Raw genomic sequence first — 72,089 nt, 5'->3', positions numbered from 1 at the left:
TTAGTGTGGTAGTTAGTGAGTTAGTGAGAAGCTGAATACAATGTGAGATCACCCTGTGTAGAGAGGTAGTTAGTGTTAGTTAGTGTGGTAGTTAGTGTGGTAGTTAGTGTGTTAGTTAGTTAGTGTGGTAGTTAGTGAGTTAGTTAGTGTGGTAGTTAGTGTGGTAGTTAGTGTTAGTTAGTGTGGTAGTTAGTGAGTTAGTGAGAAGCTGAATACAATGTGAGATCACCCTGTGTAGAGAGGTAGTTAGTGTTAGTTAGTGTGGTAGTTAGTGTTAGTTAGTGTGGTAGTTAGTGTGGTAGTTAGTGTGGTAGTTAGTGTTAGTTAGTGTGGTAGTTAGTGAGTTAGTGAGAAGCTGAATACAATGTGAGATCACCCTGTGTAGAGAGGTAGTTAGTGTTAGTTAGTGTGGTAGTTAGTGTTAGTTAGTGTGGTAGTTAGTGTTAGTTAGTGTGGTAGTTAGTGTTAGTTAGTGTGGTAGTTAGTGTGGTAGTTAGTGAGGTAGTTAGTGAGGTAGTTAGTGAGTGAGTGACTGAGTGAGTGACTGAGTGAGTGACTGAGTGAGTGAGTGACTGAGTGACTGAGTGAGTGACTGAGTGAGTGACTGAGTGAGTGAGTGACTGAGTGACTGAGTGAGTGACTGAGTGAGTCACTGAGTGACTGACTGAGTGGTTGAGTGACTGATTGAGTGACTGACTGAGTGAGTGACTGAGTGAGTGACTGAGTGAGTGACTGAGTGACTGAGTAACTGAGTGAGTGACTGAGTGAGTCACTGAGTGACTGACTGACTGAGTGAATGACTGAGTGACTGACTGAGTGAGTGACTGAGTGACTGAGTGACTGAGTGACTGACTGAGTGACTGAGTGAGTGACTGAGTGACTGAGTGACTGACTGAGTGACTGAGTGAGTGACTGAGTGACTGACTGAGTGAGTGACTGACTGACTGAGTGAGTGACTGAGTGACTGACTGAGTGACTGACTGAGTGAGTGACTGAGTGAGTGACTGAGTGAGTGACTGAGTGACTGACTGAGTGAGTGACTGACTGACTGACTGAGTGAGTGACTGAGTGACTGACTGAGTGACTGACTGAGTGAGTGACTGAGTGAGTGACTGAGTGAGTGACTGAGTGAGTGACTGAGTGACTGACTGACTGAGTGACTGACTGAGTGACTGAGTGACTGACTGAGTGACTGAGTGACTGAGTGAGTGACTGAGTGAGTGACTGAGTGACTGAGTGAGTGACTGAGTGACTGACTCACGCGCTGAAGGAGTCTGTCTCAGCCACGAGGTTAATTTTGTCCGCTAGGCTGGGCTCAACTTTCTCCTTCAGCTTTTCCTCCAACTGCAGCACACAGACACACAGAGACACACATATACATAGACACACACAGAGAAACACAGACACAGACACACACACACACAGAGACACACACACAGACACACACACACAGCTACACACACACACAGAGACACACACACAGAAACACACAGACACACAGACACACAGACACACACACACAGCTACACACACACAGAGACACACACACAGACACACACACACAGCTACACACACACACAGAGACGCACACAGAGACACACACAGAGACACACACACAGAGACACACACAGAGACAGCTACACACACACACAGACACAGACACACACACAGACACACACAGCTACACACACACACACAGACACACACACACACAGACACACACACAGACACACACAGACACACACACAGACACACACAGACACACACAGCTACACACACACACAGCTACACACACACAGGTACACACACACAGCTACACACACACAGACACACACACAGACACACACAGCTACACACACGCACAGCTACACACACACACACACACAGACACACACACAGACACAGCTACACACACAGACAGCTACACACACACACAGACACACACAGACACACAGACACACACAGCTACACACAACAACAACAACCGCCATTCGCCACTAAGTGGCGGTGACGTCACCACGACGCTTGTGCCAGGCTATGTGCACCCTGAGGCCACGTGAAGTGTCGAACGCCCGCTGGCAGGAGGTCACGGGGCAGACCCAGGTGCCACGGGTCGACTGACTGAGATGACTGGCTGATGCACCACCTGTGCCCCCTACTGTGCCAACCTGCTGTGCTTTAGCCACCCGGCGCTCCGCTCGCTGTTGTGAGCGTCGCTCCTCCGCCCTCCGTTGTTGTTGGAGGGCGACTGCCTCCAACTGCCCAGTAGCATCCTTCACGAGCCTCCTCCACAGAGGCCGATCTTGACACCGCTGGTACCAGTCATCGGCAAGTCCACTCAGCTCCACGTCCTCCTGTACCACATCACTCCATCTCTTCTCTAGCCCGTGCCGCGCCCGCTTAGCCCCCTCAATCCGGCCAAACAAAAGCTGTTTCGGCATGCGGTGGCTGGGCATGTGGGCTACATGACCCAGCCATCGCAGCCTTGCCTGCCGGAGGAGCTCACCGATGGAACCCTGCCCAGATCTTTCAAGGATTTGTGAGCTCCTCACACAATCCAGTCTGGTTAAGCCCAGGATGGATCGTAGGCAGGCCAGCCTAAATGTTTCTAACCGGCGAAGATGTTCCATTAGGAGGGTCCACGTTTCGCAAGCGTAGAGAAGGGAGGGAATGACCGTGGCCGAGAAGACCTGAAGCTTAGTGCGGAGCGACAGACCAGGTAGCTTCCACACAGCGTTACGCAACCGATGAAAAGATATTGCCGCTCGACTGATTCGGAGTGAGACCTCTGCTGTTAAACTGGAGCCAGTCATAAGCACACTGCCCAGGTATGGGAAACTCTCCACTCTCTCCACAACTGCCCCATCACCGATTGGGAGTTGTGGGGGTGGAGTGTCCGATGGTACAAAATACCCAGGCAGGTGCTTAGTTTTGGTGGGGCTGATGGTAAGGCCCCACCTCTTAGTAACAAGCTCCAGTCTCAGCAGCAGCGTCTCCAACTCCTCCTCTGGCTGAGCAGCTATTACCAAATCATCAGCATACATAACGTGGTTGAGCAATAGGGAGCCATCCCTTGACCGCACCCGGGCATCGATTAGCCTCCCATTATATCTGTACCATATGGAGATTCCCCCGGTACAGCTATTGAAGGCTTCACGAACTACGTGGTCAAAATAGATGTTAAATAATGTGGGAGCCAGAGGACATCCCTGTCGCACCCCAAGATGTACAGGGAATGGCTCTGACTCCCGGCCACGTAGTTTTACCCGGGCCCGCTCACCATCATGAAGGTCCTTAATGATCGTGAGCAGAGGGTCAGGTACTCCAAAAGCACGAAGAACGACCCAGAGCCCAGGCCTACTGATGGTATCATAGGCCTTGACCAGGTCAATAAAGCAGAGATGTAGGTCTTGTTGGAATTCCCTACACCTCTGCTGTAGCAGACGGACAGAAAATATGGCATCTGTGCAGGACCGCCCTTTCCTGAAACCGCATTGGGGCTCCGCAAGCCTCTCCTCAGCGTGCCTGGCAAGGCGATGCTGAATAATCCTTGCCAGGACCTTTCCCGGCACACTGAGGAGTGAGATGCCCCTGTAGTTGTTACAGTCTGTGCGGTCCCCCTTCTTAAAAAGGGGGACCACCAGGGCATCCTTCCAATCCTGCGGAACCCGTCCAGTGGTCCAGACTGTTGTTATGATGTCATATAGGGCAGTCTGTGCACAAACGCCACACTCCCTCAGCATTTCGCTTGGGAGATCATCTCTGCCCGCTGCCTTTCCTGGTTTCAGACTCCGGATCGCCTTCAATACTTCCTCAGCAGATGGCACCTCAGCCAGCCACTCACAGGGGGTGACTTCTTCCAATATTTGAGGCACCGCAGCCTCAGCAGGGTCATCCTCACTTTGTGCTGCGATGGTTTCCTGGCTGAGGGATTTTCCCTCCCCCAGGACCTCACAGAAATGCTCAGCAAATCTGCGAACCTGTTCCTGGGGGTCGGAAATTGGATCACCGTTTTTTCCCCTAATGATGGTAATAGGTGTGGCGCTGCAGGATACTTTTTTGATGGAGTTAAATAGAGATTTGTGATCACGGGCCACTGAGGCAGACTCCATCTCCTCAGCAACCCGCGACCACCACCCATCCTTGCAGCGCCTCACGGCTCTCCGAACCTCCGAGCGAAGGCTGCGGTAAGCCTCCTCATTCTCTGACGTGGGATTCTGTAGCCGATGACAGTGGGCCTGTCGCTTTTTCTCAACCATCCTGAACAACTCCTCTGTCATCCAGGGTGTCTGGGGAGGTCTGGACCGCGTACCCAGAGCAGCCAATGCAGCTGCATGAGTCACAGTCCTAAACCTCGCCCATTTACCCTCGACATCAGGAGGAGTCGGGGACGATGCCAATCCCAGCCGCAAGCGATGATGAAATTCTCGCTTGCAACTTTCATCAGATAACTGAAACCAGGCCACTTTAGGTTGGAATGGGGTCCTGGGTGTACACCCACCACCGGAGTGGAAGAATGGCAGGCGCATCTTACAGATGACTAGTCGATGGTCAGAGGGCAGATCAGCTCCACGGTAGGTCCTGGTGTCAAGGACATGGGCTCGCATTCGCTGGTCCGTCACTATGTAGTCCAGCAGATGTTCTTGCTTGGACCCGGCATGCATCCATGATGTTGTGTGGATGCGCCGATGCCGGAACAGCGTGTTGGTAATTACAAGCCCATGGGCTGCACAAAAATCTAACAGCCTCCTACCGTTGTTATTGAGCTGATCTGGCCCATGCCCTCCAATCACTCCAGACCAGGTGCCAGTATCATGACCAACTCGGGCATTGAAGTCACCCAACAAGATGACTCTATCCCGAGGGGCCACTTTAGCCAGCACCTGTGACAGGAGGTCATAGAAGGCATCTGACTCATCGGCTTTGCCTGTATCCCTCCACGGATGTTCATCTTCGGTGGGGGCATAAGTAACCACGACTACCATTCCTCGCCTCCGGTTGATGGGAAGGCGAGCCCAAAGTAGCCTGGGGCTTACAGCTTCCCACACCTCACCGCCACGCTCCCACGCCCCCTTCATTCTTTTGTTCAAAAGAAGACCCACACCCTGTTGTTTGGCAGTCTGCTGCCCCGAGTAGAGGACTGTCCACCCCTCATGGTGGCAGGAGCCAGAGCCGGTCCACCGGACCTCCTGAATGCCGCATAGATCCAGGCGGTACCGGTCCAGCTCCCGACAGAGGAGTGGCAGCCTCTCCTCTGCAGTGAACGTTCGAACATTCCACGTGGCCACCCGTAGTGGCTTTTCGTTGTTTCTGGAGTAGACCACGAATTAAACAGCTACACACACACAGCTACACACACACACACAGACACACACACACACACAACACACACACAACACACACACAACACACATACAGACACACACAGACACAGACACACAGACACACACAGACACAGACACACAGACACATACAGCTACACACACACAGCTACACACACAGACACACACACACACACACAGACACACACACAGACACACACAGGTACACACACACAGCTACACACACACAGACACACAGCTACACACAGACACACAGACACACACACAGACAGACACACACACACAGACACAACAACCGCCATTCGCCACTAAGTGGCGGTGACGTCACCACGACGCTTGTGCCAGGCCATGTGCACCTTGAGGCCACGTGAAGTGTCGAACGCCCGCTGGCAGGAGGTCACGGGGCAGACCCAGGTGCCACGGGTCGACTGACTACTATACACTACACTATACACTACACTATACACTACACTACTATACACTACACTATACACTACACTACACACGAGACTACACTACACTATACACTACACACTATACACTACACTATACACTACACACTACACTACACTACACACTATACTATACACCACACTATACACTACATTATACACTACACTATACACACTACACTACACTACACACTACACTATACACCACATTATACACTACACTATACACTACACTATACACACTACACTACTATACACCACACTATACACTACACTATACACTACACTATACACACTACACTACACTATACACCACACTATACACTACACTATACACTACACTATACACTACACTATACACTACACCACACACTACACTACACACTACACTATACACTACACACTACACTATACACTACACACTATACTCTACACTATACACTACACTATACACTACACTATACTCTACACTATACACTACACTATACACTACACTACACACTACACTACACTATACACTACACCATCACCTGCTGTGTGGTGGCAAGGCAATACTCTGCGGTGCTCAGCACGGTACAGATGAGGCCCAGCTCATCAGCAGTGAAACGTGTTGTGTCGTTACTACACTATACACTACACTACACACTACACTATACACTACACTACACTATACACTACACCATCACCTGCTGTGTGGTGGCAAGGCAATACTCGGCGGTGCTCAGCACGGTACAGATGAGGCCCAGCTCATCAGCAGTGAAACGTGTTGTGTCGTTACTACACTATACACTACACTATACACTACACTACACACTACACTATACACTACACTATCACCTGCTGTGTGGTGGCAAGGCAATACTCTGCGGTGCTCAGCACGGTACAGATGAGGCCCAGCTCATCAGCAGTGAAACGTGTTGTGTCGTTACTACACTATACACTACACACTACACTATACACTACACTACACTATACACTACACCATCACCTGCTGTGTGGTGGCAAGGCAATACTCAGCGGTGCTCAGCACGGTACAGATGAGGCCCAGCTCATCAGCAGTGAAACGTGTTGTGTCGTTACTACACTATACACTACACTACACTATACACTACACTACACTATACACTACACTATATACTACACTATACACTACACTATACACTACACTATCACCTGCTGTGTGGTGGCAAGGCAATACTCTGCGGTGCTCAGCACAGTACAGATGAGGCCCAGCTCATCAGCAGTGAAACGTGTTGTGTCGTTACTACACTATACACTACACTACACTATACACTACACTATCACCTGCTGTGTGGTGGCAAGGCAATACTCTGCGGTGCTCAGCACGGTACAGATGAGGCCCAGCTCATCAGCAGTGAAACGTGTTGTGTCGTTACTACACTATACACTACACTACACACTACACTACACACTACACTACACTATACACTACACTATCACCTGCTGTGTGGTGGCAAGGCAATACTCTGCGGTGCTCAGCACGGTACAGATGAGGCCCAGCTCATCAGCAGTGAAACGTGTTGTGTCGTTACTACACTATACACTACACTATACACTACACTATACACTACACTATACACTACACTACACACTACACTACACACTACACTATACACTACACCATCACCTGCTGTGTGGTGGCAAGGCAATACTCGGCGGTGCTCAGCACGGTACAGATGAGGCCCAGCTCATCAGCAGTGAAACGTGTTGTGTCGTTACTACACTATACACTACACTACTATACACTACACTATACACTACACTATACACTACACTATACACTACACTATACACTACACTACTATACACTACACTACACACTACACTATACACTACACTATACACTACACTATACACTACACACTACACTACACTATACACTACACTATCACCTGCTGTGTGGTGGCAAGGCAATACTCTGCGGTGCTCAGCACGGTACAGATGAGGCCCAGCTCATCAGCAGTGAAACGTGTTGTGTCGTTACTACACTATACACTACACTATACACTACACTATACACTACACTATACACTACACTACACACTACACTACACACTACACTACACTATACACTACACCATCACCTGCTGTGTGGTGGCAAGGCAATACTCGGCGGTGCTCAGCACGGTACAGATGAGGCCCAGCTCATCAGCAGTGAAACGTGTTGTGTCGTTACTACACTATACACTACACTATACACTACACACTACACTATACACTACACTATACACTACACTATCACCTGCTGTGTGGTGGCAAGGCAATACTCGGCGGTGCTCAGCACGGTACAGATGAGGCCCAGCTCATCAGCAGTGAAACGTGTTGTGTCGTTACTACACTATACACTACACTACACTATACACTACACTACACTATACACTACACTATACACTACACTATACACTACACTATACACTACACTACACTATCACCTGCTGTGTGGTGGCAAGGCAATACTCTGCGGTGCTCAGCACGGTACAGATGAGGCCCAGCTCATCAGCAGTGAAACGTGTTGTGTCAGTCGCATCTCTGTCCTTGAGCAGGCTCGAGATGGTGAGACCCACACTGCCACTGGGAGTCCTACACACACACACACATACACACATACATACACACACACAGATACATACACACAGGTACACACACACAGATACACACACACACATACACACATACATACACAGATACATACACAGGTACACACATACATACACACACATACATACACACAGATACATACATACACACAGACACACACACACAGATACATACACACACACAGATACATACACACATACACACACACAGATACATACACACATACACACACAGATACACACACACACACACAGATACATACACACACACATACACACACACAGATACATACACACACAGATACATACACACACATACAGATACATACACACACATACAGACACACACATACATACACACAGATATACACACACACACACACAGGTACATACACACACACACACAGATACATACACACACACAGATACATACACACACAGGTACACACACATACATACACACACACAGGTTAAACACTCTCACACACACACATACACACACACACAGATACACACACACACATACACACATATACATACACATACATACACACATACACACAGATACATACATACACACAGATACATACACACATACATACACACACACATGTACACACACACAGATACACACAGATACATACACATACATACACACACACGTACATACACACACACAGATACATACACATACACACACACAGATATACACACACACACACACACAGATACACACATACACACACACAGATACACCCACACACAGGTACACACATACATACACACACATACACACACACACAGATACACACACACACACGTACACACAGACACAGGTACACATACATACACATACACACACACACATACACACACAGGTACACACGTACATACACACACACACAGATACACACATACATACACATACACACAGGTACACACATACATACACACACAGGTTAAACACTCACACAGACACAGGTACACACACATACACACATACACACACACAGGTACACACACACATACACACACACATACACACACACACACAGGTTAAACACACACACATGCACACACACAGGTACACACACACATACAGATACACACACACACAGATACACACACACACACGTACACACAGACACAGGTACACATACATACACATACACACACACACATACACACACAGGTACACACGTACATACACACACACACAGATACACACATACATACACATACACACAGGTACACACATACATACACACACAGGTTAAACACTCACACAGACACAGGTACACACACATACACACATACAAAGACAAAGACAAAGATCCCCCGTATAGCCTGAACAGACTGTAGGGGCAAGTGCTGTTAGCGAGCACCTATGAAGGCCGGAACGGTACACGAGGGGGTGGGTGGCCAGCACCACGCCCGACCGCCTTTGTCTCCCCAGTGGCAATGTTTACACACCCCACCAGGTACTCATTTGAGGCTGAGTCGACCTAGGGGAGGCCCGGGACCGGTTCAGATAATCGTCACTGGTGTTGGCCGTGAGCGGGAATCGAACCCGGGTCGCCAGGTTCATAGCGCAGCGCGCTAACCGCTACACTATCGCTCCCCACCCACCCACACCCACACATAGGTACACACACAGGTACACACATACACACACACAGGTACACACACAGATACACACGTACACACCCACACACAGGTACACACATACACACACACACACACCCACCCACACACACCCACCCACACACACCCACCCACCCCCCCACCCCCACCCACCCACACACCCACCCACACCCACACACACGTACACACACGTACACACGTACACACACAGGTACACACACACACAGGTACACAGGTACACACCCACTCACACACACACACATACACCCACCCACACCCACACACAGGTACACACACACACAGGTACACAGGTACACACCCACTCACACACACACACGTACACCCACCCACACCCACACACAGGTACACACGCAGATACACACGTACACACACACACAGGTACACACATACACACATACACGAATACACACACACATACACACACACCCACTCACACACACACACGTACACCCACCCACACCCACACACAGGTACACACGCAGATACACACGTACACACACACACACAGGTACACACATACACACACACACACACGTACACCCACCCACACCCACACACAGGTACACACACACATACACACACACACGTACACCCACCCACACCCACACACAGGTACACACGCAGATACACACGTACACACACACACGAATACACACACACATACACACACACCCACTCACACACACACACGTACACCCACTCACACACACACACGTACACCCACCCACACCCACACACAGGTACACACACAGGTACACACGTACACACCCACACACAGGTACACACATACACACACACATACACACATACACACACACCCACTCACACACACACACGTACACCCACCCACACCCACACACAGGTACACACACAGGTACACAAACACACACACAGGTACACACACGTACACACGTACACACCCACACACAGGTACACACATACACACCCACACACATACACACCCACCCACCCACATCCACACCCACCCACCCACACTCACCCACACCGCTACACCACCACCACCACCACCACCACCCCACACCCACACACCCACAACCACCCACACACCCACCCACACCCACCCACACCCACACCCACACCGCTACACCACCACCCTACACACCCACCCACCCACACCCACCCACCCACACACCCACACCGCTACACCACCACCACCACCCCCCTACACCCCACACACCCACACACCCACACACACCGCTACACCACCACCACCACCCCACACACACCACCACCCCCCACGCACTTAGGCAGGATGTGTTGGAGGACACGTGTGGCATATTCCTGCAGGTGCTTCTGGAATACGGCGGCCAGCCCCAGCAAGGCCTCGCCACGGCTCAGCTGGGAACACTGCACAAGGCACCGCTTGTAGTACACAAAGAGGTCGGCACAGCTTGGCAGCACCGCTCCACCAGCGGCACCACCACCACCGGCACCGGTGCCACCGGCACCGCCGCCCGGTTGTGGTGCCGGTGGTGGCGGTGGTTGTGGCGCTGGTGGTGGCCGAGCTTCCTGGGCAAAGCGCTGGATCAGCTGGGTCAGGTTCCTGCCGGGGAGGAGGGTGAGAGGTGGCGGTGTTGGTGACGGTGGTGTGGTGGTGATGGTGTGGTGGTGTTGGTGTGGTGGTGTGTAGTGTGGTGGTGTGGTGTGGTGGTGACGGTGTGGTGGTGGTGGTGGTGACGGTGGTGACAGTGTGGTGGTGTGGTGTAGTGGTGGTGTTGGTGTTGGTGGTGTGTGGTGGTGTGGTGGTGGTGATGACGGTGGTGGTAGTGTGGTGTGGTGTGGTGTAGTGGTGTTGGTGTAGTGGTGGTGTAGTGTGGTGTGGTGTTGGTGTGGTGTGTGGTGTAGTGTGGTGGTGGTGTGGTGTAGTGTGGTGTTGGTGTGGTGTGTGGTGTAGTGTGGTGGTGGTGTGGTGTGGTGTAGTGTGGTGGTGTGGTGTAGTGGTGTGGTGGTGTGGTGTGGTGGTGTAGTGTGGTGTAGTGGTGGTGACGGTGACGGTGGTAGTGTGGTGGTGTGGTAGTGTGGTGTGGTGGTGTGGTGGTGGTGTAGTGTAGTGGTGTAGTGTAGTGGTGTAGTGGTGTAGTGTAGTGGTGTAGTGTAGTGGTGTAGTAGTGTAGTGGTGTAGTGTAGTGGTGTAGTGTAGTGGTGTAAGTGGTGTAGTGTAGTGGTGTAGTGTAGTGGTGTAGTGTAGTGTAGTGGTGTAGTGTAGTGTAGTGGTGTAGTGTAGTGTAGTGGTGTAGTGTAGTGGTGTAGTGTAGTGGTGTAGTGTAGTGTAGTGGTGTAGTAGTGGTGTAGTGGTGTAGTGTAGTGGTGTAGTGTAGTGGTGTAGTGTAGTGGTGTAGTGTAGTGGTGTAGTGTAGTAGTGTAGTGGTGTAGTGTAGTGGTGTAGTGTAGTGTAGTGGTGTAGTGGTGTAGTGTAGTGGTGTAGTAGTGTAGTGGTATAGTGTAGTGGTGTAGTGTAGTGGTGTAGTGTAGTGTAGTGGTGTAGTAGTGGTGTAGTGGTGTAGTGTAGTGGTGTAGTGTAGTAGTGTAGTGTAGTGGTGTAGTGTAGTGGTGTAGTGTAGTGGTGTAGTGTAGTGGTGTAGTGTAGTGGTGTAGTCAGTGTGTCTCAGCGTGTCTCAGTGTGTCTGTGTCTCAATGTCTCTCAGTGTGTCTCAGAGTGTCTCAGAGTGTCTCAGAGTGTCTGTGTGTGTCTCTGTGTGTCTCAGCGTGTCTCTGTGTGTCTCAGTGTCTCAGTGTGTCTCTGTGTGTCTCTGTGTGTCTCTGTGTGTCTCAGTGTGTCTCTGTGTGTCTCTGTGTGTCTCTGTGTGTCTCTGTGTGTCTCAGTGTCTCAGTGTGTCTCAGTGTCTCAGTGTGTCTCTGTGTGTCTCAGTGTGTCTCTGTGTGTCTCTGTGTGTCTCTGTGTGTCTCAGTGTGTCTCTGTGTGTCTCTGTGTGTCTCAGTGTGTCTCAGTGTCTCAGTGTGTCTCTGTGTGTCTCTGTGTGTCTCTGTGTGTCTCAGTGTGTCTCTGTGTGTCTCTGTGTGTCTCTGTGTGTCTCAGTGTCTCAGTGTGTCTCTGTGTCTCAGGGTGTCTCAGAGTGTCTCTGTGTGTCTCTGTGTGTCTCTGTGTGTCTCAGTGTCTCAGTGTCTCTCTGTGTGTCTCTGTGTGTCTCTGTGTGTCTCAGTGTGTCTCAGTGTGTCTCTGTGTGTCTCTGTGTGTCTCTGTGTGTCTCAGTGTGTCTCAGTGTGTCTCAGTGTCTCTGTGTGTCTCTGTGTGTCTGTGTCTCAGTGTGTCTCAGTGTGTCTCAGTGTCTCAGTGTGTCTCAGTGTGTCTCAGTGTCTGTGTGTCTCAGTGTGTCTCAGTGTCTGTGTGTCTCAGTGTGTCTCAGTGTGTCTCAGTGTGTCTCAGTGTGTCTCAGTCTGTCTCAGTCTGTCTGTGTGTGTCTGTGTGTGTCTGTGTGTGTCAGTGTGTGTCAGTGTGTGTCAGTGTGTCTCTGTGTGTGTGTCTGTGTGTCTCTGTGTGTCTGTGTGTCTGTGTGTCTCAGTGTCTCAGTGTCTCAATGTGTCTCAGTGTCTCAGTGTCTCAGTGTCTCTGTGTCTCAGTGTGTCTCTGTGTGTCTCAGTGTGTGTCTGTGTGTCTGTGTGTCTCAGTGTCTCAGTGTCTCAGTGTGTCTCTGTGTGTCTCAGTGTCTCAGTGTGTCTCAGTGTGTCTCAGTGTGTCTCAGTGTGTCTCTGTGTGTCTGTGTGTCTCAGTGTGTCTCAGTGTCTCAGTGTGTCTCAGTGTCTCTGTGTCTCTGTGTCTCAGTATGTCTCAGTGTGTCTCTGTGTCTCTGTGTGTCTCTGTGTGTGTCTCAGTGTATCTCAGTGTCTCTGTGTGTCTCAGTGTGTCTCTGTGTGTCTGTGTGTCTCAGTGTGTCTCAGTGTCTCAGTGTGTCTCAGTGTCTCTGTGTCTCTGTGTCTCAGTATGTCTCAGTGTGTCTCTGTGTCTCTGTGTGTCTCTGTGTGTGTCTCAGTGTATCTCAGTGTCTCTGTGTGTCTCTGTGTGTCTCTGTGTGTCTCAGAGTGTCTCAGTGTCTCAGTGTCTCAGTGTGTCTCAGTGTGTCTCTCAGTGTGTCTCTGTGTGTCTCTGTGTGTCTCTGTGTGTCTCAGAGTGTCTCAGAGTGTCTCTGTGTGTCTCAATGTCTCTCAGTGTGTCTCAATGTCTCTCAGTGTGTCTCAGTGTGTCTCAGTGTGTCTCAGTGTGTCTCAATGTCTCAGAGTGTCTCAGTGTGTCTCAGTGTGTTTCTGTGTGTCAGTGTCTCAGTGTGTCTCTGTGTGTCCTCGTGTGTCTCTGTGTGTCTCTGTGTGTCTCTGTGTGTCTCCGTGTGTCTCCGTGTGTCTCTGTGTGTCTCTGTGTGTGTCTCTGTGTGTCTGTGTGTGTGTCTCAGTGTCTCAGCGTGTCTCCGTGTGTCTCTGTGTGTCTCCGTGTGTCTCTGTGTGTGTCTCTGTGTGTCTCTGTGTGTCTCAGTGTCTCAGTGTCTCAGTGTGTCTCTGTGTGTCTGTGTGTCTGTGTGTCTCAGTGTCTCTGTGTCTCTGTGTCTCTGTGTGTCTCAGAGTGTCTCAGTGTGTCTCTGTGTCTCTGTGTGTCTCTGTGTGTCTCAGTGTGTCTCAGTGTGTCTCAGTGTCTCAGTGTGTCTCAGAGTGTCTCTGTGTGTCTCTGTGTGTCTCAGTGTGTCTCAGAGTGTCTCCGTGTGTCTCTGTGTGTCTGTGTGTCTGTGTGTCTCAGTGTCTCAGTGTGTCTGTGTCTCTGTGTGTCTCTGTGTGTCTCAGTGTGTCTCAGTGTGTCTCAGTGTCTTAGTGTATCTCAGTGTGTCTCAGTGTGTCTCTTGTGTGTCTCAGTGTCTCAGGGTGTCTCAGTGTATCTCAGTGTCTCTGTGTCTCAGTGTCTCAGTGTGTCTCAGTGTCTCAGTGTCTGTGTGTCTCTGTGTGTCTCAGTGTGTCTGTGTGTCTCAGTGTCTCTGTGTGTCTCAGTGTGTCTCAGTGTGTCTCAGTGTGTCTCTGTGTGTCTCAGTGTCTAAGTGCGTCTCAGTGTCTCTGTGTGTCTCTGTGTCTCTGTCTCAGTGTGTCTCAGTGTCTCAGTGTGTCTCAGTGTGTCTCAGTGTGTCTCAGTGTCTCAGTGTGTCTCTGTGTGTCTCTGTGTGTCTCTGTGTGTCTCTGTGTGTCTCAGTGTGTCTCAGTGCGTCTCCGTGTGTCTCCGTGTGTCTCCGTGTGTCTCAGAGTGTCTCAGAGTGTCTCTGTGTGTCTCAGTGTGTCTGTGTCTCCGTGTGTCTCAGTGTCTCCGTGTGTCTCCGTGTGTCTCTGTGTGTCTGTGTATCAGTGTGTCTCCTTAGTGTCTCAGAGTGTCTGTGTATCAGTGTGTCTCCTTAGTGTCTCAGAGTGTCTCAGTGTCTCAGCGTGTCTCAGTGTGCGTCTGTGTGTCTCTGTGTGTCTCTGTGTGTGTCTCAGTGTGTCTCAGTGTCTCTGTGTGTGTGTCTGTGTGTCTCAGAGTGTCTCAGTGTCTCAGCGTGTCTCAGTGTGTGTCTCTGTGTGTGTCTCTGTGTGTGTCTCAGTATCTCCGTGTGTCTCAGTGTGTCTCAGTGTCTCAGTGTCTCAGTGTGTCTGTGTGTCTCAGTGTCTCCGTGTGTCTCCGTGTGTCTCCGTGTGTGTCTCTGTGTGTCTCTGTGTGTGTCTCTGTGTGTCTGTGTGTGTCTCTGTGTGTCTCTGTGTGTGTCTCTGTGTGTGTCTCTGTGTGTGTCTGTGTGTGTCTCAGTGTGTGTCTGTGTGTGTCTGTGTGTGTGTCTCTCAGTGTGTCTCAGTGTGTCTCTGTGTGTGTCTCAGTGTGTCTCAGTGTGTCTCAGTGTGTGTCTGTGTGTGTCTGTGTGTGTCTGTGTGTGTCTCACCTGTCCTGCGACTCGATGTACACGTTGAGGTGCGGCTCGAAGCACTTGCAGATGATTCCGTGGAAGGGGCTCTCAGCCACCAGCGCCTTGCGAGGCTGCACACAGACAAAGGTGCCCCAGGTAGCCTTCAGCACAGCGCAGGGGCAAGTGCTGTGAGTAGCAGCAGCAGCAGCATCACTCACTCACTCACTCAGTCACTCAGTCACTCACTCACTCAGTCACTCAGTCACTCACTCAGTCACTCAGTCACTCACTCACTCAGTCAGTCACACACTCATTCACTCACTCACTCAGTCACTCACTCAGTCACTCACTCATTCACTCACTCAGTCAGTCACTCACTCATTCACTCACTCACTCAGTCACTCACTCAGTCACTCACTCAGTCAGTCACACACTCAGTCACTCACTCAGTCACTCACTCAGTCACTCACTCAGTTACTCAGTCACTCACTCAGTCACTCAGTCACTCACTCAGTCAGTCACACACTCACTCAGTCAGTCACTCAGTCACTCAGTCACTCAGTCACTCACTCACTCACTCAGTCACTCACTCACTCAGTCACTCAGTCACTCAGTCACTCACACACTCAGTCAATCACTCAGTCACTCACTCAGTCACTCACTCAGTCACTCACTCAGTCACTCAGTCACTCACTCAGTCACTCAATCAGTCACTCACACACTCAGTCACACACACACTCAGTCACTCAGTCACTCACACACTCAGTCACACACACACTCAGTCACTCAGTCACTCACTCACTCAGTCACTCACTCAGTCACTCACTCAGTCACTCACTCAGTCACTCAGTCACTCACTCAGTCACTCAGTCACTCACTCATTCACTCACTCACTCAGTCACTCAGTCACTCACTCAGTCACTCAGTCACTCACTCAGTCACTCAGTCACTCACTCATTCACTCACTCACTCAGTCACTCAATCAGTCACTCACTCAGTCACACACACACTCAGTGACTCAGTCACTCACTCAGTCACTCACTCAGTCACTCACTCAGTCACTCACTCAGTCAGTCACTCAGTCACACACTCACTCACTCAGTCACTCACACGCTCACTCACTCACACACTCACTCAGTCACTCACACACTCACTCAGTCACTCACTCACACACTCAGTCACTCACTCACTCAGTCACTCACTCATTCACTCAGTCAGTCACTCACTCAGTCACTCAGTCACTCAGTCACTCACACACTCAGTCACTCACACACTCACTTAGTCACTCACTCAGTCAATCACTCACACACTCACTCACTCAGTCACACACTCACTCACTCACATACTCAGTCACTCACTCAGTCACTCAGTCACTCACTCAATCACTCAGTCACACACTCAGTCAATCACACACTCAGTCAATCACTCACACACTCACTCACTCAGTCACACACTCACTCACTCACACACTCACTCACTCAGTCACTCACACACTCAGTCACTCACTCACTCACACACTCACTCACTCACTCAGTCACTCACACAGTCACTCACACACTCACTCACTCAGTCACTCACACACTCAATCACACACTCACTCAGTCACTCAGTCACTCACACACTCACTCAGTCACTCAGTCACTCACACACTCACTCACACACTCAGTCACACACTCACACACTCACTCACACACTCACTCACACACTAACACACAGGTACACACACACAACAACAACAACAACCGCCATTCGCCACTAAGTGGCGGTGACGTCACCACGACGCTTGTGCCAGGCTATGTGCACCCTGAGGCCACGTGAAGTGTCGAACGCCCGCTGGCAGGAGGTCACGGGGCAGACCCAGGTGCCACGGGTCGACTGACTGAGATGACTGAGATGGCTGGCTGATGCACCACCTGTGCCCCCTACTATGCCAACCTGCTGTGATTTAGCCACCCGGCGCTCCGCTCGTTGTTGTGAGCGTCGCTCCTCCGCCCTCCGTTGTTGTTGGAGGGCGACTGCCTCCAACTGCCCAGTAGCATCCTTCACGAGCCTCCTCCACAGAGGCCGATCTTGACACCGCTGGTACCAGTCATCGGCAAGTCCACTCAGCTCCACGTCCTCCTGTACCACATCACTCCATCTCTTCTCTAGCCCGTGCCGCGCCCGCTTAGCCCCCTCAATCCGGACAAACAAAAGCTGTTTCGGCATGCGGTGGCTGGGCATGCGGGCTACATGACCCAGCCATCGCAGCCTTGCCTGCCGGAGGAGCTCACCGATGGGACCCTGCCCAGATCTTTCAAGGATTTGTGAGCTCCTCACACAATCCAGTCTGGTTAAACCCAGGATGGATCTTAGGCAGGCCAGCCTAAATGTTTCTAACCGGCGAAGATGTTCCATTAGGGGGGTCCACGTTTCGCAAGCGTAGAGAAGGGAGGGAATGACCGTGGCCGAGAAGACCTGAAGCTTAGTGCGGAGCGACAGACCAGGTAGCTTCCACACAGCGTTACGCAACCGATGAAAAGATATTGCCGCTCGACTGATTCGGAGTGAGACCTCTGCTGTTAAACTGGAGCCGGTCATAAGCACACTGCCCAGGTATGGGAAACTCTCCACTCTCTCCACAACTGCCCCATCACCGATTGGGAGTTGTGGGGGTGGAGTGTCCGATGGTACAAAATACCCAGGCAGGTGCTTAGTTTTGGTGGGGCTGATGGTAAGGCCCCACCTCTTAGTGGCACACACACACACACACAGGTACACACACACAGGTACACACACACAGGTACACACACACAGTCACACACACACAGGTACACGCACACACATACACAGGTACACACACACACAGGTACACACACACGTACACACACACAGGTACACACACACACATACACAGGTACACACACACACACAGGTACACACACGTACACACAGTAACCCCACGTGGTTCCCCACGTGACCCCCTGTGACCCCCTGTGACCCCCTGTGACCCCCTGGGTGCCCACGTGGTCCCCACGTGACCCCACGTGACCCCCTGTGACCCCCTGGGTCCCCACGTGGTCCCCACAGGACCTTGTCGAGCTCCGTCTCCCGCTGAGAGCCGGATTCACCGTGGGCCTCCGCCTCCTCAGCCTCAGCATCCTCAGCCTCCGCCTCCTCAGCCCCAGCGAAGGAATTCTCCCCAGACACCGCAGACGGCAGCTTGGGTGTCTGTGGGGGAGACACGGGGGGGAGACACGGAGGGGAGACATGGGGAGAGACACGGGGAGACACGGGGGAGACACGGGGGAGACACGGGGAGACACAGGGGAGACACGGGGGGAGACACGGGGGAGACAAGGGGGAGACACGGGGAGACACGGGGGGAGACACGGGGGAGACACGGGGGAGACACGGGGAGACACGGGGGAGACACGGGGGAGACACGGGGAGACACGGGGGGAGACACGGGGGAGACACGGGGGAGACACGGGGAGACACGGGGGGAGACACGGGGGAGACACGGGGGGGGGGGAGACACGGGGGGGAGACACGGGGGGGAGACACGGGGGGAGAGACACGGGGAGACACGGGGGGGAGACACGGGGGGAGAGACACGGGGAGACACGGGGGGGGAGACACGGGGAGACACGGGGGGAGAGACACGGGGAGACACGGGGGGGGAGACACGGGGGGGGAGACACGGGGGGGGAGACACGGGGGTGGAGACACGGGGGAGAGACACGGGGGGGAGACACGGGGAGAGACACAGGGAGACAAGGGGGAGACACGGGGGGGGAGACACGGGGGGAAAGACACGGGGGGGAGACACGGGGAGAGACACAGGGAGACACGGGGGGGGGGAGACACGGGGGGGGAGACACGGGGGGTGAGACACGGGGGGAGAGACACGGGGGGGAGACACGGGGAGACAAGGGGAGACACGGGGGGAGAGACACGGGGAGACAAGGGGGGAGACACGGGGGGGAGACACGGGGGGGAGACACGGGGAGACAAGGTGGCTGAGACACTCACACACACACTCACCCACTAACACACTCACTGAGTGGCTGAGTGACTGAGTGAGTGACTGAGTGAGTAACTGAGTGAGTAACTGAGTGAGTGACTGAGTGACTGAGTAACTGACTGAGTAACTGACTGAATAACTGAGTGAGTAACTGAGTGAGTGACTGAGTGACTGAGTGAGGGACTGAGTGAGTGACTGAGTGACTGACTGGGTGAGTAACTGAGTGAGTAACTGAGTGAGTGACTGAGTGAGTGACTGAGTGAGTAACTGAGTGAGTAACTGAGTGACTGAGTGAGTAACTGAATGAGTGAGTGACTGAGTGACTGACTGAGTGAGTGACTGAGTGACTGAGTGAGTGACTGAGTAACTGAGTGAGTAAGTAACTGAGTGACTGAGTGAGTAACTGACTGACTGAGTAACTGAGTGACTGACTGAGTGACTGAGTAACTGAGTGACTGAGTGAGTAACTGACTGACTGAGTAACTGAGTGACTGAGTGACTGACTGACTGAGTGAGGAACTGAGTGACTGACTGAGTGACTGAGTGAGTGACTGACTGAGTGACTGAGTGACTGAGTGAGTGACTGACTGAGTGACTGACTGACTGAGTGGCTGAGTAACTGAGTGACTGAGTGACTGACTGAGTGACTGACTGAGTGACTGACTGAGTGACTGACTGACTGACTGACTGACTGAGTGACTGAGTAACTGACTGACTGAGTGACTGGCTGAGTGACTGACAGAGTGACTGACTGACTGACTGAGTGAATGAGTGAATAACTGACTGAGTAACTGACTGAGTGACTGAATGAGTGACTGACTGAGTGACTGAGTGACTGACTGAGTGACTGAGTAATTGAGTGAGTAACTGACTGAGTGACTGACTGAGTAACTGACTGAGTGACTGAGTGACTGAGTAACTGAGTGAGTAACTGACTGAGTGACTGACTGAGTGACTGACTGAGTGACTGACTAACTGACTGAGTGACTGACTGACTGAGTTAATGAGTGACTGACTGAGTGACTGACTGACTGAGCGACTGAGTAACTGAGTGAGTAACTGAGTGAGTAATTGATTGAGTGACTGACTGAGTGACTGAGTAACTGAGTGACTAACTGACTGAGTAACTGACTGACTAACTGACTGACTGAGTGACTGACTGACTGACTGACTAACTGACTAACTGACTGACTGAGTAACTGACTGACTAACTGACTGACTGAGTGACTAACTGACTGACTAACTGACTGAGTAACTGACTGACTGACTGACTAACTGACTAACTAACTGACTGAGTGACTAACTGACTGACTAACTAACTGACTGACTGACTAACTGACTAACTAACTAACTGACTAACTGACTGACTAACTAACTGACTAAGTAACTGACTGACTGACTAACTGACTGACTGACTAACTGACTAACTGACTGACTAACTAACTGACTGAGTGACTAACTGACTAACTAACTGACTGAGTGACTAACTGACTGACTAACTGACTGACTGACTAACTGACTGACTGACTAACTGACTAACTGACTGACTGACTGACTAACTGACTGACTAACTGACTGACTGACTAACTGACTGACTAACTGACTGACTAACTGACTGACTGACTAACTGACTAACTGACTGACTGACTGACCGACTAACTGACTAACTAACTGACTGAGTGACTAACTGACTGACTAACTAACTGACTGAGTGACTAACTGACTGACTGACTAACTGACTAACTAACTAACTGACTGACTAACTGACTGACTAACTAACTGACTAAGTAACTGACTGACTGACTGACTAACTGACTAACTAACTAACTAACTGACTGACTGACTAACTGACTAACTGACTGACTAACTGACTGACTAACTGACTAACTAACTAACTGACTAACTAACTGACTGACTAACTGACTAACTAACTAACTGACTGACTGACTAACTGACTGACTAACTGACTAACTGACTGACTAACTGACTAACTAACTGACTGAGTGACTAACTGACTGACTAACTAACTGACTGAGTGACTAACTGACTGACTGACTAACTGACTAACTAACTAACTGACTGACTAACTGACTAACTAACTAACTAACTGACTGACTGACTAACTGACTGACTAAATAACTGACTAAGTAACTGACTGACTGACTAACTGACTAACTAACTAACTGACTGACTGACTAACTGACTAACTGACTGACTAACTGACTGACTAACTGACTAACTAACTGACTGACTGACTAACTGACTGACTAACTGACTAACTAACTAACTGACTGACTAACTGACTAACTGACTGACTGACTAACTGACTGACTGAGTGACTGACTGAGTGACTAACTAACTGACTGACTGAGTGACTAACTGAGTGACTGAGTGACTAACTGAGTGACTGACTGAGTGACTGACTGAGTGACTAACTGACTGACTGACTAACTGACTAACTGACTGACTGACTAACTGACTAACTAACTGACTGAGTGACTAACTGACTGACTAACTAACTGACTGAGTGACTAACTGACTGACTGACTAACTGACTAACTAACTAACTGACTGACTGACTAACTGACTAACTAACTAACTGACTGACTGACTAACTGACTGACTGACTGACTAACTGACTGACTGAGTGACTGACTGAGTGACTAACTAACTGACTGACTGAGTGACTAACTGAGTGACTGAGTGACTAACTGAGTGACTGACTGAGTGACTGACTGAGTGACTAACTGACTGACTGACTAACTGACTAACTAAATAACCGACTGACTGACTTACTAACTGACTAACTAACTAACTGACTGACTGACTAACTGACTAACTAACTAACTGACTGACTGACTAACTGACTGACTAACTGACTAACTGACTAACTAACTAACTGACTGACTGACTAACTGACTGACTAACTGACTAACTAACTGAGTGACTAACTGACTGACTAACTAACTGACTGAGTGACTAACTGACTGACTGACTAACTGACTGACTAACTAACTGACTGAGTGACTAACTGACTGACTGAGTGACTAACTGACTAACTAACTGACTGAGTGACTAACTGACTGACTAACTAACTGACTGAGTGACTAACTGACTGACTGACTTACTAACTGACTAACTAACTAACTGACTGACTGACTAACTGACTAACTAACTAACTGACTGACTGACTAACTGACTAACTGACTAACTGACTGACTAACTGACTAACTGACTAACTAACTGACTGACTAACTGACTGACTAACTGACTGACTGACTAACTGACTAACTAACTGACTGAGTGACTAACTGACTGACTAACTAACTGACTGAGTGACTAACTGACTGACTGACTAACTGACTGACTAACTGACTGAGTGACTAACTGACTAACTGACTGACTGACTAACTAACTAACTGACTAACTGACTAACTAACTAACTGACTAACTGACTGACTAACTGACTAACTGACTGACTGACTAACTGACTAACTAACTGACTGAGTGACTAACTGACTGACTAACTAACTGACTGAGTGACTAACTGACTGACTGACTAACTGACTAACTAACTAACTGACTGACTGACTAACTGACTAACTAACTAACTGACTGACTAACTGACTAACTGACTGACTAACTGACTGACTGAGTGACTGACTGAGTGACTAACTAACTGACTGACTGAGTGACTAACTGAGTGACTGAGTGACTAACTGAGTGACTGACTGAGTGACTGACTGAGTGACTAACTGACTGACTGACTAACTGACTAACTAACTAACCGACTGACTAACTGACTAACTAACCGACTGACTGACTGACTGAGTGACTGACTGACTGACTAACTGACTGACTAACTAACTGACTGAGTGACTAACTGACTGACTGACTAACTGACTAACTAACTAACTGACTGACTAACTGACTAACTAACTAACTGACTGACTGACTAACTGACTGACTGACTAACTGACTAACTAACTGACTGAGTGACTAACTGACTGACTAACTAACTGACTGAGTGACTAACTGACTGACTGACTAACTAACTAACTGACTGACTGACTAACTGACTAACTAACTAACTGACTGACTAACTGACTGACTAACTGACTGACTGAGTGACTGACTGAGTGACTAACTGAGTGACTGACTGAGTGACTGACTGAGTGACTAACTGACTGACTGACTAACTGACTAACTAACTAACCGACTGACTGACTGACTGAGTGACTGACTGACTGACTAACTGACTGACTAACTGAGTGACTAACTGACTGACTGACTAACTAACTAACTGACTGACTAACTGACTAACTAACTAACTGACTGACTGACTAACTGACTGACTGACTAACTGACTAACTGACTGACTGACTAACTGACTAACTAACTGACTGAGTGACTAACTGACTGACTAACTGACTGAGTGACTAACTGACTGACTGACTAACTGACTAACTAACTAACTGACTAACTAACTGACTGCCTGACTAACTGACTGACTGACTAACTGACTAACTGACTGACTGACTAACTGACTAACTAACTGACTGAGTGACTAACTGACTGACTAACTAACTGACTGAGTGACTAACTGACTGACTAACTGACTAACTAACTAACTGACTAACTGACTAACTAACTAACTAACTGACTGACTGACTGACTAACTGACTAACTGACTAACTGACTGACTGACTAACTAACTGACTGAGTGACTAACTGACTGACTAACTAACTGACTGAGTGACTAACTGACTGACTGACTTACTAACTGACTAACTAACTAACTAACTGACTAACTGACTAACTAACTAACTGACTGACTAACTGACTAACTGACTGACTAACTGACTAACTGACTGACTAACTGACTAACTAACTAACTGACTGACTGACTAACTGACTGACTGACTAACTGACTGACTGACTAACTAACTGACTGAGTGACTAACTGACTGACTAACTAACTGACTGACTAACTGACTGACTGACTAACTGACTGACTAACTAACTGACTGAGTGACTAACTGACTGACTGACTAACTGACTAACTAACTAACTGACTGACTAACTGACTAACTAACTGACTGACTAACTGACTGACTGACTAATTGACTAACTGACTAACTGACTGACTGACTAACTGACTAACTAACTGACTGAGTGACTAACTGACTGACTAACTAACTGACTGAGTGACTAACTGACTGACTGACTAACTGACTAACTAACTAACTGACTAACTGACTAACTAACTAACTGACTGACTAACTGACTAACTGACTGACTGACTGACTAACTGACTGACTGAGTGACTGACTGAGTGACTAACTAACTGACTGACTGAGTGACTAACTGAGTGACTGAGTGACTAACTGAGTGACTGACTGAGTGACTGACTGAGTGACTAACTGACTGACTGACTAACTGACTAACTAACTAACCGACTGACTGACTGAGTGACTGACTGACTAACTGACTGACTAACTAACTGACTGAGTGACTAACTGACTGACTGACTAACTGACTAACTAACTGACTGACTAACTGACTAACTAACTAACTGACTGACTGACTGACTAACTGACTGACTGACTGACTAACTGACTAACTGACTAACTAACTGACTGAGTGACTAACTGACTGACTAACTAACTGACTGAGTGACTAACTGACTGACTAACTGACTAACTAACTAACTGGCTGACTGACTGACTAACTGACTAACTAACTAACTGACTGACTAACTGACTAACTGACTGACTAACTGACTGACTGAGTGACTGACTGAGTGACTAACTGAGTGACTGACTGAGTGACTGACTGAGTGACTAACTGACTGACTGACTAACTGACTAACTAACTAACCGACTGACTGACTGAGTGACTGACTGACTAACTGACTGACTAACTAACTGAGTGACTAACTGACTGACTGACTAACTAACTAACTGACTGACTAACTGACTAACTAACTAACTGACTGACTGACTAACTGACTGACTGACTAACTGACTAACTGACTGACTGACTAACTGACTAACTAACTGACTGAGTGACTAACTGACTGACTAACTAACTGACTGAGTGACTGACTAACTGACTGACTAACTGACTAACTAACTGACTGAGTGACTAACTGACTGACTAACTAACTGACTGAGTGACTAACTGACTGACTGACTAACTGACTGACTAACTAACTGACTGAGTGACTAACTGACTGACTGACTGACTAACTGACTAACTAACTGACTGAGTGACTAACTGACTGACTAACTAACTGACTGAGTGACTAACTGACTGACTTACTAACTGACTAACTAACTAACTGACTGACTGACTAACTGACTAACTAACTAACTGACTGACTGACTAACTGACTAACTGACTGACTAACTGACTAACTGACTGACTAACTGACTAACTAACTGACTGACTAACTGACTGACTAACTGACTGACTGACTGACTAACTGACTAACTAACTGACTGAGTGACTAACTGACTGACTAACTAACTGACTGAGTGACTAACTGACTGACTGACTAACTGACTGACTAACTAACTGACTGAGTGACTAACTGACTAACTGACTGACTGACTAACTAACTGACTGACTAACTGACTAACTAACTAACTGACTGACTGACTAACTGACTAACTGACTGACTGACTAACTGACTAACTAACTGACTGAGTGACTAACTGACTGACTAACTAACTGACTGAGTGACTAACTGACTGAGTGACTAACTGACTAACTAACTAACTGACTGACTAACTGACTAACTAACTAACTGACTGACTGACTAACTGACTAACTGACTGACTAACTGACTGACTGAGTGACTGACTGAGTGACTAACTAACTGACTGACTGAGTGACTAACTGAGTGACTGAGTGACTAACTGAGTGACTGACTGAGTGACTGACTGAGTGACTAACTGACTGACTGACTAACTGACTAACTAACTAACCGACTGACTAACTGACTAACTAACCGACTGACTGACTGAGTGACTGACTGACTAACTGACTGACTAACTAACTGACTGAGTGACTAACTGACTGACTGACTAACTGACTAACTAACTAACTGACTGACTAACTGACTAACTAACTGACTGACTGACTGACTAACTGACTGACTGACTAACTGACTGACTGACTAACTGACTAACTAACTGACTGAGTGACTAACTGACTGACTAACTAACTGACTGAGTGACTAACTGACTGACTGACTAACTAACTAACTGACTGACTAACTGACTAACTAACTAACTGACTAACTGACTGACTAACTGACTGAGTGACTGACTGAGTGACTAACTGAGTGACTGACTGAGTGACTGACTGAGTGACTAACTGACTGACTGACTAACTGACTAACTAACTAACCGACTGACTGACTGACTGAGTGACTGACTGACTGACTAACTGACTGACTAACTGAGTGACTAACTGACTGACTGACTAACTAACTAACTGACTGACTAACTGACTAACTAACTAACTGACTGACTGACTAACTGACTGACTGACTAACTGACTAACTGACTGACTGACTAACTGACTAACTAACTGACTGATTGACTAACTGACTGACTAACTGACTGAGTGACTAACTGACTGACTGACTAACTGACTAACTAACTAACTGACTAACTGACTAACTAACTGACTGACTGACTAACTGACTGACTAACTGACTAACTGACTGACTGACTGACTAACTGACTAACTAACTGACTGAGTGACTAACTGACTGACTAACTAACTGACTGAGTGACTAACTGACTGACTAACTGACTAACTAACTAACTGACTAACTAACTAACTGACTGACTAACTGACTGACTGACTAACTGACTAACTGACTGACTGACTAACTGACTAACTAACTGACTGAGTGACTAACTGACTGACTAATTAACTGACTGAGTGACTAACTGACTGACTGACTTACTAACTGACTAACTAACTAACTAACTGACTGACTAACTGACTAACTAACTAACTGACTGACTAACTGACTAACTGACTGACTAACTGACTAACTGACTGACTAACTGACTAACTGACTGACTAACTGACTGACTGACTAACTAACTGACTGAGTGACTAACTGACTGACTAACTAACTGAGTGACTAACTGACTGACTGACTAACTGACTGACTAACTAACTGACTGAGTGACTAACTGACTGACTGACTAACTGACTAACTAACTAACTGACTGACTAATTGACTAACTAACTGACTGACTAACTGACTGACTGACTAATTGACTAACTGACTAACTGACTGACTGACTAACTGACTAACTAACTGACTGAGTGACTAACTGACTGACTAACTAACTGACTGAGTGACTAACTGACTGACTGACTAACTGACTAACTAACTGACTGACTAACTGACTAACTAACTAACTGACTGACTGACTAACTGACTGACTGACTAACTGACTGAGTGACTAACTAACTGACTGACTGAGTGACTAACTGAGTGACTGAGTGACTAACTGAGTGACTGACTGAGTGACTGACTGAGTGACTAACTGACTGACTGACTAACTGACTAACTAACTAACCGACTGACTGACTTACTAACTGACTAACTAACTAACCGACTGACTGACTGAGTGACTGACTGACTGACTAACTGACTGACTAACTAACTGACTGAGTGACTAACTGACTGACTGACTAACTGACTAACTGACTGACTAACTGACTAACTAACTGACTGACTGACTGACTAACTGACTGACTGACTAACTGACTAACTAACTGACTGAGTGACTAACTGACTGACTAACTAACTGACTGAGTGACTAACTGACTGACTAACTGACTAACTAACTAACTGGCTGACTGACTGACTAACTGACTAACTAACTAACTGACTGACTAACTGACTAACTGACTGACTAACTGACTGACTGAGTGACTGACTGAGTGACTAACTGAGTGACTGACTGAGTGACTGACTGAGTGACTAACTGACTGACTGACTGACTAACTGACTAACTAACTAACCGACTGACTGACTGAGTGACTGACTGACTAACTGACTGACTAACTAACTGAGTGACTAACTGACTGACTGACTAACTAACTAACTGACTGACTAACTGACTAACTAACTAACTGACTGACTGACTAACTGACTGACTGACTAACTGACTGACTAACTGACTAACTAACTGACTGAGTGACTAACTGACTGACTAACTAACTGACTGAGTGACTAACTGACTGACTGACTAACTGACTAACTAACTAACTCACTGACTAACTAACTAACTGACTGACTGACTGACTAACTGACTAACTAACTAACTGACTGACTAACTGACTGACTGACTGACTAACTGACTGACTGACTAACTGACTAACTAACTGACTGAGTGACTAACTGACTGACTAACTAACTGACTGAGTGACTAACTGACTGACTAACTGACTAACTAACTAACTGACTGACTAACTGACTAACTAACTAACTGACTGACTGACTAACTGACTAACTGACTGACTAACTGACTGACTGAGTGACTGACTGAGTGACTAACTGAGTGACTGACTGAGTGACTGACTGAGTGACTAACTGACTGACTGACTAACTGACTAACTAACTAACCGACTGACTGACTGACTGAGTGACTGACTGACTGACTAACTGACTGACTAACTAACTGAGTGACTAACTGACTGACTGACTGACTAACTAACTGACTGAGTGACTAACTGAGTGACTAACTGAGTGACTGACTGAGTGACTGACTGAGTGACTAACTGACTGACTGACTAACTGACTAACTAACTAACCGACTGACTAACTGACTAACTAACTAACTGACTGACTAACTGACTAACTAACTAACTGACTGAATAACTGACTTACTGACTGACTGACTGACTAACTGACTGACTGAGTGACTGACTGAGTGACTAACTAACTGACTGACTGAGTGACTAACTGAGTGACTAACTGAGTGACTGACTGAGTGACTGACTGAGTGACTAACTGACTGACTGACTAACTGACTAACTAACTAACTGACTGACTAACTGACTGACTAACTAACTAACTGACTGAGTGACTGACTGACTGACTAACTGACTGACTAACTGACTAACTAACTGACTAACTGACTAACTAACTGACTGACTGAGTAACTGACTGACTGACTAACTGACTGACTAACTAACTGACTGACTGAGTGACTAACTGACTAACTAACTGACTAACTAACTGACTGACTGACTGACTGAGTGACTGACTGAGTGACTGACTGAGTGACTAACTGACTGACTGACTAACTGACTAACTAACTAACCGACTGACTGACTGACTGAGTGACTGACTGACTGACTAACTGACTGACTAACTAACTGAGTGACTAACTGACTGACTGACTGACTAACTAACTAACTGACTGACTAACTGACTAACTAACTAACTGACTGACTAACTGACTGACTGACTGACTGACTGACTAACTAACTGACTGAGTGACTAACTGACTGACTAACTGACTGAGTGACTAACTGACTGACTGACTAACTGACTAACTAACTAACTGACTGACTAACTGACTAACTAACTAACTGACTGACTGACTGACTAACTGACTGACTGACTGACTAACTGACTGACTGAGTGACTGACTGAGTGACTAACTAACTGACTGACTGAGTGACTAACTGAGTGACTAACTGAGTGACTGACTGAGTGACTGACTGAGTGACTAACTGACTGACTGACTAACTGACTAACTAACTGACTGACTAACTGACTGACTAACTAACTGACTGAGTGACTGACTGACTAACTGACTGACTAACTAACTGACTAACTAACTGACTAACTGACTAACTAACTGACTGACTGAGTAACTGACTGACTGACTAACTGACTGACTAACTAACTGACTGAGTGACTAACTAACTGACTAACTAACTGACTAACTGACTAACTAACTGACTGACTGACTGAGTGACTGACTGAGTGACTGACTGACTGACTGAGTGACTGACTGAGTGACTAACTGACTGACTGACTAACTGACTAACTAACTAACCGACTGACTGACTGACTGAGTGACTGACTGACTGACTGACTAACTGACTGACTAACTAACTGAGTGACTAACTGACTGACTGACTGACTAACTAACTGACTGAGTGACTAACTGACTGACTGACTAACTGACTAACTAACTAACTGACTGACTAACTGACTAACTAACTAACTGACTGACTAACTGACTAACTGACTGACTGACTGACTAACTGACTGACTGAGTGACTGACTGAGTGACTAACTAACTGACTGACTGAGTGACTAACTGAGTGACTAACTGAGTGACTGACTGAGTGACTGACTGAGTGACTAACTGACTGACTGACTAACTGACTAACTAACTAACTGACTGACTAACTGACTGACTAACTAACTAACTGACTGAGTGACTGACTGACTGACTAACTGACTGACTAACTGACTAACTAACTGACTAACTGACTAACTAACTGACTGACTGAGTAACTGACTGACTGACTAACTGACTGACTAACTAACTGACTGACTGAGTGACTAACTGACTAACTAACTGACTAACTAACTGACTAACTAACTAACCGACTGACTGACTGACTGAGTGACTGACTGACTGACTAACTGACTGACTAACTAACTGAGTGACTAACTGACTGACTGACTGACTAACTAACTAACTGACTGACTAACTGACTAACTAACTAACTGACTGACTAACTGACTGACTGACTGACTGACTGACTAACTAACTGACTGAGTGACTAACTGACTGACTAACTGACTGAGTGACTAACTGACTGACTGACTAACTGACTAACTAACTAACTGACTGACTAACTGACTAACTAACTAACTGACTGACTGACTAACTGACTGACTGACTAACTGACTGACTGAGTGACTGACTGAGTGACTAACTAACTGACTGACTGAGTGACTAACTGAGTGACTAACTGAGTGACTGACTGAGTGACTGACTGAGTGACTAACTGACTGACTGACTAACTGACTAACTAACTGACTGACTAACTGACTGACTAACTAACTGACTGAGTGACTGACTGACTAACTGACTGACTAACTAACTGACTAACTAACTGACTAACTGACTAACTAACTGACTGACTGAGTAACTGACTGACTGACTAACTGACTGACTAACTAACTGACTGACTGAGTGACTAACTAACTGACTAACTAACTAACTGACTAACTAACTGACTGACTGACTGACTGAGTGACTGACTGACTGACTAACTGACTGACTAACTGACTGACTGACTGACTAACTAACTAACTGACTGACTAACTGACTAACTAACTAACTGACTGACTAACTGACTGACTGACTGACTAACTAACTGACTGAGTGACTAACTGACTGACTAACTGACTGAGTGACTAACTGACTGACTGACTAACTGACTAACTAACTAACTGACTGACTAACTGACTAACTGACTAACTAACTAACTGACTGACTGACTGACTGACTAACTGACTGACTGAGTGACTGACTGAGTGACTAACTAACTGACTGACTGAGTGACTAACTGAGTGACTAACTGAGTGACTGACTGAGTGACTGACTGAGTGACTAACTGACTGACTGACTAACTGACTAACTAACTGACTGACTAACTGACTGACTAACTAACTGACTGAGTGACTGACTGACTAACTGACTGACTGACTAACTAACTGACTAACTAACTGACTAACTGACTAACTAACTGACTGACTGAGTAACTGACTGACTGACTAACTGACTGACTAACTAACTGACTGACTGAGTGACTAACTAACTGACTAACTAACTGACTAACTGACTAACTAACTGACTGACTGAGTGACTGACTGAGTGACTGACTGACTGACTGAGTGACTGACTGAGTGACTGACTGACTAACTGACTAACTGACTAACTAACTGACTGACTGAGTGACTGACTGACTGACTGAGTGACTAACTGAGTGACTAACTAACTGACTAACTGACTAACTGACTGACTAACTAACTGAGTGACTAACTAACTGAGTGACTAACTGACTGACTGACTAACTGACTGACTAACTAACTGAGTGACTAACTGACTAACTAACTGACTGACTAACTGACTAACTGACTGACTAACTGAGTGACTAACTGACTAACTGACTGACTGACTAACTGACTGACTAACTAACTGACTAAGTAACTAACTAACTGACTAACTGACTGACTAACTGACTAACTGACTAACTAACTGACTGACTGACTGACTGACTAACTGACTAACTGACTGACTAACTGACTGACTAACTGACTGACTAACTGAGTGACTAACTGAGTGACTAACTAACTGACTGACTAACTAACTAACTGACTAACTAACTGACTGACTGAGTGACTAACTAACTGAGTGACTGACTGACTGACTAACTGACTGACTAACTGAGTGACTAACTGACTAACTAACTGACTAACTGACTGACTAACTGACTAACTGACTAACTGACTGACTAACTGACTGACTAACTGACTAACTAACTGACTGACTAACTGAGTGACTAACTGAGTGACTGAGTGACTAACTGACTGAGTGACTAACTAACTAACTGACTAACTGACTGACTGACTAACTAACTGAGTGACTGACTGACTAATTGACTGACTAACTGAGTGACTAACTGACTAACTAACTGACTGACTGACTGAGTGACTGACTAACTGACTGACTAACTAACTAACTAACTGACTGACTAACTGACTAACTAACTAACTAACTGACTGACTGAGTGACCGAGTGACTGACTGAGTGACTGACTGACTGACTGACTAACTGACTGACTAACTAACTAACTAACTGACTAACTAACTAACTAACTGACTGACTGAGTGACCGAGTGACTGACTGAGTGACTAACTGACTGACTAACTGACTAACTAACTAACTGACTGACTAACTGACTAACTGACTGACTAACTGACTGACTGAGTGACTGACTGAGTGACTAACTGAGTGACTGACTGAGTGACTGACTGAGTGACTAACTGACTGACTGACTAACTGACTAACTAACTAACCGACTGACTGACTGAGTGACTGACTGACTAACTGACTGACTAACTAACTGAGTGACTAACTGACTGACTGACTAACTAACTAACTGACTGACTAACTGACTAACTAACTAACTGACTGACTAACTGACTGACTGACTAACTGACTAACTGACTGACTGACTAACTGACTAACTAACTAACTGACTGACTGACTAACTGACTAACTGACTGACTAACTGACTGACTGAGTGACTGACTGAGTGACTAACTAACTGACTGACTGAGTGACTAACTGAGTGACTGAGTGACTAACTGAGTGACTGACTGAGTGACTGACTGAGTGACTAACTGACTGACTGACTAACTGACTAACTAACTAACCGACTGACTAACTGACTAACTAACCGACTGACTGACTGAGTGACTGACTGACTAACTGACTGACTAACTAACTGACTGAGTGACTAACTGACTGACTGACTAACTGACTAACTAACTAACTGACTGACTAACTGACTAACTAACTAACTGACTGACTGACTAACTGACTGACTGACTAACTGACTAACTAACTGACTGAGTGACTAACTGACTGACTAACTAACTGACTGAGTGACTAACTGACTGACTGACTAACTAACTAACTGACTGACTAACTGACTAACTAACTAACTGACTGACTAACTGACTGACTAACTGACTGACTGAGTGACTGACTGAGTGACTAACTGAGTGACTGACTGAGTGACTGACTGAGTGACTAACTGACTGACTGACTAACTGACTAACTAACTAACCGACTGACTGACTGACTGAGTGACTGACTGACTGACTAACTGACTGACTAACTGAGTGACTAACTGACTGACTGACTAACTAACTAACTAACTAACTGACTAACTAACTAACTGACTGACTGACTAACTGACTGACTGACTAACTGACTAACTGACTGACTGACTAACTGACTAACTAACTGACTGAGTGACTAACTGACTGACTAACTGACTGAGTGACTAACTGACTGACTGACTAACTGACTAACTAACTAACTGACTAACTGACTAACTAACTGACTGACTGACTAACTGACTGACTAACTGACTAACTGACTGACTGACTGACTAACTGACTAACTAACTGACTGAGTGACTAACTGACTGACTAACTAACTGACTGAGTGACTAACTGACTGACTAACTGACTAACTAACTAACTGACTAACTAACTAACTGACTGACTAACTGACTGACTGACTAACTGACTAACTGACTAACTGACTGACTGACTAACTGACTAACTAACTGACTGAGTGACTAACTGACTGACTAACTAACTGACTGAGTGACTAACTGACTGACTGACTTACTAACTGACTAACTAACTAACTAACTGACTGACTAACTGACTAACTAACTAACTGACTGACTAACTGACTAACTGACTGACTAACTGACTAACTGACTGACTAACTGACTAACTAACTGACTGACTGACTAACTGACTGACTAACTGACTGACTGACTGACTAACTAACTGACTGAGTGACTAACTGACTGACTAACTAACTGAGTGACTAACTGACTGACTGACTAACTGACTGACTAACTAACTGACTGAGTGACTAACTGACTGACTGACTAACTGACTAACTAACTAACTGACTGACTAACTGACTAACTAACTGACTGACTAACTGACTGACTGACTAATTGACTAACTGACTAACTGACTGACTGACTAACTGACTAACTAACTGACTGAGTGACTAACTGACTGACTAACTAACTGACTGAGTGACTAACTGACTGACTGACTAACTGACTAACTAACTAACTGACTGACTAACTGACTAACTAACTAACTGACTGACTGACTAACTGACTGACTGACTAACTGACTGACTGAGTGACTGACTGAGTGACTAACTAACTGACTGACTGAGTGACTAACTGAGTGACTGAGTGACTAACTGAGTGACTGACTGAGTGACTGACTGAGTGACTAACTGACTGACTGACTAACTGACTAACTAACTAACCGACTGACTGACTTACTAACTGACTAACTAACTAACCGACTGACTGACTGACTGAGTGACTGACTGACTGACTAACTGACTGACTAACTAACTGACTGAGTGACTAACTGACTGACTGACTAACTGACTAACTGACTGACTAACTGACTAACTAACTGACTGACTGACTGACTGACTAACTGACTAACTAACTGACTGAGTGACTAACTGACTGACTAACTAACTGACTGAGTGACTAACTGACTGACTAACTGACTAACTAACTAACTGGCTGACTGACTGACTAACTGACTAACTAACTAACTGACTGACTAACTGACTAACTGACTGACTAACTGACTGACTGAGTGACTGACTGAGTGACTAACTGAGTGACTGACTGAGTGACTGACTGAGTGACTAACTGACTGACTGACTAACTGACTAACTAACTAACCGACTGACTGACTGAGTGACTGACTGACTAACTGACTGACTAACTAACTGAGTGACTAACTGACTGACTGACTAACTAACTAACTGACTGACTAACTGACTAACTAACTAACTGACTGACTGACTGACTAACTGACTGACTGACTAACTGACTGACTAACTGACTAACTAACTGACTGAGTGACTAACTGACTGACTAACTAACTGACTGAGTGACTAACTGACTGACTGACTAACTGACTAACTAACTAACTCACTGACTAACTAACTGACTGACTGACTAACTGACTGACTGACTAACTGACTAACTAACTAACTGACTGACTAACTGACTGACTGACTGACTAACTGACTGACTGACTAACTGACTAACTAACTGACTGAGTGACTAACTGACTGACTAACTAACTGACTGAGTGACTAACTGACTGACTAACTGACTAACTAACTAACTGACTGACTAACTGACTAACTAACTAACTGACTGACTGACTAACTGACTAACTGACTGACTAACTGACTGACTGAGTGACTGACTGAGTGACTAACTGAGTGACTGACTGAGTGACTGACTGAGTGACTAACTGACTGACTGACTAACTGACTAACTAACTAACCGACTGACTGACTGACTGAGTGACTGACTGACTGACTGACTAACTGACTGACTAACTAACTGAGTGACTAACTGACTGACTGACTGACTAACTAACTGACTGAGTGACTAACTGACTGACTGACTAACTGACTAACTAACTAACTGACTGACTAACTGACTAACTAACTAACTGACTGACTAACTGACTAACTGACTGACTGACTGACTAACTGACTGACTGAGTGACTGACTGAGTGACTAACTAACTGACTGACTGAGTGACTAACTGAGTGACTAACTGAGTGACTGACTGAGTGACTGACTGAGTGACTAACTGACTGACTGACTAACTGACTAACTAACTAACTGACTGACTAACTGACTGACTAACTAACTAACTGACTGAGTGACTGACTGACTGACTAACTGACTGACTAACTGACTAACTAACTGACTAACTGACTAACTAACTGACTGACTGAGTAACTGACTGACTGACTAACTGACTGACTAACTAACTGACTGACTGAGTGACTAACTGACTAACTAACTGACTAACTAACTGACTGACTGACTGACTGACTGAGTGACTGACTGAGTGACTGACTGAGTGACTAACTGACTGACTGACTAACTGACTAACTAACTAACCGACTGACTGACTGACTGAGTGACTGACTGACTGACTAACTGACTGACTAACTAACTGAGTGACTAACTGACTGACTGACTGACTAACTAACTGACTGAGTGACTAACTGACTGACTAACTGACTGAGTGACTAACTGACTGACTGACTAACTGACTAACTAACTAACTGACTGACTAACTGACTAACTAACTAACTGACTGACTGACTGACTAACTGACTGACTGACTGACTAACTGACTGAGTGACTGACTGAGTGACTAACTAACTGACTGACTGAGTGACTAACTGAGTGACTAACTGAGTGACTGACTGAGTGACTGACTGAGTGACTAACTGACTGACTGACTAACTGACTAACTAACTGACTGACTAACTGACTGACTAACTAACTGACTGAGTGACTGACTGACTAACTGACTGACTAACTAACTGACTAACTAACTGACTAACTGACTAACTAACTGACTGACTGAGTAACTGACTGACTGACTAACTGACTGACTAACTAACTGACTGACTGAGTGACTAACTAACTGACTAACTAACTGACTAACTGACTAACTAACTGACTGACTGACTGACTGAGTGACTGAGTGACTGACTGAGTGACTGACTGAGTGACTAACTGACTGACTGACTAACTGACTAACTAACTAACCGACTGACTGACTGACTGAGTGACTGACTGACTGACTGACTAACTGACTGACTAACTAACTGACTAACTGACTGACTGACTGACTAACTAACTAACTGACTGACTAACTGACTAACTAACTAACTGACTGACTAACTGACTGACTGACTGACTAACTAACTGACTGAGTGACTAACTGACTGACTAACTGACTGAGTGACTAACTGACTGACTGACTAACTGACTAACTAACTAACTGACTGACTAACTGACTAACTGACTAACTAACTAACTGACTGACTGACTGACTGACTAACTGACTGACTGAGTGACTGACTGAGTGACTAACTAACTGACTGACTGAGTGACTAACTGAGTGACTAACTGAGTGACTGACTGAGTGACTGACTGAGTGACTAACTGACTGACTGACTAACTGACTAACTAACTGACTGACTAACTGACTGACTAACTAACTGACTGAGTGACTGACTGACTAACTGACTAACTAACTGACTAACTAACTGACTAACTGACTAACTAACTGACTGACTGAGTAACTGACTGACTGACTAACTGACTGACTAACTAACTGACTGACTGAGTGACTAACTAACTGACTAACTAACTGACTAACTGACTAACTAACTGACTGACTGACTGAGTGACTGACTGAGTGACTGACTGACTGACTGAGTGACTGACTGAGTGACTGACTGACTAACTGACTAACTGACTAACTAACTGACTGACTGAGTGACTGACTGACTGACTGAGTGACTAACTGAGTGACTAACTAACTGACTAACTGACTAACTGACTGACTAACTAACTGAGTGACTAACTAACTGAGTGACTAACTGACTGACTGACTAACTGACTGACTAACTAACTGAGTGACTAACTGACTAACTAACTGACTGACTAACTGACTAACTGACTGACTAACTGAGTGACTAACTGACTAACTGACTGACTGACTAACTGACTGACTAACTAACTGACTAAGTAACTAACTAACTGACTAACTGACTGACTAACTGACTAACTAACTGACTGACTGACTAACTGACTAACTGACTGACTAACTGACTGACTAACTGACTAACTAACTGACTGACTAACTGAGTGACTAACTGAGTGACTGAGTGACTAACTAACTGACTGACTAACTAACTAACTGACTAACTAACTGACTGACTGAGTGACTAACTAACTGAGTGACTGACTGACTGACTAACTAACTGACTAACTGACTGACTAACTGACTAACTGACTAACTGACTGACTAACTGACTGACTAACTGACTAACTAACTGACTGACTAACTGAGTGACTAACTGAGTGACTGAGTGACTAACTGACTGAGTGACTAACTAACTAACTGACTAACTGACTGACTGACTAACTAACTGAGTGACTGACTGACTAATTGACTGACTAACTGAGTGACTAACTGACTAACTAACTGACTGACTGACTGAGTGACTGACTAACTGACTGACTAACTAACTAACTAACTGACTGACTAACTGACTAACTAACTAACTAACTGACTGACTGAGTGACCGAGTGACTGACTGAGTGACTGACTGACTGACTGACTGACTAACTGACTGACTAACTAACTAACTAACTGACTAACTGACTAACTAACTAACTAACTGACTGACTGAGTGACCGAGTGACTGACTGAGTGACTAACTGACTGACTAACTGACTGAGTGACTGACTGACTGACTAACTAACTGACTGACTGAGTGACTAACTGACTGACTAACTGACTAACTGACTGAGTGACTGACTGAGTGACTGACTAACTAACTAACTGACTGACTAACTAACTAACTGAGTGACTAACTGACTGACTAAGTAACTGACTGACTAACTAACTGACTGACTGACTAACTGACTAACTGACTGACTGCCTAACTGAGTGACTGACTAACTGACTGACTGACTGACTAACTGACTGACTGACTAACTGAGTGACTAACTGAGTGACTGACTAACTAACTGACTGACTGACTGACTGACTAACTAACTAACTGACTAACTGACTGACTGAGTGACTGACTGACTAACTGACTGACTAACTGACTGACTAACTGACTGACTGACTGACTAACTGACTAACTAACTGACTAACTGACTAACTAACTAACTGACTAACTAACTAACTAACTAACTGACTAACTAACTAACTGACTGACTAACTGACTGACTAACTGAGTGACTGACTAACTAACTAACTGACTGACTAACTAACTAACTGACTGACTAACTGACTGACTAACTGAGTGACTAACTGACTAACTGAGTGACTGACTAACTAACTGACTGACTAACTGACTAACTGACTAACTGACTGACTGACTGAGTGACTGACTGACTAACTGAGTGACTGACTAACTGACTAACTGACTAACTAACTAACTGACTAACTGACTGAGTGACTGAGTGACTGACTGACTAACTGACTAACTGACTAACTAACTGACTGACTAACTGAGTGACTAACTGAGTGACTAACTAACTGACTGACTAACTGACTGAGTGACTGACTGACTAACTGAGTGACTGACTAACTAACTGACTGACTGACTAACTAACTGACTAACTAACTGACTGACTAACTGACTGACTAACTGACTGACTAACTGACTGACTAACTGACTGACTAACTGACTGACTAACTGACTGACTAACTGACTGACTAACTGACTGACTAACTGACTGACTAACTGACTGACCGAGCTCCCCACCTGTGGACCTGTCACCAGCGTGCTCCCGCTGAATCGCTGAGCCAGCAACGCCTCAAACGCCGCCGTGCGCCGGATGGCAAACAGCAGCAGCTTCACCTCCAGATCCCCGGAGCGCGCCCGCATCAAGCGTGCCAACTCACTCCTACCAACAACGACAACGACGTCAACGACGACGACGCTTGTGCCAGGCTAGGTGCACCCCGAGGCCGCCACGTGAAGTGTCGAACGCCCGCTGGCAGGAGGTCACGGGGCAGACCCAGCAGGTGCCACGGGTCGACTGACTTGAGATGACTACTGGCTGGTGCACCACCTGTGCCCCCCTTACTGTGCCAACCTGCTGTGCTTTAGCCACCCGGCGCTCGGCTCGTTGTTGTGAGCGTCGCTCCTCCGCCCTCCGTTGTTGTTGTTGGAGGGCGACTGCCTCCAACTGCCCAGTAGCAGCGTCCTTCACGAGCCTCCTCCGCAGAGGCCGATCTTGACACCGCTGGTACCGGTCATCGGTAAGTCCACTCAGCTCCACGTCCTCCTGTACCACATCACTCCATCTCTTCTCTAGCCCGTGCCGCGCCCGCTTAGCCCCCTCAATCCGGCCGAACAAAAGCTGTTTCGGCATGCGGTGGCTGGGGCATGCGGGCTACATGACCCAGCCATCGCAGCCTTGCCCGCCGGAGGAGCTCGCCGATGGGACCTTGCCCAGATCTTTCAAGGATTTGTGAGCTCCTCACACAATCCAGTCTGGTTAAACCGAGGATGGATCGTAGGCAGGCCAGCCTAAATGTTTATAACCGGCGAAGATGTTCCATTAGGGGGGTCCACGTTTCGCAAGCGTAGAGAAGGGAGGGAATGACCGTGGCCGAGAAGACCTGAAGCTTCATGTGGAGCGACAGACCAGGAAGCTTCCACACAGCGTTACGCAACCGATGAAAAGATATTGCCGCTCGACTGATTCGGAGTGAGACCTCTGCTGTTAAACCGGAGCCGGTCATGAGCACACTGCCCAGGTATGGGAAACTCTCCACTCTCTCCACAACTGCCCCATCACTGATTGGGAGTTGTGGGGGTGGAGTGTCCGATGGTACAAAATACACAGGCTTAGTTTTGGTGGGGCTGATGGTAAGGCCCCATCTCTTAGTGGCACGCTCCAAATATGGCATCTGTGCAGGACCGCCCTTTCCTGAAACCGCATTGGGGCTCCGCAAGCCTCTATTCAGCGTGCCTGGCAAGGCGATGTTGAATAATCCTTGCCAGGACCTTTCCCGGCACACTGAGGAGTGAGATGCCCCTTGTAGTTGTTACAGTCTGTGCGGTCCCCCTTCTTAAAGAGGGGGACCACCAGGGCATCCTTCCAATCCTGCAGAACCCGTCCAGTGGTCCAGACTGTTGTTATGATGTCATATAGGGCAGTCTGTGCACAAACGCCACCCTCCCTCAGCATTTCGCTTGGGAGATCATCTCTGCCCGCTGCCTTTCCTGGTCTTAGACTCCGGATCGCCTTCAGTACTTCCTCAACAGATGGCACCTCAGCCAGCCACTCACAGGGGGTGACTTTTTCTTCCAATATTTGAGGCACCGCAGCCTCAGCAGGGTCATCCTCACTTTGTGCCACGATGTTTTCCTGGCTGAGGGATTTCCCCTCCCCCAGGACCTCACAGAAATGCTCAGCAAATCTGCAAACCTGTTCCTGGGGGTCGGAGATTGGATCACCGTTTTTTCCCCTAATGATGGTAATAGGTGTGGCGCTGCAGGTTACTTTTTTGATGGAGTTAAATAGGGATTTGTGATCGCGGGCCACTGAGGCAGACTCCATCTCCTCAGCCACCCGCGGCCACCACCCGTCCTTGCAGCGCCTCACGGCTCTCCGAACCTCCGAGCGAAGGCTGCGGTAAGCCACCTCATTCTCTGACGTGGGATTCTGTAGCCGATGACAGTGGGCCTGTCGCTTTTTCTCAACCATCCTGAACACCTCCTCTGTCAGCCAGGGTCTCTGGGGAGGTCTGGACCGCGTACCCAAAGCAGCCATTGCAGCTGCATGGGTCACAGTCCTAAACCTCGCCCATTTACCCTCGACATCAGGAGGTGTCTGGGAGGATGCCAACCCCAGCCGCAAGCGATGATGAAATTCTCGCTCGCAACTTCCATCAGATAACTGAGACCAGGCCACTTTAGGTTGGAATGGGGTCCTGGGTGTACACCCACCACCGGAGTGGAAGAATGGCAGGCACATCTTACAGATGACTAGTCGATGGTCAGAGGGCAGATCAGCTCCACGGTAGATCCTGGTGTCAAGGACATGGGCTCGCATCTGCTGGTCTGTCACTATGTAGTCCAGCAGATGTTCTTGCTTGGACCCGGCATGCATCCATGATGTTGTGTGGATGCGCCGATGCCGGAACAGCGTGTCGGTAATTACAAGCCCATGGGCTGCACAAAAATCTAGCAGCCTCCTGCCGTTGTTATTGAGCTGATCCGGCCCATGCCCTCCAATCACCCCAGACCAGGTCCCAGCATCATGACCAACTCGGGCATTGAAGTCACCCAACAAGATGACTCTATCCCGAGGGGCCACTTTAGCCAGCACCTGTGACAGGAGGTCATAGAAGGCATCCGACTCATCGGCTTTGCCTGCATCCCTCCACGGATGTTCGTCTTCGGTGGGGGCACAAGTAACCACGACCACCAATCCTCGCCTCCGGTTGATGGGAAGGCGAGCCCAAAGTAGCCTGGGGCTTTCAGCTTCCCACACCTGTGCTGCAATCAAAACGTGGAATGCTGTTATTTAATTTATTACTTTGTCTTAGTAGGTGGACTTCACCGAGAGAACCAACGAGGAAGTCCTGCAGTAGCAAGAGCTGAAGATCCATTTTTTTTCTCGTCATTTTCTTGTTCAGAAGAAGAGCCACACCCAGAGGTGGGTGGGTGAGCGAATGTGTGAGTGAGCGTGTGGGTGGGTGGGTGAGTGTGTGGGTGAGTGTGTGGGTGGGTGTGTGGGTGGGTGAGTGTGTGGGTGGGTGTGTGGGTGGGTGAGTGTGTGGGTGGGTGAGTGTGTGGGTGAGTGAGTGAGTGTGTGGGTGAGTGTGTGGGTGAGTGTGTGGGTGGGTGTGTGGGTGGGTGAGTGTGTGGGTGGGTGAGTGTGTGGGTGAGTGTGTGAGTGGGTGAGTGAGTGAGTGTGCGGGTGAGTGAGTGTGTGAGTGAGTGAGCGTGTGGGTGAGTGTGTGAGTGAGTGTGCGGGTGAGTGAGTGTGCGGGTGAGTGAGTGTGTGAGTGTGTGAGTGAGTGTGTGGGTGGGTGAGTGTGTGAGTGAGTGTGCGGGTGAGTGAGTGTGTGGGTGGGTGAGTGTGTGGGTGGGTGAGTGAGTGTGTGGGTGGGTGAGTGTGTGGGTGAGTGTGTGGGTGAGTGAGTGAGTGTGTGGGTGAGTGTGTGGGTGAGTGTGTGGGTGGGTGTGTGGGTGGGTGAGTGTGTGGGTGGGTGAGTGTGTGGGTGAGTGTGTGGGTGGGTGAGTGTGTGGGTGGGTGACTGAGTGTGTGGGTGAGTGTGTGGGTGAGTGTGCGAGTGAGTGGGTGAGTGAGTGTGAGTGGGTGAGCATGTGTGTGAGTGTGTGAGTGAGTGTATGAGTGTGTGAGTGAGTGAGCGTGTGGGTGGGTGGGTGGGTGAGTGAGTGAGCGTGTGAGAGGGTGAGTGTGTGAGTGAGTAAGCGTGTGGGTGAGTGAGTGAGTGAGTGTGTGAGTGGGTGAGTGAGTGAGTGAGTGTGTGAGCGTGCGAGTGAGTGAGTGAGCGTGTGAGTGAGTGTGTGAGTGGGTGAGTGAGTGAGTGAGTAAGTGAGTGAGTGAGTGGGTGAGTGAGTAAGCGTGTGGGTGAGTGAGTGTGTGAGCGTGCGAGTGAGTGTGTGTGTGAGCGTGCGGGTGAGTGTGTGTGTGAGCATGCGGGTGAGTGTGTGGGTGAGTGTGTGGGTGGGTGTGTGGGTGGGTGAGTGTGTGGGTGGGTGTGTGGGTGGGTGAGTGTGTGGGTGGGTGAGTGAGTGAGTGAGTGTGTGAGTGGGTGAGTGAGTGAGTGTGTGAGCGTGCGAGTGAGTGAGTGAGCGTGTGAGTGAGTGAGTGAGTAAGTGAGTGAGTGAGTGGGTGAGTGAGTGAGTGTGTGGGTGAGTGAGTGAGTGGGTGAGTGGGTGTGTGGGTGGGTGAGTGAGTGGGTGAGTGAGTGAGTGGGTGAGTGGGTGAGGGGGTGGGTGAGTGGGTGAGTGGGTGGGTGGGTGAGGGGGTGGGTGAGTGAGTGAGTGAGGGGGTGAGTGGGTGAGTGAGTGAGTGGGTGTGTGGGTGAGTGAGGGGGTGAGTGGGTGGGTGAGTGGGTGAGTGAGTGGGTGAGTGAGTGGGTGGGTGAGGGGGTGTGTGGGTGAGTGTGTGGGTGAGTGAGTGAGTGGGTGAGTGAGTGAGTGGGTGAGTGAGTGGGTGAGTGGGTGAATGAGTGGGTGGGTGGGTGAGTGAGAGGGTGAGTGGGTGAGTGAGGGGGTGGGTGGGTGGGTGAGTAGGTGAGTGGGTGAGGGGGTGGGTGAGTGGGTGGGTGTGTGGGTGTGTGGTTGGGTGAGTGAGTGGGTGAGTGTGTGGGTGAGTGTGCGAGTGAGTGTGTGAGTGAGTGTATGAGTGTGTGAGTGAGTGAGTGAGCGTGTGGGTGGGTGGGTGGGTGGGTGAGTGAGCGTGCGAGTGAGTGAGCGGGTGAGCGTGTGGGTGAGTGAGTGAGAGGGTGAGCGTGCGGGTGAGCGGCTCACCGTGTGATGCTACAGAACTGCAGGGCAATGCGCTCGGGCATGGCCCAGTGGAGAGGGAAGAGCCGTCCGTACTTCTCCTCATACTCCAGCAGCTGACGCTTAGCCCACGCATAGCGGCGGTCAATCTTGTCCAGCCACGCCACCTACAGGGGTGGGTGGGTGGGTGGTGGGTGGGTGGGTGAGTGGGTGGGTGGGTGGGTGAGTGAGTGGGTGGGTGAGTGAGTGGGTGAGTGGGTGGGTGGGTGAGTGGGTGAGTGGGTGGGTGGGTGAGTGGGTGAGTGGGTGAGTGAGTGGGTGAGTGAGTGGGTGAGTGGGTGGGTGAGTGAGTGAGTGGGTGAGTGAGTGAGTGGGTGAGTGGGTGGGTGGGTGGGTGAGTGGGTGAGTGGGTGAGTGGGTTGGTGAGTGGGTGGGTGAGTGGGTGAGTGGGTGAGTGGGTGAGTGGGTGAGTGAGTGGGTGGGGGAGTGGGTGGGTGAGTGGGTGAGTGAGTGGGTGAGTGGGTGAGTGGGTGGGGGAGTGAGTGGGTGGGTGAGTGAGTGAGTGGCTGGGTGGGTGAGTGGGTGAGTGAGTGGGTGAGTGAGTGGGTGAGTGAGTGAGTGGGTGAGTGGGTGGGTGAGTGAGTGGGTAGGTGGTGGGTGGGTGAGTGAGTGGGTGAGTGGGTGGGTGAGTGAGTGGGTGAGTAGGTGAGTGGGTGAGTGAGTGGGTGAGTGGGTGAGTGGGTGGGTGAGTGAGTGGGTAGGTGGTGGGTGGGTGAGTGGGTGGGTGAGTGAGTGGGTAGGTGAGTGGGTGAGTGAGTGGGTGAGTGGGTGAGTGGGTAGGTGAGTGGGTGAGTGAGTGGGTGAGTGGGTGAGTGGGTGGGTGAGTGGGTGGGTGGGTGAGTGGGTGGGTGAGTGGGTGAGTGGGTGGGTAGGTGGTGGCTGGGTGAGTGGGTGGGTGAGTGAGTGGGTAGGTGAGTGGGTGAGTGAGTGGGTGAGTGGGTGAGTGGGTAGGTGAGTGGGTGAGTGAGTGGGTGAGTGGGTGAGTGAGTGGGTGAGTGGGTGGGTGGGTGAGTGGGTGAGTGGGTGGGTGAGTGGGTTGGCGAGTGGATGGGTTGGTGAGTGGGTGGGTGGTGTGTAGTAGTAAACATCGCCACTGGGGAGACAAAGGCGGCCGGGCGTGGTTGCTGGCCACCCACCCCCTCGTGTACCGTTCCGGCCTTCATAGGTGCTCGCTAACAGCACTTGCCCCTACAGTCTGTCACAGGCTACACGGGGGATCTTTGTCTTTGTATTTGCGCGCAGTAGGGGACACGGATGGTGGTGCATTGATCAATCATCTCGGTCATCTCAATCAGCCAAACCCATGCCACCGGCTGAGGTTTCACTCCGAATCAGTCGAGCGGCAATATCTTTTCATCGGTTGCGTAACGCTGTGTGGAAGCTACCTGGTCTGTCGCTCCGCACTAAGCTTCAGGTCTTCTCGGCCACGGTCATTCCCTCCCTTCTCTACGCTTGCGAAACGTGGACCCCCCTAATGGAACATCTTCGCCGGTTAGAAACATTTAGGCTAGCCTGCCTACGATCCATCCTGGGTTTAACCAGACTGGATTGTGTGAGGAGCTCACAAATCCTTGAAAGATCTGGGCAGGGTCCCATCGGTGAGCTCCTCCGGCGGGCAAGGCTGCAATGGCTGGGTCATGTAGCCCGCATGCCCAAGGCCTATGATACCATCAGTAGGCCTGGGCTCTGGGTCGTTCTTCGTGCTTTTGGAGTACCTGACCCTCTGCTCACGATCATTAAGGACCTTCATGATGGTGAGCAGGCCCGAGTAAAACTACGTGGCTGGGAGTCAGAGCCATTCCCTGTACACCTTGGGGTGCGACAGGGATGTCCTCTGGCTCCCACATTATTTAACATCTATTTTGACCACGTAGTTCGTGAAGCCTTCAATAGCTGTACCGGGGGAATCTCCATATGGTACAGATATAATGGGAGGCTGATCGATGCCCGGGTGCGGTCAAGGGATGGCTCCCTATTGCTCAACCACGTTATGTATGCTGATGATTTGGTAATAGCTGCTCAGTTAGAGGAGGAGTTGGAGACGCTGCTGCTGAGACTGGAGCGTGCCACTAAGAGGTGGGGCCTTACCATCAGCCCCACCAAAACTAAGCACCTGCCTGGGTATTTTGTACCATCGGACACTCCACCCCCACAACTCCCAATCGGTGATAGGGCAGTTGTGGAGAGAGTGGAGAGTTTCTCATACCTGGGCAGTGTGCTTATGACTGGCTCCAGTTTAACAGCAGAGGTCTCACTCCGAATCAGTCGAGCGGCAATATCTTTTCATCGGTTGCGTAACGCTGTGTGGAAGCTACCTGGTCTGTCGCTCCGCACTAAGCTTCAGGTCTTCTCGGCCACGGTCATTCCCTCCCTTCTCTACGCTTGCGAAACATGGACCCCCCCTAATGGAACATCTTCGCCGGTAAGAAACATTTAGGCTGGCCTGCCTACGATCCATCCTGGGTTTAACCTGCAGGCTGGATTGTGTGAGGAGCTCACAAATCCTTGAAAGATCTGGTCAGGGTCCCATCGGTGAGCTCCTCCGGCAGGCAAGGCTGCGATGGCTGGGTCATGTAGCCCGCATGCCCAGCCACCGCATGCCGAAACAGCTTTTGTTTGGCCGGATTGAGGGGGCTAAGCGGGCGCGGCACGGGCTAGAGAAGAGATGGAGTGATGTGGTACAGGAGGACGTGGAGCTGAGTGGACTTGCCGATGACTGGTACCAGCGGTGTCAAGATCGGACTCTGTGGAGGAGGCTCGTGAAGGATGCTACTGGGCAGTTGGAGGCAGTCGCCCTCCAACAACAACGGAGGGCGGAGGAGCGACGCTCACAACAACGTGCGGAGCGTCGGGTGGCTAAAGCACAGCAGGTTGGCACAGTAGGGGGCACAGGTGGTGCATCAGCCAGTCATCTCAGTCAGTCGACCCGTGGCACCTGGGTCTGCCCCGTGACCTCCTGCCAGCGGGCGTTCGACACTTCACGTGGCCTCAGGGTGCACATAGCCTGGCACAAGCGTCGTGGTGACGTCACCGCCACTTAGTGGCGAATGGCGGTTGTTGTTGTTGTTGTTGTTGTTGTGTGTATGTGTGTGTCTACGTGTGTGTGTGTGTGTCTGTGTGTATGTGTCTATGTGTGTGTGTATCTGTGTGTGTGTACCTGTGTGTGTGTCTATGTGTGTGTGTGTGTGTCTATGTGTGTGTCTGTGTCTGTGTGTGTGTTTACGTGTCTGTGTGTCTGTGCGTGTCTGTGTGTATATGTGTGTGTGTGTCTGTGTGTGTGTCTATGTGTGTGTCTATGTATGTGTGTGTGTCTACGTGTCTGTGTGTGTGTGTCTACGTGTCTGTGTGTGTGTGTCTACGTGTCTGTGTGTCTGTGTGTGTCTGTGTGTATCTGTGTGTGTGTCTGTGTCTGTGTCTATGTGTGTGTCTATGTATGTGTGTGTGTCTACGTGTGTGTCTGTGTGTGTGTGTCTGTGTGTGTGTCTGTGTGTGTGTGTGTGTCTGTGTGTGTGTGTGTCTGTGTGTGTCTGTGTGTGTGTCTGTGTGTGTGTGTCTGTGTGTGTGTGTCTGTGTGTGTGTGTCTGTGTGTGTGTGTCTGTGTGTGTGTGTCTGTGTGTTGTGGGGTGTTGTGGGGAGTGATAGTGTAGCGGTTAGCGCGCTGCGCTATGAACCTGGCGACCCAGGTTCGATTCCCGCTCACGGCCAACACCAGTGACGATTATCTGAACCGGTCCCGGGCCTCCCCTAGGTCGACTCAGCCTCAAAATGAGTACCTGGTGCGGTGTGTAAACATTGCCACTAGGGAGACAAAGGCGGTCGGGCGTGGTGCTGGCCACCCACCCCCTCGTGTACCGTTCCGGCCTTCATAGGTGCTCGCTAACAGCACTTGCCCCTACAGTCTGTTCAGGCTATACGGGGGATCTTTGTCTTTGTCTGTGTGTGTCTGTGTGTGTCTGTGTGTGTCTGTGTGTGTCTGTGTGTGTCTGTGTGTCTGTACGTGTGTGTTTGAGTCTGTGTGTGTCTGTGTGTGTCTGTGTGTGTGTGTATCTGTGTGTGTCTGTGTGTGTGTGTGTATCTGTGTGTCTGTGTGTGTGTGTGTATCTGTGTGTCTGTCTGTGTGTGTGTGTCTGTGTGTGTGTGTCTGTGTGTGTGTCTGTGTGTGTGTGTGTGTGTCTGTGTGTGTCTATGTATGTGTGTGTGTGTCTACGTGTGTGTATGTGTCTGTGTGTGTGTGTCTGTGTGTGTGTGTGTCTGTCTGTGTGTCTGTGTATGTGTCTGAGTATATGTGTGTGTATCTGTGTGTGTGTGTGTGTCTGTGTCTGTGTGTGTGTGTGTATCTGTGTGTATCTGTGTGTGTGTGTGTATCTGTGTGTGTGTATCTGTGTGTGTATCGGTGTGTGTATCGGTGTGTGTGTGTATCTGTGTGTGTATCGGTGTGTGTGTGTGTATGTGTGTCTGTGTGTGTGTGTCTGTGTGTGTGTGTGTCTGTGTGTGTGTGTCTGTGTGTGTCTGTGTGTGTGTGTCTGTGTGTGTCTGTGTGTGTCTGTGTCTGTCTGTGTATGTGTCTGAGTATATGTGTGTGTATCTGTGTGTGTGTCTGTGTGTGTATCTGTGTGTGTGTGTGTGTGTCTGTGTGTGTGTGTGTGTCTGTGTGTGTGTGTCTGTGTGTGTCTGTGTGTGTGTGTGTCTGTGTGTGTGTGTGTGTGTCTGTGTGTGTGTGTGTGTCTGTGTGTGTGTCTGTGTGTGTGTCTGTGTGTGTATCTGTGTCTGTGTGTATCTGTGTCTGTGTGTCTGTGTGTCTGTGTGTCTGTGTGTCTGTGTGTGTGTGTGTCTGTGTGTGTGTCTGTGTGTGTCTGTGTGTGTGTGTCTGTGTGTGTCTGTGTCTGTGTGTGTGTGTGTCTGTGTGTGTGTGTCTGTGTGTGTGTGTCTGTGTGTGTGTGTGTCTGTGTGTGTGTGTGTCTGTGTGTGTGTGTGTGACATACGTCCTGGTTCTCCTGGAACAGGAGGAGATACTCAGAGAGGTGCTGTGTGATGAACTTGCGGATGATGTCGGAGCGGACGCGCGAGTCCAGAATGTCCGCCACCAGGCACGCATCACGGAGCACCAAACTGGGACCAGCTGGGCGCTGTAGAGACACAGCAGGTGGGTGGGTGGGTGGGTGAGTGGGTGGGTGAGTGGGTGGGTGGGTGAGTGGGTGGGTGGGTGGGTGAGTGGGTGGGTGAGTGGGTGGGTGAGTGGGTGGGTGGGTGAGTGGGTGGGTGGGAGGGTGGGTGGGTGGGAGGGTGGGTGGGTGGGAGGGTGGGAGGGTGGGTGAGTGGGAGGGTGGGTGGGTGGGTGAGTGGGTGGGAGGGAGGGTGAGTGGGTGGGTGGGTGGGTGAGTGGGTGGCTGGGAGGGTGAGTGGGTGGGTGAGTGTGTGGGAGGGTGAGTGGGTGGGTGAGTGGGTGGGTGGGTGGGTGAGTGGGTGAGTGTGTGGGAGGTTGGGTGGGAGGGTGGGTGGGTGGGTGGGAGGGTGGGTGGGAGGGTGGGTGGGAGGGTGGGTGGGTGGGTGGGAGGGTGGGTGGGAGGGTGGGTGGGTGGGAGGGTGGGTGGGAGGGTGGGTGGGTGGGTGGGAGGGTGGGTGGGAGGGTGGGAGGGTGGGTGGGTGCGTAGGTGGGTGAGTGGGTGGGTGAGTGGGTGGGTGGGTGGGTGAGTGAGTGAGTGAGCAGGTGGGTGGGTGGGAGGGTGGGTGGGTGGGATGGTGGGTGGGTGTGTGGGTGGGTGAGTGGGATGGTGGGTGAGTGGGTGGGTGGGTGTGTGGGTGGATGAGTGGGTGAGTGGGTGGGATGGTGGGTGGGTGGGTGAGTGGGTGAGTGGGAGGGTGAGTGAGTGGGTGGGTGAGTGAGTGAGTGGGTGAGTGGGTGGGTGGGTGGGTGAGTGCGAGGGTGGGTGAGTGGGAGGGTGGGTGAGTGGGAGGGTGGGTGGGTGGGAGGGTGGGTGAGTGGGAGGGTGGGTGGGTGGGAGGGTGGGTGGGTGGGTGGGAGGGTGGGTGGGTGGGTGGGAGGGTGGGTGGGTGGGTGGGTGGGTGGGTGGGTGGGTGGGTGGGTGGGTGGGTGGGTGGGTGGGAGGGTGGGTGGGTGGGTGGGAGGGTGGGTGGGTGGGTAGGAGGGTGGGAGGGTGGGTGGGTGGGTGGGAGGGTGGGTGGGAGGGTGGGTGAGGGAGGGTGGGTGAGTGAGTGGGTGGGTGAGTGGGTGAGTGAGCGAGTGGTGAGTGAGCGAGTGGTGAGTGAGCGAGTGGTGAGTGAGTGAGTGAGTGGCTGAGTGAGCGAGTGGAGTGTGAGTGGTGAGCAAGTGGTGAGTGGTGAGCGAGTGGTGGGTGAGTGGCTGAGTGAGCGAGTGGGTGAGTGAGTAGCTGAGTGAGTGGCTGAGTTAGCGAGTGGTGAGTGAGTGGTGGGTGAGTGGTGGGTGAGTGGTGAGTGGTGGGTGAGTGAGCGAGTGGTGAGCGAATGGTGAGTGAGTGGCTGGGTAAGTGAGTGAGTGGCTGAGTGAGCAAGTGGTGAGCGAGTGGTGAGTGGTGGGTGAGTGGTGGGTTAGTGGTGAGCGAGTGGTGAGCGAGTGGTGAGTGAGTGGCTGAGTGAGTGAGTGGCTGGGTGAGTGGTGAGCGAGTGGTGAGTGGTGGGTGAGTGGTGAATGGGTGAGTGAGTGGTGAGCGAGTGGTGAGTGGTGGGTGAGTGGTGGGTGAGTGGTGATGCTACCTTTCCACCATGAGAGGGGAATGCTTCTTCAAAGTCGTTCAGGATCTGGGTTCCCAGCTCCGACTGCACAGCCCGCACCCTGAGACACGCACAGGCACAGGTACAAGTACAGGTCCCCCAGGTAGCCTAACACAGGGCTGTAGGGGCCAAGTGCTCTCAGTAGTGGGTAGCAGTGGCAACAAACTGGAACACTCTCGCACAAAGATCCCCCGTGTAGCCTTCACAGACTGTAGGGGCAAGCACTGTTGTCAACACCATCATCATCAACACCATCATCACCACCACCACCATCATCAACACCATCATCATCACCAACAACAACAACATCACCATCACCAAGAACATCATCACCATCATCACCACCATCATCACCACCATCACCACCACCATCACCACCACCATCATCATCACCAACAACATCATCACCATCACCACCATCACCACCACCACCACCACCACCATCACCACCACCACCATCACCACCACCACCACCATCACCACCACCGTCATCACCACCACCACCATCACAACCACCATCACCACCACCACCACCACCTCCACCGTCATCACCACCACCACCACCACCGTCACCACCACCACCACCACCTGCACCGTCACCACCACCATCACCACCACCATCACCACCACCGTCACCACCACCACCACCCGCACCGTCACCACCACCATCACCACCACCACCACCACCACCACCCCCACCATCACCACCACACCCCTCCCGGTGTGCCGTGAGTGCTGATTGTGGCTGGCCGCTCACCGCTCGTCCAGCTGCCGGATCTGGGGCACGGCGGTGTACTTGTGGAAGTGGTCCAGGACGTTGAGAACGCCGTGCAGCAAGTTACGGACATCGCCATACTGTCTCCTGCAAGTCAGCGCCCTGCAGATACACAAAGATACACACACACAGGTACACACACAGATACACACACACAAATACACACAGATACACACAGAGATACACACACACAAATACACACAGATACACACAGAGATACACACACACACACACAGATACACACAGAGATACACACACACACACACAGATACACACACACATACACACACACACACATACACACACAGATACACACACACATACACACACACAGATACACACACAGATACACACACACACACACAGATACACACACACACACACACACAGATACACACACAGATACACACACACACAGATACACACACACACACAGATACACACACACACAGACACACACAGATATACACACACACATACACACACACAGATACACACACAGATACACACACAGATACACACACACATACACACACACAGATACACACACAGATACACACACACACACACAGATACACACACACACACAGATACACACACACACACAGATACACACACACACACAGATACACACACACACAGATACACACACACACAGACACACACAGATACACACACACACACACAGACACACACACACAGACACAGACACGTTGAGAACGCCGTGCAGCAAGTTACGGACATCGCCATACTGTCTCCTGCAAGTCAGCGCCCTGCAGATACACAAAGATACACACGCAGATACACACACAGATACACACACAGATACACACACACAGATACACACACACACAGATACACACACACACAGATACACACACACACAGATACACACACACACAGATACACACACACACACACAGATACACACACACACACACAGATACACACAGATACACACACAGATACACACACACAGATACACACACAGATACACACACACACAGATACACACAGATACACACAGAGACACAGATACACACAGACACACACAGATACACACACACAGATATACACAGATACACACACACAGATACACACAGATACACACACACACAGATACACACAGACACACACACAGATACACACAGATACACACACACACTCAGATACACACACACACACACAGATACACACACACAGATACACACACACAGACACACACACAGATACGGCCAAACAAAAGCTGTTTCGGCATGCGGTGGCTGGGCATGCGGGCTACATGACCCAGCCATCGCAGCCTTGCCAGCCGGAGGAGCTCACCGATCGGACCCTGCCCAGATCTTTCAAGGATTTGTGAGCGAGTGAGTGTCTCAGTGAGTGAGTGAGTGTCTGAGTGAGTGTCTGAGTGAGTGAGTGAGTGTCTGAGTGAGTGAGTGAGTGTCTGAGTGAGTGTCTGAGTGAGTGAGTGTCTGAGTGAGTGTCTGAGTGAGTGAGTGTCTGAGTGAGTGTCTGAGTGAGTGAGTGAGTGTCTGAGTGAGTGTCTGAGTGAGTGAGTGAGTGTCTGAGTGAGTGTTTGAGTGAGTGTCTGAGTGAGTGAGTGTCTGAGTGAGTGATTGTCTGAGTGAGTGAGTGTCTGAGCGAGTGAGTGAGTGTCTGATTGAGTGTCTGAGTGAGTGAGTGTCTGAGTGAGTGTCTCAGTGAGTGAGTGTCTGAGTGAGTGTCTCAGTGAGTGAGTGAGTGAGTGAGTGTCTGAGTGAGTGAGTGTCTGAGAGAGTGAGTGTCTCAGTGAGTGAGTGTCTGAGTGAGTGTCTGAGTGAGTGAGTGTCTCAGTGAGTGAGTGAGTGTCTGAGTGAGTGAGTGTCTGAGTGAGTGATTATCTGAGTGAGTGAGTGTCTGAGTGAGTGTCTGAGTGAGTGAGTGTCTCAGTGAGTGAGTGAGTGTCTGAGTGAGTGAGTGTCTGAGCGAGTAAGTGTCTGAGCGAGTGAGTGTCTCAGTGAGTGAGTGAGTGTCTGAGTGAGTGAGTGTCTGAGTGAGTGAGTGTCTGAGTGAGTAAGTGTCTGAGCGAGTGAGTGTCTCAGTGAGTGAGTGTCTGAGTGAGTGTCTGAGTGAGTGAGTGTCTCAGTGAGTGAGTGAGTGAGTGTCTGAGTGAGTAAGTGTCTGAGTGAGTGATTATCTGAGTGAGTGAGTGTCTGAGTGAGTGTCTGAGTGAGTAAGTGTCTGAGCGAGTGAGTGTCTCAGTGAGTGAGTGAGTGTCTGAGTGAGTGCCTAAGCGAGTGAGTGTCTGAGCGAGTGAGTGTCTCAGTGAGTGTCTGAGCGAGTGAGTGAGTGTCTGAGCGAGTGAGTGTCTCAGTGAGTGTCTCAGCGAGTGAGTGTCTCAGTGAGTGAGTGAGTGTCTGAGCGAGTGAGTGTCTCAGTGAGTGTCTCAGCGAGTGAGTGAGTGAGTGTCTGAGTGAGTGTCTGAGCGAGTGAGTGTCTCAGTGAGTGAGTGTCTGAGCGAGTGTCTGAGTGTCTCAGTGAGTGTCTCAGCGAGTGAGTGTCTGAGCGAGTGAGTGAGTGAGTGTCTGAGCGAGTGAGTGTCTCAGTGAGTGAGTGTCTCAGTGAGTGAGTGAGTGTCTCAGTGAGTGAGTGAGTGTCTGAGTGAGTGTCTCAGTGAGTGCGTGTCTGAGTGAGTGTCTGAGTGAGTGAGTGTCTCAGTGAGTGTCTCAGCGAGTGAGTGAGTGTCTGAGCGAGTGAGTGTCTCATTGAGTAAGTGAGTGTCTCAGTGAGTGTCTCAGTGAGTGAGTGTCTGAGTGAGTGTCTCAGTGAGTGAGTGTCTGAGTGAGTGTCTGAGTGAGTGAGTGTCTCTGTGAGTGTCTCAGTGAGTGAGTGAGTGTCTGAGTGAATGAGTGTCTCAGTGAGTGTCTGAGCGAGTGAGTGTCTCAGTGAGTGTCTGAGTGAGTGAGTGTCTCAGTGAGTGTCTGAGTGAGTGAGTGAGTGTCTGAGTGAGTGAGTGAGTGTCTGAGCGAGTGTCTCAGCGAGTGAGTGTCTCAGTGAGTGAGTGAGTGAGTGTCTGAGCGAGTGAGTGAGTGTCTGAGCGAGTGTCTCAGCGAGTGAGTGAGTGAGTGTTTGAGCGAGTGAGTGTCTGAGCGAGTGAGTGTCTGAGCGAGTGAGTGAGTGTCTGAGCGAGTGTCTGAGTGTCTCAGTGAGTGTCTCAGCGAGTGAGTGAGTGAGTGTCTGAGCGAGTGAGTTTCTGAGTGAGTGTCTCAGTGAGTGTCTCAGTGAGTGTCTGAGTGAGTGAGTGTCTGAGTGAGTGAGTGAGTGTCTGAGCGAGTGTCTCAGCGAGTGAGTGTCTCAGCGAGTGAGTGAGTGTCTGAGCGAGTGTCTGAGTGTCTCAGTGAGTGTCTGAGTGAGTGAGTGAGTGTCTGAGCGAGTGTCTGAGTGTCTCAGTGAGTGTCTCAGCGAGTGAGTGTCTGAGCGAGTGAGTGAGTGAGTGTCTGAGTGAGTGTCTGAGCGAGTGTCTCAGTGAGTGTCTCAGCGAGTGAGTGAGTGTCTGAGCGAGTGAGTGAGTGAGTGTCTGAGTGAGTGTCTCAGTGAGTGTCTCAGCGAGTGAGTGAGTGAGTGTCTGAGCGAGTGTCTGAGTGTCTCAGTGAGTGTCTCAGCGAGTGAGTGTCTGAGCGAGTGTCTCAGCGAGTGAGTGAGTGTCTGAGTGTGTGTCTCAGCGAGTGAGTGAGTGTCTGAGCGAGTGTCTCAGCGAGTGAGTGAGTGAGTGTCTGAGCGTGTGTCTCAGCGAGTGAGTGAGTGAGTGTCTGAGTGAGTGTCTGAGCGAGTGAGTGTCTGAGTGTCTCAGCGAGTGAGTGAGTGTCTGAGCGAGTATCTCAGCAAGTGTCTCAGTGAGTGTCTGAGTGAGTGAGTGAGTGTCTGAGTGTCTCAGTGAGTGTCTCAGCGAGTGAGTGAGTGAGTGTCTCAGCGATTGAATGTCTGAGTGTCTCAGCGAGTGAGTGAGTGAGTGTCTGAGCGAGTGAGTGAGTGAGTGTCTCAGTGAGTGTCTGAGTGAGTGAGTGTCTGAGTGTCTCAGCGAGTGAGTGAGTGAGTGTCTGAGCGAGTGAGTGTCTGAGCGAGTGAGTGAGTGTCTGAGCGAGTGTCTGAGTGTCTCAGTGAGTGTCTCAGCGAGTGAGTGAGTGAGTGTCTGAGCGAGTGAGTTTCTGAGTGAGTGTCTCAGTAAGTGTCTCAGTGAGTGTCTGAGTGAGTGAGTGTCTGAGTGAGTGAGTGTCTGAGCGAGTGTCTCAGCGAGTGAGTGTCTCAGCGAGTGAGTGAGTGTCTGAGTGAGTGTCTGAGTGTCTCAGTGAGTGTCTGAGTGAGTGAGTGAGTGTCTGAGCGAGTGTCTGAGTGTCTCAGTGAGTGTCTCAGCGAGTGAGTGTCTGAGCGAGTGAGTGAGTGAGTGTCTGAGTGAGTGTCTGAGCGAGTGTCTCAGTGAGTGTCTCAGCGAGTGAGTGAGTGTCTGAGCGAGTGAGTGAGTGAGTGTCTGAGTGAGTGTCTCAGTGAGTGTCTCAGCGAGTGAGTGAGTGAGTGTCTGAGCGAGTGTCTGAGTGTCTCAGTGAGTGTCTCAGCGAGTGAGTGTCTGAGCGAGTGTCTCAGCGAGTGAGTGAGTGAGTGTCTGAGTGAGTGTCTCAGCGAGTGAGTGAGTGTCTGAGCGAGTGTCTCAGCGAGTGAGTGAGTGAGTGTCTGAGTGAGTGTCTCAGCGAGTGAGTGAGTGTCTGAGCGAGTGTCTCAGCGAGTGAGTGAGTGAGTGAGTGTCTGAGCGTGTGTCTCAGCGAGTGAGTGAGTGAGTGTCTGAGTGAGTGTCTGAGCGAGTGAGTGTCTCAGCGAGTGAGTGAGTGTCTGAGCGAGTGTCTCAGCAAGTGTCTCAGTGAGTGTCTGAGTGAGTGAGTGAGTGTCTGAGTGTCTCAGTGAGTGTCTCAGCGAGTGAGTGAGTGAGTGTCTGAGCAAGTGAGTGTCTCAGTGAGTGTCTCAGTGAGTGTCTCAGCGAGTGAGTGAGTGTCTGAGCGAGTGTCTGAGTGTCTCAGTGAGTGTCTCAGCGAGTGAGTGTCTGAGCGAGTGTCTCAGCGAGTGAGTGAGTGAGTGTCTGAGTGAGTGTCTGAGCGAGTGAGTGTCTGAGTGTCTCAGCGAGTGAGTGAGTGTCTGAGCGAGTGTCTCAGCAAGTGTCTCAGTGAGTGTCTGAGTGAGTGAGTGTCTAAGTGTCTCAGTGAGTGTCTCAGCGAGTGTCTCAGCGAGTGAGTGAGTGTCTGAGCGAGTGTCTCAGCGAGTGTCTCAGTGAGTGAGTGTCTGAGCGAGTGAGTGAGTGTCTGAGTGTCTGAGTGAGTGTCTGAGCGAGTGAGTGAGTGTCTCAGCGAGTGAGTGAGTGTCTCAGTGAGTGTCTCAGTGAGTGAGTGTCTGAGCGAGTGTCCACTCACTCCAGCGAGTCCACGCCTCCCACCAGCATGTGGAGGTGATTCAGAGTGGTGATGGAGGTCGTGAGGTGACGCTTGGCGTGGTCCAGCTGTTTAATATCACGTGTGATCTCTTTCACCTACACACAACATCATCAACATCATCAACAACGTCAACATCAACATCAACAACATCCACAACAACAACATCAACTACAACAACATCAACTACAACAACATCAACAACAACATCAACTACAACAACCTCAACAACAACATCAACAAACAACAACATCAACAACAACAACATCAACAACAACAAAACAACAACAAAACAACAACATCAACAACATCAACAACAACATCAACAACAACATCAACAACATCAACAATAACAACATCAACTACAACATCAACAACAACACATCAACATCAACAACAAAACAACAACATCAACAACAAAACAACAACATCAACAACATCAACAACAACAACATCAACTACAACATCAACTACAACAACAACATCAACAACATCAACAACAACATCAACTACAACAACAACAACATCAACAACATCAACATCAACAACATCAACAACATCAACAACATCAACAACATCAACAACAACATCAACAACATCAACAACATCAACAACATCAACAACATCAACTACAACATCAACTACAACATCAACAACAAAGTCCCCCCGTATAGCCTGTAACAGACTGTAGGGGCAAGTGCCGTTGTTAGCGAGCACCTACAGCGAGGGGGAAAAAAAGTATTTGATCCCCTGCTGATGTTGTACGTTTGCCCCCTGACGAAGAAGTGATCAGGCTGTAACTTTAATGGGAGGTTTATTTGAACAGTGAGAGCCAGAATAACAACAACAAAAATCCAGAAAAACGCGCGTCAATAATGTTATGAATTGATTAGCATTTTAATGAGGGAGATAAGTATATAACCCCCTCTCAATCGGATGGATTTCAGGCTCCCAGGTGTCTTTTATACAGGTAACGGGCTGAGATTAGGACCGCCTTTGTCTCCCCGTACACACAACAACAACCGCCATTCGCCACTAAGTGGCGCTGACGTCACCACGACGCTTGTGCCAGGACATGTGCACCTTACACACACACACAAAACAAAGATCCCCCATATAGCCTTAACAGACTTAACAGACTGTAGGGGCAAGTACACACACACACAGGTACACACACACACACTCGTACACACAAACACACTCGTACACACACACACACACAGGTACACACACACACACAGGTACACGCACACAGGTACACGCACACACACAGGTACACACACACACAGGTACACGCACACACATACACACACACAGGTACACACACACACACACAGGTACACGCACACACACAAGTACACACACACACAGGTACACACACACACACAGGTACACACACACACACAAGTACACACACACACACAAGTACACACACACACACAAGTACACACACACACAGGTACACACACACACAGGTACACACACACACAGGTACACACACATACACAGGTACACACACATACACACACAGGTACACACACACACACAGGTACACACACACACAGGTACACACACACACAGGTACACACACACACAGGTACACACACACACACAGGTACACGCACACACATACATACACACAGGTACACACACACAGGTACATACACACACACATACACATACATACACACACAGTTACATACACACACACACACATACATACACACACACACAGGTACACACACACACACACACAGGTACACACACACATACACACACACATACATACACACATACACACACGCAGGTACACACACAGGTACACACACACAGGTACACACACACATACACACACACAGGTACACACACATACATACACACATACACACACACACAGGTACACACACACAGGTACACACACACACAGTGACACACACATACACACAGGTACACACACAGGTATACATACACACATACATACACACAGGTACACATACACACACATACACATACATACACACACATACACACAGGTACACACACACATACATACACACAGGTACATACACACACACATACATACACACAGGTACACACATACATACACACATACATACACACATACACACACAGGTACACATACACACATACATACACACATACACACACAGGTACACATACACACACATACATACACACATACACACACACAGGTACACATACACACACACAGGTACACACACACAGGTACATACACACAGGTACACACACACATACACACAGGTACACACACACACACATACACACAGGTACACACACACACACAGGTACACATACACACATACACACACACACAGGTACACACACACAGATACACACACACACATACACACATACACACACACAGGTACATACACACACACACATACACATACATACACACACACAGACACACAGTGACACACACACACACACAGGTACACACACAGGTACACACACATACACACAGACACACACAGATACATACACACATACACACACACAGGTACACACACACACAGGTACACAAACACACACAGTGACACACACATACATACACACACACAGGTAAAGATCCCCCATATAGCCTTAACAGACTGTAGGGGCAAGTGCTGTTAGCGAGCACCTGACTGACTGACAGTTAGTTAGTCAGTTAGTCACTCAGTTAGTCAGTCAATTAGTCAGTCAGTCACTCAGTTAGTTAGTCAGTCAGTCAGTTAGTCAGTTAGTTAGTTAGTCACTCAGTCAGTTAGTCACTCAGTCACTCAGTTAGTCACTCAGTTAGTCAGTCAGTTAGTTAGTCAGTTAGTCAGTCAGTTAGTCAGTCAGTTAGTCAGTTAGTCAGTTAGTCAGTCAGTTAGTCAGTTAGTTAGTCAGTTAGTCACTCAGTTAGTCAGTCAGTTAGTCAGTCAGTCAGTCACTCAGTTAGTTAGTCACTCAGTCAGTCAGTTAGTTAGTCAGTTAGTTAGTTAGTCAGTCAGTTAGTTAGTCACTCAGTTAGTCACTCAGTTAGTCAGTCAGTTAGTCAGTCAGTTAGTCAGTCAGTTAGTCAGTTAGTCAGTCAGTCAGTCAGTCAGTTAGTTAGTCAGTTAGTCAGTTAGTCAGTCAGTTAGTCAGTTAGTTAGTTACTTAGTCAGTTAGTTAGTCAGTCAGTTAGTCAGTCAGTCAGTTAGTCAGTTAGTCACTCAGTTAGTCAGTCAGTTAGTCAGTTAGTCAGTCAGTTAGTTAGTCAGTTAGTCACTCAGTTAGTTAGTCAGTCAGTTAGTCAGTCAGTCAGTTAGTCACTCAGTTAGTTAGTCACTCAGTTAGTTAGTCAGTCAGTTAGTCAGTTAGTCAGTTAGTTAGTCACTCAGTTAGTCACTCAGTCAGTCAGTCAGTCACTCAGTCAGTCAGTTAGTTAGTCAGTTAGTCAGTTAGTCAGTCAGTCACTCAGTCAGTCACTCAGTCAGTCAGTCAGTCACTCAGTCAGTCACTCAGTCAGTCAGTTAGTTAGTCAGTTAGTCAGTTAGTTAGTCAGTTAGTTAGTCACTCAGTCAGTCAGTTAGTTAGTCAGTCAGTTAGTCAGTCAGTCAGTTACTCAGTCAGTCAGTTAGTTAGTCAGTTAGTCAGTTAGTTAGTCAGTTAGTTAGTCAGTCAGTCAGTTAGTCAGTCAGTCACTCAGTCAGTTAGTTAGTCAGTCAGTTAGTCAGTCAGTTAGTTAGTCAGTTAGTCAGTCAGTCAGTTAGTCACTCAGTCAGTCACTCAGTCAGTCACTCAGTTAGTCACTCAGTTAGTCACTCAGTCAGTCAGTTAGTTAGTCACTCAGTCAGTCACTCAGTCAGTCAGTTAGTCAGTCAGTCAGTCAGTCAGTTAGTTAGTTAGTCAGTTAGTCAGTTAGTCAGTCAGTTAGTTAGTTAGTCAGTTAGTCAGTCAGTCAGTTAGTCACTCAGTCAGTTAGTCAGTCAGTTAGTCACTCAGTCAGTTAGTTAGTCAGTCAGTCAGTCAGTTAGTCAGTCAGTTAGTTAGTTAGTCAGTTAGTCAGTCAGTTAGTTAGTTAGTCAGTCAGTCAGTCAGTTAGTCAGTCAGTTAGTCAGTCAGTCAGTCACTCAGTCAGTCAGTCAGTCAGTTAGTTAGTCAGTTAGTTAGTTAGTCAGTTAGTTAGTCACTCAGTCAGTCAGTTAGTTAGTCAGTCAGTTAGTCAGTCAGTCAGTTACTCAGTCAGTCAGTTAGTTAGTCAGTTAGTCAGTTAGTTAGTCAGTTAGTTAGTCAGTCAGTTAGTCAGTCAGTCACTCAGTCAGTTAGTTAGTCAGTCAGTTAGTCAGTCAGTTAGTCAGTCAGTTAGTTAGTCAGTTAGTCAGTCAGTCAGTTAGTCACTCAGTCAGTCACTCAGTCAGTCACTCAGTTAGTCACTCAGTTAGTCACTCAGTCAGTCAGTTAGTTAGTCACTCAGTCAGTCACTCAGTCAGTCAGTTAGTCAGTCAGTCAGTTAGTCAGTCAGTCAGTTAGTTAGTTAGTCAGTTAGTCAGTCAGTTAGTTAGTTAGTCAGTTAGTCAGTCAGTCAGTTAGTCACTCAGTCAGTTAGTCAGTCAGTTAGTCACTCAGTCAGTTAGTTAGTCAGTCAGTCAGTCAGTCAGTCAGTTAGTCAGTCAGTTAGTTAGTTAGTCAGTTAGTCAGTCAGTTAGTTAGTTAGTCAGTCAGTCAGTCAGTTAGTCACTCAGTTAGTTAGTCAGTCAGTTAGTCAGTCAGTCAGTCACTCAGTCAGTCAGTCAGTCGGTTAGTTAGTTAGTCAGTTAGTTAGTCAGTTAGTTAGTCAGTTAGTCACTCAGTCAGTCAGTTAGTTAGTCAGTCAGTTAGTCAGTCAGTCAGTTACTCAGTCAGTCAGTTAGTTAGTCAGTTAGTCAGTTAGTTAGTCAGTTAGTCAGTCAGTTAGTCAGTCAGTCAGTCACTCAGTCAGTTAGTTAGTTAGTCAGTCAGTTAGTCAGTCAGTTAGTTAGTTAGTCAGTTAGTCAGTCAGTCAGTTAGTCACTCAGTCAGTCACTCAGTCAGTCACTCAGTTAGTCACTCAGTTAGTCACTCAGTCAGTCAGTTAGTTAGTCACTCAGTCAGTCACTCAGTCAGTCAGTTAGTCAGTCAGTCAGTCAGTTAGTCAGTTAGTCAGTCAGTTAGTTAGTTAGTCAGTTAGTCAGTCAGTTAGTTAGTTAGTCAGTTAGTCAGTCAGTCAGTTAGTCACTCAGTCAGTTAGTTAGTCAGTCAGTCAGTCAGTTAGTCACTCAGTTAGTTAGTCAGTCAGTTAGTCAGTCAGTCAGTCAGTCACTCAGTCAGTCAGTCAGTCGGTTAGTTAGTTAGTCAGTTAGTCAGTCAGTCAGTTAGTCACTCAGTCAGTCACTCAGTCAGTCAGTCAGTCACTCAGTCAGTCACTCAGTCAGTCAGTCAGTTAGTTAGTCAGTTAGTCAGTTAGTTAGTCAGTTAGTTAGTCACTCAGTCAGTTAGTTAGTCAGTCAGTTAGTCAGTCAGTCAGTTACTCAGTCAGTCAGTTAGTTAGTCAGTTAGTCAGTTAGTTAGTCAGTTAGTTAGTCAGTCAGTTAGTCAGTCAGTCACTCAGTCAGTTAGTTAGTCAGTCAGTTAGTCAGTCAGTTAGTTAGTCAGTTAGTCAGTCAGTCAGTTAGTCACTCAGTCAGTCACTCAGTCAGTCACTCAGTTAGTCACTCAGTTAGTCACTCAGTCAGTCAGTTAGTTAGTCACTCAGTCAGTCACTCAGTCAGTCAGTTAGTCAGTCAGTCAGTCAGTTAGTCAGTCAGTCAGTCAGTTAGTTAGTTAGTCAGTTAGTCAGTCAGTTAGTTAGTTAGTCAGTTAGTCAGTCAGTCAGTTAGTCACTCAGTCAGTTAGTCAGTCAGTTAGTCACTCAGTCAGTTAGTTAGTCAGTCAGTCAGTCAGTCAGTCAGTTAGTCAGTCAGTTAGTTAGTTAGTCAGTTAGTCAGTCAGTTAGTTAGTTAGTCAGTCAGTCAGTCAGTTAGTCACTCAGTTAGTTAGTCAGTCAGTTAGTCAGTCAGTCAGTCACTCAGTCAGTCAGTCAGTCGGTTAGTTAGTTAGTCAGTTAGTCAGTCAGTCAGTTAGTCACTCAGTCAGTCACTCAGTCAGTCACTCAGTCAGTCAGTCAGTCAGTTAGTTAGTCAGTTAGTTAGTCAGTTAGTCACTCAGTCAGTCAGTTAGTTAGTCAGTCAGTTAGTCAGTCAGTCAGTTACTCAGTCAGTCAGTTAGTTAGTCAGTTAGTCAGTTAGTTAGTCAGTTAGTCAGTCAGTTAGTCAGTCAGTCAGTCACTCAGTCAGTTAGTTAGTTAGTCAGTCAGTTAGTCAGTCAGTTAGTTAGTTAGTCAGTTAGTCAGTCAGTCAGTTAGTCACTCAGTCAGTCACTCAGTCAGTCACTCAGTTAGTCACTCAGTTAGTCACTCAGTCAGTCAGTTAGTTAGTCACTCAGTCAGTCACTCAGTCAGTCAGTTAGTCAGTCAGTCAGTCAGTAAGTCAGTTATTCAGTCAGTTAGTTAGTTAGTCAGTTAGTCAGTCAGTTAGTTAGTTAGTCAGTTAGTCAGTCGGTTAGTTAGTTAGTCAGTTAGTCAGTCAGTCAGTTAGTCACTCAGTCAGTCACTCAGTCAGTCACTCAGTTAGTCACTCAGTTAGTCACTCAGTCAGTTAGTTAGTCAGTCAGTCAGTCAGTTAGTCACTCAGTTAGTTAGTCAGTCAGTTAGTCAGTCAGTCAGTCACTCAGTCAGTCAGTCAGTCGGTTAGTTAGTTAGTCAGTTAGTCAGTCAGTCAGTTAGTCACTCAGTCAGTCACTCAGTCAGTCACTCAGTTAGTCACTCAGTCAGTCACTCAGTCAGTCAGTTAGTCAGTCAGTTAGTCAGTTAGTCAGTCAGTCAGTTAGTTAGTTAGTCAGTTAGTCAGTCAGTTAGTTAGTTAGTCAGTTAGTCAGTCAGTTAGTCACTCAGTCAGTTAGTTAGTCAGTCAGTTAGTCACTCAGTCAGTTAGTTAGTCAGTTAGTCAGTCAGTCAGTTAGTCAGTCAGTCAGTCAGTTAGTCAGTCAGTTAGTTAGTTAGTCAGTTAGTCAGTCAGTCAGTCAGTTAGTTAGTTAGTCAGTGAGTTAGTTAGTTAGTCAGTTAGTCAGTCAGTCAGTTAGTCACTCAGTCAGTTAGTTAGTCAGTCAGTTAGTCACTCAGTCAGTTAGTTAGTCAGTTAGTCAGTCAGTTAGTCAGTCAGTCAGTTAGTCAGTCAGTCAGTTAGTTAGTTAGTCAGTTAGTCAGTCAGTTAGTTAGTTAGTCAGTCAGTCAGTTAGTCACTCAGTTAGTTAGTCAGTCAGTTAGTCAGTCAGTCACTCAGTCAGTCAGTCGGTTAGTTAGTTAGTCAGTTAGTCAGTCAGTCAGTCAGTTAGTCACTCAGTCAGTCACTCAGTCAGTCACTCAGTTAGTCACTCAGTCAGTCACTCAGTCAGTCAGTTAGTCAGTCAGTTAGTCAGTTAGTCAGTCAGTTAGTTAGTTAGTCAGTTAGTCAGTCAGTCAGCCAGTTAGTTAGTTAGTCAGTTAGTCAGTCAGTTAGTCACTCAGTCAGTTAGTTAGTCAGTCAGTTAGTCACTCAGTCAGTTAGTTAGTCAGTTAGTCAGTCAGTCAGTTAGTCAGTCAGTCAGTCAGTTAGTTAGTCAGTTAGTCAGTCAGTTAGTCAGTTAGTCAGTCAGTCAGTTAGTCACTCAGTCAGTTAGTTAGTCAGTCAGTTAGTCAGTCAGTCAGTCACTCAGTCAGTCAGTCGGTTAGTTAGTTAGTCAGTTAGTAAGTCAGTCAGTCGGTTAGTTAGTTAGTCAGTTAGTCAGTCAGTCAGTTAGTCACTCAGTCAGTCACTCAGTCAGTCACTCAGTTAGTCACTCAGTCACTCAGTTAGTCACTCAGTCAGTCAGTTAGTTAGTCACTCAGTCAGTTAGTCAGTCAGTCAGTTAGTCAGTCAGTCAGTTAGTTAGTTAGTCAGTTAGTCAGTCAGTTAGTTAGTCAGTTAGTCAGTCAGTCAGTTAGTCACTCAGTCAGTTAGTTAGTCAGTCAGTTAGTCACTCAGTCAGTTAGTTAGTCAGTTAGTCAGTCAGTCAGTTAGTCAGTTAGTCAATTAGTCAGTCAGTCAGTTAGTCAGTCAGTTAGTTAGTCAATTAGTCAGTCAGTTAGTTAGTTAGTCAGTTAGTCAGTCAGTCAGTTAGTCACTCAGTCAGTTAGTTAGTCAGTCAGTTAGTCAGTCAGTCAGTTAGTCACTCAGTTAGTTAGTCAGTCAGTTAGTCACTCAGTCAGTTAGTTAGTCAGTCAGTCAGTTAGTCAGTCAGTTAGTCAGTTAGTCAGTCAGTTAGTCAGTTAGTCAGTCAGTTAGTCAGTTAGTCAGTCAGTTAGTTAGTTAGTCAGTTAGTCAGTCAGTTAGTTAGTTAGTTAGTCAGTTAGTAAGTCAGTCAGTCAGTTAGTCACTCAGTCAGTTAATTAGTCAGTCAGTTAGTCACTCAGTCAGTTAGTTAGTCAGTTAGTCAGTCAGTCAGTTAGTCAGTTAGTCAGTCAGTCAGTTAGTCAGTCACCGATTGGGAGTTGTGGGGGTGGAGTGTCCGATGGTACAAAATACCCAGGCAGGTGCTTAGTTTTGGTGGGGCTGATGGTAAGGCCCCACCTCTTAGTGGCATGCTCCAGTCTCAGCAGCAGCGTCTCCAACTCCTCCTCTGACTGAGCAGCTATTACCAAGTCATCAGCATACATAACGTGGTTGAGCAATAGGGAGCCATCCCTTGACCGCACCCGGGCATCGATTAGCCTCCCATTATATCTGTACCATATGGAGATTCCCCCGGTACAGCTATTGAAGGCTTCACGAACTACGTGGTCAAAATAGATGTTAAATAATGTGGGAGCCAAAGGACATCCCTGTCGCACCCCAAGGTGTACAGGGAATGGCTCTGACTCCCGGCCACGTAGTTTTACCCGGGCCCGCTCACCATCATGAAGGTCCTTAATGATCGTGAGTAGAGGGTCAGGTACTCCAAAAGCACGAAGAACGACCCAGAGCCCAGGCCTACTGATGGTATCATAGGCCTTGACCAGGTCAATAAAGCAGAGATGTAGGTCTTGTTGGAATTCCCTACACCTCTGCTGTAGCAGACGGACAGAAAATATGGCATCTGTGCAGGACCGCCCTTTCCTGAAACCGCATTGGGGCTCCGCAAGCCTCTCCTCAGCGTGCCTGGCAAGGCGATGCTGAATAATCCTTGCCAGGACCTTTCCCGGCACACTGAGGAGTGAGATGCCCCTGTAGTTGTTACAGTCTGTGCGGTCCCCCTTCTTAAAAAGGGGGACCACCAGGGCATCCTTCCAATCCTGCGGAACCCGTCCAGTGGTCCAGACTGTTGTTATGATGTCATATAGGGCAGTCTGTGCACAAACGCCACCCTCCCTCAGCATTTCGCTTGGGAGATCATCTCTGCCCGCTGCCTTTCCTGGTCTCAGACTCCGGATCGCCTTCAATACTTCCTCAGCAGATGGCACCTCAGCCAGCCACTCACAGGGGGTGACTTCATCCAATATTTGAGGCACCGCAGCCTCAGCAGGGTCATCCTCACTTTGTGCCGCGATGTTTTCCTGGCTGAGGAATTTTCCCTCCCCCAGGACCTCACAGAAATGCTCAGCAAATCTGCGAACCTGTTCCTGGGGGTCGGAAATTGGATCACCGTTTTTTCCCCTAATGATGGTAATAGGTGTGGCGCTGCAGGTTACTTTTTTGATGGAGTTAAATAGAGATTTGTGATCACGGGCCACTGAGGCAGACTCCATCTCCTCAGCAACCCGCGACCACCACCCATCCTTGCAGCGCCTCACGGCTCTCTGAACCTCCGAGCGAAGGCTGCTCACACAGACACACAGACTCACTCCTCACACAGAAACACACACAGACACACACACACAGACTCACTACTCACACAGACACACACACACACAGACACACACACAGACACTCACACAGACACACTCACTCACACACAAGAGACACACACACAGAGACACACACACAGACACACACAGACTCACTACTCACACAGACACACACACATACACACTCACTCACACACAGACATACTCACTCACACACAGACACAAGACATACTCACTCACACACAGACACACACACACACACTACTCACACAGACACACACTCACACACACACACTCACATACACACGCATACACACACTCACGCACACACACACGCACACACGCACACACGCACACACACAGAGACACACTCACACACCACACAAATGTACGTGCACATACACACAGACACACAGTGATTCCTAGTGTATAGTGTAGTGTATAGAAGTGTAGTGTATAGAAGTGTAGTGTGTAGTATTGTATAGTAGTGTAGTGAATAGTGTAATGTATAGTAGTGTATAGTAGTGTAATGAATAGTGTAATGTATAGTAGTGTATAGTGTAGTGTATAGCAGTGTATAGTAGTGTAGTGTATAGTGTAGTAGTGTATAGTAGTGTAGTGAATAGTAGTGTAGTATATACTAGTGTATAGTGTAGTGTATAGTAGTGGAGTAGTGTATAGTGTAGTGTATAGTAGTGTAGTATATAGTGTAGTGTTGTGTATAGTAGTGTAGTGTATAGTAGTGTAGTATATACTAGTGTATAGTGTAGTGTATAGTAGTGTAGTGTATAATAGTGTATAGTGTAGTGTGTAGTATAGTGTACAGTGTAGTGTATAGCAGTGTAGTGTATAGTGTAGTGTATAGTGGAGTAGTGTATAGTAGTGTAGTATATACTAGTGTGAATCTCTGTATATATCTCTCCGCGCGTGTGCGTTTCTGTGTGTGTGTGGCTGTACGTGCATCTCCGTGTGTGTGAATCTCTGTATATATCTCTCTCCGTGTGTGTGAATCTCTGTATATATCTGTGTGTGTGTGTGAATCTCTGTATATATCTCTCCGTGTGTGTGTGAATCTCTGTATATATCTCTGTGTGTGTGTGAATCTCTGTATATATCTCTCTGTGTGTGTGTGAATCTCTGTATATATCTCTCCGTGTGTGTGTGTGTGTGAATCTCTGTATATATCTTTCCGTGTGTGTGTGGGTGATTATCTGTATATATCTCTCTGTGTTACGTGTGTGAATCTCTGTATATATCTCTCCGTGTGTGTGTGTGTGTGGATCTCTGTATATATCTGTGTGTGTCTGTGTGAATCTCTGTATATATCTCTCCGTGTGTGTGTGAATCTCTGTATATATCTCTCTGTGTGTGTGTGTGAGAATCTCTGTATACATCTCTCAGTGTGTGTGTGAATCTCTGTATATATCTCCGTGTGTGTGAATCTCTGCATATAGTCATCACCACCACCACCACCACCGTCACCACCACCACCACCACCTGCACCGTCACCACCACCATCACCACCACCATCACCACCACCGTCACCACCACCACCACCCGCACCGTCACCACCACCATCACCACCACCACCACCACCACCACCCCCACCATCACCACCACACCCCTCCCGGTGTGCCGTGAGTGCTGATTGTGGCTGGCCGCTCACCGCTCGTCCAGCTGCCGGATCTGGGGCACGGCGGTGTACTTGTGGAAGTGGTCCAGGACGTTGAGAACGCCGTGCAGCAAGTTACGGACATCGCCATACTGTCTCCTGCAAGTCAGCGCCCTGCAGATACACAAAGATACACACACACAGGTACACACACAGATACACACACACAAATACACACAGATACACACAGAGATACACACACACAAATACACACAGATACACACAGAGATACACACACACACACACAGATACACACAGAGATACACACACACACACACAGATACACACACACATACACACACACACACATACACACACAGATACACACACACATACACACACACAGATACACACACAGATACACACACACACACACAGATACACACACACACACACACACAGATACACACACAGATACACACACACACAGATACACACACACACACAGATACACACACACACAGACACACACAGATATACACACACACATACACACACACAGATACACACACAGATACACACACAGATACACACACACATACACACACACAGATACACACACAGATACACACACACACACACAGATACACACACACACACAGATACACACACACACACAGATACACACACACACACAGATACACACACACACAGATACACACACACACAGACACACACAGATACACACACACACACACAGACACACACACACAGACACAGACACGTTGAGAACGCCGTGCAGCAAGTTACGGACATCGCCATACTGTCTCCTGCAAGTCAGCGCCCTGCAGATACACAAAGATACACACGCAGATACACACACAGATACACACACAGATACACACACACAGATACACACACACACAGATACACACACACACAGATACACACACACACAGATACACACACACACAGATACACACACACACACACAGATACACACACACACACACAGATACACACAGATACACACACAGATACACACACACAGATACACACACAGATACACACACACACAGATACACACAGATACACACAGAGACACAGATACACACAGACACACACAGATACACACACACAGATATACACAGATACACACACACAGATACACACAGATACACACACACACAGATACACACAGACACACACACAGATACACACAGATACACACACACACTCAGATACACACACACACACACAGATACACACACACAGATACACACACACAGACACACACACAGATACGGCCAAACAAAAGCTGTTTCGGCATGCGGTGGCTGGGCATGCGGGCTACATGACCCAGCCATCGCAGCCTTGCCAGCCGGAGGAGCTCACCGATCGGACCCTGCCCAGATCTTTCAAGGATTTGTGAGCGAGTGAGTGTCTCAGTGAGTGAGTGAGTGTCTGAGTGAGTGTCTGAGTGAGTGAGTGAGTGTCTGAGTGAGTGAGTGAGTGTCTGAGTGAGTGTCTGAGTGAGTGAGTG

At 48.2% G+C, this 72,089-nt stretch overlaps 1 protein-coding gene across 1 annotated transcript; it reads right to left on the bottom strand.

The window, feature by feature from the left end:
* Nucleotides 1-41,015: 41,015 nt before the first annotated feature.
* LOC142923967 (vacuolar protein sorting-associated protein 53 homolog) lies at nucleotides 41,016-59,261 on the bottom strand. The gene is made up of 6 exons (XM_076065005.1): nucleotides 58,971-59,261; nucleotides 53,521-53,640; nucleotides 52,746-52,824; nucleotides 50,996-51,139; nucleotides 45,978-46,120; nucleotides 41,016-41,364 (listed from the first exon to the last, which is right to left on the bottom strand). Exons 1-6 carry the CDS (start codon nucleotides 58,997-58,999, stop codon nucleotides 41,046-41,048), a joined length of 834 nt encoding a protein of 277 aa, XP_075921120.1. The 5' UTR covers nucleotides 59,000-59,261; the 3' UTR covers nucleotides 41,016-41,045.
* Between the last annotated feature and the right edge of the window lie 12,828 nt (nucleotides 59,262-72,089).

Source organism: Petromyzon marinus, unplaced genomic scaffold, assembly GCF_048934315.1.
Source record: "Petromyzon marinus isolate PM22_M1 ecotype Great Lakes invasive population unplaced genomic scaffold, UKy_Petmar_22M1.pri1.0 PM_Scaffold_98, whole genome shotgun sequence".
Taxonomy (NCBI): domain Eukaryota; kingdom Metazoa; phylum Chordata; class Hyperoartia; order Petromyzontiformes; family Petromyzontidae; genus Petromyzon; species Petromyzon marinus.
The sequence above is the reverse complement of the archived record's forward strand: the minus strand, read 5'-3'. Positions and strand labels throughout refer to the sequence as shown.

Excerpts from the sequence above, each read along its gene's own strand:
- LOC142923967 (XM_076065005.1), bottom strand. The coding sequence starts at position 58,999 with ATGCTGGTGGGAGGCGTGGACTCGCTGGA. Across the intron at positions 51,140-52,745 it reads TCCCCTCTCATGGTGGAAAG|CGCCCAGCTGGTCCCAGTTT; the intron begins GTAGCATCACCA and ends GTGTCTCTACAG. Across the intron at positions 41,365-45,977 it reads CAGTTCTGTAGCATCACACG|GAGTGAGTTGGCACGCTTGA; the intron begins GTGAGCCGCTCA and ends CGTTGTTGGTAG.